The 68,862-nt window shown below is 56.4% G+C and overlaps 1 protein-coding gene across 2 annotated transcripts; it reads left to right on the plus strand.

Moving 5' to 3' along the window:
• Nucleotides 1-2,289: 2,289 nt before the first annotated feature.
• On the plus strand, nucleotides 2,290-28,999 carry KIAA0513 (KIAA0513 ortholog). Of its 2 annotated transcripts, XM_074158006.1 has the most exons (14): nucleotides 2,315-2,459; nucleotides 4,470-4,647; nucleotides 18,792-19,286; nucleotides 20,176-20,275; nucleotides 21,288-21,361; nucleotides 21,495-21,565; nucleotides 22,089-22,296; nucleotides 22,735-22,775; nucleotides 23,297-23,375; nucleotides 23,711-23,788; nucleotides 25,441-25,470; nucleotides 28,074-28,154; nucleotides 28,464-28,558; nucleotides 28,677-28,874. In XM_074158006.1, exons 3-14 carry the CDS (start codon nucleotides 18,949-18,951, stop codon nucleotides 28,724-28,726), a joined length of 1,245 nt encoding a protein of 414 aa, XP_074014107.1. In that variant the 5' UTR covers nucleotides 2,315-2,459; nucleotides 4,470-4,647; nucleotides 18,792-18,948; the 3' UTR covers nucleotides 28,727-28,874. The 2 variants fall into 2 exon arrangements, with proteins under 2 accessions (XP_074014108.1, XP_074014107.1); XM_074158007.1 differs by lacking the exon at nucleotides 25,441-25,470 and having other exon boundaries at nucleotides 2,290-2,459; nucleotides 28,677-28,999.
• The last annotated feature ends 39,863 nt before the right edge of the window (nucleotides 29,000-68,862 follow it).

Genomic DNA, 68,862 nt, shown 5'->3' on the forward strand with positions numbered 1-68,862 from the left:
ATAACGCATTTGTTTCATCCACGACCGCATCTTGGCTTGTGCTGGTTCGTTAGAGAGAAGGTGCCAAATTGGCCCTCTATGGCGCAGTGCCTGACAGGAGGGCAGCTGGAGGCAATCACCAGCCGGGGGGGGGGATGTAGGGGGGGAGAGCCTGCTCCTCTCCAAAACAAGCAGATACGGCAGCGATGGGGCAAAATACGGCTTGGAGCCGGCAGCCAGCTGGGAGCCAGGCGGCGGAGGAGGCTGTACCCTGGCCCTCGCCGTGCTGTATGGACAATTCCCATCTCCCTCTTTGTTTTCTCTAATTGCAGAGCGAGGCCTCCCGGGCACAGCCTGTTTCTCACCCGTACAAAAGCCCCGTGGAATGGGGCTGGGACATGCTGACCCGGGAACGGGGAATACGACCTTGGAAAAGGGATCTAAACCGGTTTGGGCTTCGCTGGGGGAGCGACGCTCGGCCGCTCAGCGAGCTGTGGCCGTGATGTTAACTCTCCTCTCGAGTCTTTAGCCCCGGGGGGGGTGTATGAAAAGGGCAGGATGGGTCACCCCTACCCCAGCTACCCCCACTGGGGGCATCCCCAACTCCCCTGGGGTGGATGGAGGCATTGGGTCAGCACGACAAGCAGCCAGAGCAGGGTCCCCGCTGGGGTCTCAGCAGATTTAACGCTTTTCTTTAAGCCTCTTGGGCAGGATCTCGGCTTCTCCCGCTGGGGATGGGGGCGAGCCCTCTGCAATCTCCTTTTGCAACCGCTTCCTTGCCTGCGGCTGGGCTGTTTCACACAGGAGAGGGAGGGCTCAGGGTGGCAAGGTGGAATTACAGCTTTACAGACAAAGCCTTAATATAATCTTCTCTGCATGAACGGCGTTGCAGGGGGAAGACACGGAGAATGTTCTGCAGAGCGGGCTTCAAATGAGGCAAGCTGCAGTTCAGGATGCACGCTGAATTGCTTCATCACCGCTCCTAATGGCTTAACCAACAAAATCCATATTCATAAATCAAAACCGGAGCGTGAGCGACCTCTGTTCAGCTCCGCTGCCGAGCTGTGGTGCATTCAGAAATAAGGGCAGATTATATATTGCAGGCAGCAACTCTGTATATGTCTTCTGCAGCTGCCACGACTTGGCCTTGGTATTTACTGAGCCCAAGGAGAGATGATACAATCAAATCTGTCTGTCGGCGTCTGAAGGATTAGCTGAGTCAACCAGGAAAAAGCTGAGCTAATTTATCATGCTATTTTCAGTACTGAAATGCACCCTGGACGTAATTTCACCCTCAATTACAGATCCCACAGTTCTACAGAAGGTAATTATCAAAAATGTTCCTTTTCGATGTATTTAGTGTTTGGATTTGGGCACTGCAGCGGCGTGGTGGCAGCTCCGCGACCAAGGCGAGCTGGTGAGATCTGGAAAGTGGAACCAGCGGAGAGATAAAATGAATGTATTTGTTCTCTCTGGCCAAGGAAAACGTGGTGCAGGGAGGAGGGCATCACAGATGTGTTGGCAGAGGGACCTGGCGGTCTCTTGCCCACCATGCAGGGCTGTCACCAGCACTGGGTAAGATCATCTGTGGCTTTTTCTGTTCCCACAAGGACTGAGAATCCACCGTTTTCCACCCTGACCCCCCCCGCCCCAAAATTGTCATTGCAAACTCCAGCACGGAGTCTGGCTCTGCCCTTTTGCATCTGTCCTTGGGGCACCTCCATCCCCTGGGGTGCCAGTGCCAGCCCCAAACCCTCTGGCGGCCCTGGCTGGACCCTGCCCAGCATCAAAACATCCCCAAACTGGTGCCCGCTCTCCCGGGACAGCCTCCCCAGCAGCACCCCGAGGTCACAGCATCCTCCCTGCCACAGCCAGCCCAGGCTCACAGCGTCCCCCCAGCCGATGCCCTTTGGCATCTGCAGGCGGATGCCTTTTAGCCACCCCAGTTAAACTCCCTCGGCAAATTTGGGCTGTCGGTGGCAATGCCACACAGTGCCTGCTACAGGCTGATGTGTTGGGTCTCCCCCGGGGAGATCTCCCAAGAAACCAGCTGTTTCAAGGGCGGGGGGAAAAAAAACGAACCCAACTCCAAACCAAGACGGACTGCAAGGAATCTGCAGCTTTTAACAAAAAAAAGAACTATCTCCGTTTTGCCAAAAGTTTAGCCGTTTGCTGGTGAGTTTGGCAGCCGTGGAGGAAACGGGCTTTGCAGGGATCCCTCGGGGCTGCGGGGCTGGCCGGTTTCCCAGCACGGTGTGGGTGAAGGCAGCGGCTCGGTGTGACGGAGGGGCCAAAAATAGACACTTTACTGCGAGCGGAGGGGAATAATACTTTTCCTGAAGCCGCGCAATAGCCTTGGGGCTGCTAACGTGGTGATAAGCTGTTGTTTGCCTGTGCTCCGGAGCAAGCGTGTTTTCCCTCTTCCTTGTTCCAGCCCTGGAGAAAAAGCCCAGCGATTTTGCTGCCGTTGGGACCACCAGGTCTGTATTTTATTATTTCTCTATTCCGGCAACACCTGGAGACCTGACTTGAGTTACGTAGCGTGACGCCGCTGGCGGCCCGGCCGTCCTCTCGGATTGAAAACCGGGATCAGAAGGTGCAGGGGAGCTCTGTGGCATATTTTTTTTGGGGGGGGGGATGGGCTGAGCAGATCTGGTGCCTTAATTAATGGTGGTTTGTGAGTCTGAGGGGTGGTGGGTGCCGATGCCCGGCCAGGCTGCTCCCCTGGAGCGGCCCCGGGGGGCGAGGGTGGCCCTTTCCCGGCACCGGGAGGAGGAAACGTCGGCAGCCGCCTGCGCAAACACCAGGCCCCAAGGAGGAAACGCCAAGAATGGGGCTGGGGAAAATCCCAGCCTCCTCCTGTAGAGCCTGGGGCTCGAGGAGACTATTAAATCCCAGGGAAAACTGGGCTTCTCCCATACCTCTTTTGCCCCAAAACTCCTGCCTTCAGGGGAGGTGATGCTGCTGGTTTGCACAGCGATGCTGGGGCAGTTTTAGTGGTGCAGGGTTTGGTGGGTAGGAGAAACCTTACTGACACCCTCCATAAAATACTTATGTTAAATGTTGAGCTAATTAGCTATTTTATTAGCAAGCAGCTCCAGGTGATAATAACAGCTTAGTGGCCGATTGCCTCTTGCAGCACCAACACCACACAGGTTTAGATGATTTTATTTTTATTTTTTTCCCTACTTCATACAAGTCTCTGCAAATCCCTTCCTTTGGCTTGTGTCTGCCCTGAAGCGCGGCTGATAAAACCAGAGACTTTTCCCAGCTTTCAGCCCATCTCCGGAAAGGAGGGTGGCATAAAACTTGAAACAAATTACGTTGTGCATTCGAGTGAGGATGCTCGAATGCGTTTTCTTTTCCTAATGACGGAGGCAGTGGGGATTGCAGCACCATTAATTTCTCCTTTTGCCTCCTGCGAGTTGTCAGCGGCTCTCCCCCTCGCCTAGTGACTACCACAGCCAATGCGTCAGATGCCCTGCTTCGGCCCCGGCACCTTTTGTAGGAGCTCAGTGCCGAAAATTAACCGGAGCAGCCCGGGAAATGCCGCGGGGTGAAGCCAGGAGCCGTGGGAGGTGGCAGGGGATGCAGGGTTTGCAGTGAGTTCCAGAGGAGCCAGCCTGGCCCCGGTATTCGGGGCTGCCGCTTCCCATGGCGTTTCCTTCTGTTTTGTGCCTTTTGAACCTTTCGGGGGTTTCTCGCTCTTGATGGGGGGCGGGGAGATGGGGCGGCTGCTGGGCTTTAAAGCGTTTCCAGCCTGGAGGAAGATCAGCCGTGCTGCTGGCTCTTGGGATGGGAAACCGCCGCTCAGAGGACAATAAAGGTTATTAAATGTCAGGGAGAAATAAAGCTGCCTTTTTTTTTTTTTCCTTTTTTTCTTTTCTTTTTTCTTTTCCCCCCCTGGCTGAGATGGTTTGCAGGCAATTTGTGCTGCAGTCGAAACAGTGGGAGATGGGGACCAGGGCACAGGGGCGACTGCCTCAAGGCATCCCATCGACTATGGATTTGGGATGGGGGACTTACTCCTCGAGCATCTGGGGGTCCTGGCCCATGGGTCAGGGACCTGCAGACCCAGCCTTACGCAAGGGCAGAATTAAAAGGGTATATTCCCTTCGCAGCCCCACAGGGGGTTGCATGGGCTATGGGATGCATCCATTCGCCTCTGTTGCCGGATGCTAACGTGTCTCCCACCCTTTGCCAAGCGCAGGAGTGTCGGTGACGGTGCAGGAGGCGGTGACGCTGGCTTTGCTGGCCTCCGCCACACCTCTCCTCCCGGCCCCATGCCTTCCTGGCTCCGGCAGTGTGAGCAGCAACAGGTCTTTCCAGTCCTGTCCCGGCACTGCCCAGGGCGGCATTTTGGCAAGCAGCCCCTTCGGTACCTCCCATCCCACCTCTCGGGGCACATCGGCAGTGGGGCGGCACCCGGGGAAGAGGGAAAAGCACTGGGTGCATCACTGGCTCACCCTGTTTATCTTTTATTTTGACAGTCGTAGCTTTAATTAATCATCGTGCACCGGTACATGCTTACAAAACTGTCCCCGTCACGCCAGGCTGCATCCTCCCCGGGACCGAGCTCGCCGGGGCACGCAGGGCATCGCCTTCTGCCAGACACTTCTCACCAGCTGGAAGGAGCAGCCCCGGGGAGCCGGCATCCCCGGGTTGAAGGTAAAAGTAAATTGGTGCTTTGGGGCTCCCCAGGGAGCGTGGTGGGGCTGGACCAGCCTCTCGGTACTCCTGGAGTGTGGGCATCCCTCTGCTGCATGGCTGATCCCACCTGGCAAAGTCGCTGGAATCTGCTGGGAGAAAATATTGGGTGCTGGCCTGCACCCCACGTGGCAAAAAAGAAGGTGTGGAATGGCAAAAGTTGGCAAATTTGATGTGGTTGGGAAATCAGGCATTTTTTCAGACTGTGAGCAGGATGGATCAATGGCCAAAGATCAAATGCAGCTCCCCTGAGATCCCAAATCACGGCATATCCCCTGCTCCCTCTCGGAGGCTCATCCATGGCACCGCTGCCATGCTTTCCCCTGTACTTTTACCTCTGCCGTGCTGCTGCCTCGCTCTCTTCATTTTAACAGATGGCTGGAGTGACAATTACTGCCTCAAAAGCCTATATTTATAAATTCCTTGTTGGGCTGTTATCCGGCACGTGATAGAGCTTTACACAAACAGAGAGCCGAGAGTCACGGCTGGCTGCTGTAACTGGAAAGGAAATTACATTGCACAAAGCCCTTCAAGAGAGCGTGACGGGTTTTGCTGGGGAAGCGGCTTTGGTGGGTGTGGGCAAAACGAGTTTTGTTCTCGTAGATTTGGTACGTGTTAAGAAATAGTCAGCTGGGGGTGATGCTGGCTGGCCTGGCATCCCATCCCATCCCATCCCATCGGAAGGAGCACACTGTGTCGTGGTGGGCTGCAGGACCACGAGGGAGAGCTGCCTTTCATGGCTCCTGGAGTTAATTTAATTGCTTTTCTCCTCTTCTTGGTTATCGTGCTCATGAATTTGGAGGCTCTTAATGCAAAATAATTAGGGACGGGTTTCCCTGGGGATGGAGTGATTTCCTGTCTGGAAATGCAATGGGTCTTTCGTCCTCCTTGTCCCTGCCGGCTCGCTGCTGGGCACCGTGTGCTGCTGATCGGGAAGGTCGATGGTGATGCCCGACATGCCCCGCTGCACGTCGAGGGCTGCAGAGGATGCTGGCGCTGTTAAAGTTAAATCAGCCGACCCTTGGGAAAGAAGATTAGGAGACCAGGGAGGTTACACCAAAGCAGGGTCCTCAGGAGAGGATGGGTGAGGTGGCCTGCTTGAGAATCCACGTCTTCATCAGGATTTGGAAATAAAAGCAGGAAAATAGCACTTGGTCCTCTGCCAGCATGTTGTACCCTTAGCATCCGCGTTGCTGGGCTCAAGTTATCTGCACCATCTTGCCAGCGACCTTCCCTTTGGTGCTGTGGTTGCCAGCACCTCCTGAGCATCCCCTGCTCATGTCCGAACAGGGACTGTGGGGCTGCCATGGGCTCCTCTCTCCTGTGTGCGGGGTGGCGATGGAGGACCATGCTCTGCCAGGGTAGGACGGCACAGTTCGAGGTGATAACCGTGGCTTGTCACCCTTTCTAGCAGCTGAGCCAGAAAAGGGAGAGGGAACACAAAGATGAGAGCTGTTCTCATGCCAGCATTGTGTTTTGGGGAGGCTGGTGGAGGCACCGTGGGGTTTTGCCCAGCGTTGAGCTGCAGTGCCAGGCTGCCTTTCCCTGGGAAACCCGGGGGTTTGCACAAGCTGAGCCATATCCTGCCACGCTGAGGCCACTTCTGCTGCTTTGGGAGCCACGCAGAGAGGTCCTCGCCACCGCCCCGTGCCACCGCTGGAGCAGAAAGCTGAGCTGTCGCTCACTGGTGCGACCTTTGCACTCCCGGCAGCCCCGCGTTTGCTCCTGGCCCGTCCCGGCTGCCTCGCAGGGGCGGGAGGGATCAAAACCGCCTCGGTTTCTCCCAGCTCCACTGCTGCCGGCGCTCCCGGGGTGGTTTGCCGGGAAGGGAGAGGACGAAGAGCAGCGCTCAGGGGAATTATTTAAATTGCAAGTGCAGCAGGAGCTCTTCCCCAGGGCCATCTTGGGGTGCAGCCAGCAGCGGTGGGTATGGAACACCCTTTCAGGCTCTGGCTATTCCTCTACAAAGTGTTTGACGGAGCCGCAGGCGTGTTTGCAGGGATAGCACAGGGAGAGGATCCCCGCTCCTCTTGCTGGAGCTCATGTCAGCCTGGCCATCTGCGGCTCCCCGGGAAGGCATTATAAATAGGTTCAGCTGCTTTTCTCTTCCGTGGCATAACGTTTTGGCGCTCCACAGATTACAGGGAGGCTGAGGGTAGTTATAACACCTTCGTCCGAACTTGCTGACGCCTGCCTCCCTCGCCGAGCTCTTCTAACGCACGTGCTGTGGCAGATGTTTGCTAACGGAGAGAACCCCGGGGAGACACGGGGAGGCTTTTTCCTCCCTAAAGAAGTTAACATCAAGGAGGAGTGTGTCTTTGACAGCCCGTGGCAAGCTCCGCTTTGCTCAGTGGAGAGGTAAGCGGCAGCTGGTGGTGCAGTCGTGTCCCCCTGATGTGGGATCCAGCAGTGGGGTGGCCCTGGGGATGGCAGAGCATCACCCGAAGCGAGCTGCGGTGGGGAGTGTGTGCTCTGGCATCTTCTGCTCGGTGTGAATAATGCACCAAATTGCTGGGTTTTCGGGCTTGTTTCGTAACCTGGATGCCAGCTGCGATTTACTGGGGCAAGTTGGAGGTCGGCACAGGGCTCGTCCCCTCCAGTTCTTCCATTGCATCTGGCTAAGATAGAGAAAACCCTGTGTTTTAAACCACATAAACACCTGGCAAAGGAGAAGCTGCTTGGCAGCACCTGGCTGTGTTTGGCTGCGTTACAGTCGGCGCGGGGGAGATGGTTTCCCATGCCAGGACTGGTGATGTGCCACCCATGGGATGTGCCAGGGGGTGTGAAGCTAAGGATGAGGTGGATCCTCATCCTTAGATGCTTCCATAAGTGAGGAGAAGGAAGCTCTGGCGATCCCTGCCTCGGTGATTCAACCAGGAATGAGGAAACGAGAGGATTTCCCCAACTGTTGTGCAAATAGGGGCGTTCGGTGCGGGAGGGTCCAACTTAATGCCATAAAGCAGATTGGATTAGGAAGGATTTGCAGAGGGCCAGTCTGGAAGAGCGGCTTATTTAGGTTTTTAGCAGCCATGTCACAACCATACGCGGTGTTGCAACACGCTGTTGCGTTGTGTGTTCACGTTGGGGTGTTGGGTTTGAAGGGTTGGGTCAGCAGCTGGGAGCTCCTGGGCTGGGCACAGGGGAGATGGTGTGGGGTGGCCACAGGGTGGTGGTCTGGGCTGTGAGAGGGCATGGGAGGACACAGCTAGATAAGCACCAGGAACCCGGCATCTTCCTTGTTTTTTGAGTCTGAACCAAATCCCTTAAACCATGAGACTGTGGAGGGTGAGTATCCTTCGGGGCTTGGATGGTTTCGTATGGCTGTGCGTCCTCTAAATGAGAATTAATTGCTCGTTATGCAAGTGACTCCGTGATGTTGAAGTGTCTTGTTGCCCCTGTCCCACTCCATGTGCTTTTGCCGTGCTCTGGGTGTCCTCGTGGGCATGGCCCTGCCCAGGCTGCAGCCGGAGCTGCCCCTCTTTTATGGGGCTCAACTCACACCATGGGGTCAGCCTTGCCCCGTGGTGTTTACATGCATGACTTGGGCTTTGGGGCTTTTACCAGTGCTTTTACCTTGTTTCTCCCTGCTCTTGCTCTGCTCCCATTCCTTACAGCGGGGTTTTGCATCACATCTTTCTGTCTTAGAGACCCTGGCTCCTTTCTGGAGCTGTCGGCGCCTTCCCCTGTACCTTGTGCCCAGCCCCGCTCTCCTGGGCTGCTTCGTGCTCAAGGGCATGAAGCAGAAAAATATTGCCCAATACTTTAGTAACTTCCACAACAGAGGTGCTTCCCCTTGCGGCTGCTCGAGTAGGTGGGGATATCACCCGCTGCTCTGCACCGGTTCCTCCTCTCTGCCTCCCTACTGGTGCAGGAGAAGTGTCCCCAGCAGATGTGAGCTTGGCGCCCGCCCACTCCTGGAGTCGTGCCGTGTTGTGATCGGGGAAAGAAAATAGGGCACTTATCGTGTGCGACAGACACAGCCACCCCTGGAGCCTTTGTCTGCAAAAAAAGGGGAATGGAGTGATGAATATCCACGTCAATCCGGGGGCAGAGCTGCAGCTGGAGCTCCAACACCGGCGGGTCTGTGGGTGCGCATGGGTTCCCTGCAAATACACCGGGGAGGGAGGTGGGTGCTGGAGGGTGGATGCAGCGTTGGGGGGCTGTGGGAGATGGGTCTTGGCTGGGGATGGAGCTGGGGACTGGGGTCCCTCCATCTTGCCAAGCAGCAGCTCTCCCAGGTGGGTGTTTTTGGGGGGTACCACCATGGAGATGTTTCCACAAGCTGCATGGAAAGTCTCAAACATCTCATGTGGATGCAGGCGGGTTGATAACCCAGCCTGAACCTTGGTGGAGATGGACTGCCCTGGTCCTTGGCCGCTTCCAGCCGAGGTGCTGTGCCACGGCAGAGTCACGGGGTGGATGCTCTCCCGGCACCCCGGGGCCTCTCCTTTCCTGGTTAAGGTGAATCATTCCTGGGGAGGGCTGTGAGTTATCAAAGCAGGTGGAGCAGGCACAAAACCGCCCCGTCTCCCCTCCCGGTGCTGGAGGCTGGGTTTGGTTCGGTGCCAGGAGCGTGTGTGCCGGCACATCACCGGGGTTTCCGTCTCCCCTGCTCCGGGGCAAACCCAAGGTCAACAGTGGAAGGGACAGATGAAAAACACGACCTGCGAGTCGTGCTTTGAAGATGGGGTGTCCACGTGAAAACCCAACCAGCGGGAGCAGGGAAGGGGAAGGCAGTTAAACCCTCACCGTCGCGTTGTATAAAAACTGGGGATCTGGGATGTGTTTTTACTTGTCACTTGCAATTTCTGAAGTCTGACTTAATTATAATAATCACCCTCAGCAGACAGTCAATTAGTAATGCTCTTAGATTTCTGCTGAGCTCAAACTTTGTGTCACAAACGCGTTGTTTCCTCCGTGGGCTGCAGCTGATGTGTGCGGGGGGCAGGCAGCATCCCCTCTGCGCAGGGACGGACGGGGCGTTGAGCGATTTCGCGCTAATTGGCTCCATCTGAGCTCTCCCGATGAGGATGCTCCGTGGCGGGAGTGACTCACCCATCTCTCTCTCCCCTGCATGGCTCGAAAGGACTGAAAAGCCATCTGAAGGCTCTTGACTCTCTTCCAAGAGTGCCCTTGTGCGGCAGCATCTGGGCTTGGCCAGGCTGTGTCGGGGATGCCGCAGTCCCTGCAGCAACAGTCCCAGCAATATTTCCCTGGGTTCATACGATGTGCTGCTCCTGGGCTGTGCCTCCACAGCATCTCTTGGGGGAGATGATGCTGATGTTACAGTCAAGCCTGGTTTTCGCTCCCTGTGGGTAGCAGAGCGGGACTGGCTATTGTTGCTGGTCCTCCAGGGCACACTGGGTCAATGATGGTCATCTCCTTGCCCATGGGGGATGCTCTGACACAGGAGCATGGAAAGGGGCTCTGCTCTGGGTTGGGGTGATGTTGGAGCAGGGAAGATAAGCAGGACCGGGGATGCCACACCGACAGAGGGGGTTTCCAGCATCCTCTCGCTGTCACTGGGTGTGTGACACTGCCTGGGCCTTGCTGCAGAGCTGGGGGGGCCATTGCTCCCCCAAAACACCCCCCTTTGGGAGAGAGCCTGTTTGGTTAATGCAGGCCGTGGCCGTTCAAGTGACAGGGTCCTTTTAGGAGGGCTTAGATGTCCTGGCAGAGGCTGGCAAGGGTGGAAGGGTTGGTGGCCTCCCTCTACGTGGTCGTTTGCTTCTCTTCGTATCAGAGACTCCCTGTCGTAAGCACCCCAAAATTGTCACCTGGGCACGTAACACCCCTTCTGGGACATCCCTCCTAGGGGGTCTCGCCCTTTCCCTCTCTCCCACCTCTTGCCACAAAATCCCTGGAGTTTTTTCCGCAATGGTGCCAAGGGAGAAGCTGGACTTCACTGATGCTGCTCTCCAAGCGAGCCATAATTCCCCTCAGCTGTGCCCTCATCCCGCCACACTCTGCAGTCACCCGGCTGCTGTCGCCCAGTTTCTCCTCCCCACTGGGGCTTTTCTCCCTCTGATCTCAACTGTTTTTTTTTTCCCCGAAGTGTCTCATCTGGGGAGGAGCAGAGCAGGTAACTCACAATCCTCGGGGATCTGAGTGATGGGGAGGCTTAAAAACCAGCTAGAGGTGGTGGAAAGGGCTGGAGAATTCCCCTTTGACGAGGAGGACCTCCCTAATTTTATTTAATATTTCATATGTCTGTGTGTGCAGGGGCTTGGACAGGCTAGTTTAGGGGAGGGGGGGTGCTGGGATGATGAGAATCCCGCCGCAAGGCAAGCGCTCTCGCAGAGGGCATGGCTCTCGGGGAACGTCCGCGCTCGGCCGGCCGTGAAAAACCGTGGCGAAATGACACAATGAGCTTTTTCCTTCCCCTTCCTCTGAGCCGGCGCCGCAGCCAGCCGGGCTCTGCGCGCAGCCGTGCGTGCCTGCGTGGGCACCCGAGGGGGGAAAAAAAACGCGATGCGCTTGAGCTCCGGAGGGAGGGATCGCATCGTCCCCACGTCGCCTGCATCGCCCGCTCCCCGGCGTGCTGGCCACGCTGGACCCAGCCTCGCCGGATGCCGCTGACCCGCCGGCGAGCGAAGGTGCGCCGATGCTCCTGGGGGCAGGTAAAAGCTCGGGGAGGGAGGGATATGGCAGCGAACGGGGGACACCAGCCCCGCTGTGACCCTGCACAAGGACAGGCCTCGGCACGGCAGCAGGGTTTCCCCCCCCCCCCGCCCCGGCCACCTGAGGTTTAATCCGTCTTCTTTCACCATCTCATGCTGGGAAGGGATAACCCGCTTTCTTGTGGCCCAGCCGCCGAGGCATCGCCATCCTCTCGCTAAACTCAGCCCGTCGGTCGGATGCATTCATCCTCCCCTGGTAGGATGGGGGGACGGGGGGTGTCCCTGGGCACCCCGTGGGTCCCTGGGCTCTGTCAGCAAAAGGCTTCAGCTGCACTGCCATGCTGGCTGTATCTTTAACCATGAACCTGGAGGCAGCATCCCCCATGGGAGTCGGGGGGCGGGTGTGAGTGTGTTCAGGGCAGGGGAAACCCTCCAGCGCCTTTCAGGGAGCTCATTTCCAAAATACAGCCCGGCCCCTGGGGGTCCCTGGGTGAAATTTTGCCCGGTGAAAATGGGAATGGCAGAATAAATAGCTCTGTTTCAGGGCTCCTTGGGGATGTGTGTGTGTGGCGGGGGTGTGTGTGTGTGAAAGCTGTGCTGCTGGCGAGTGTTAAAGGAGAAGCCGCTGCTCGGCACAAAAGCCGGTGTTCCGCAGCGCAGGTCTATTCAAGAGACATTTAATTCTCTTCTAAAGTCCAGGCGAATGGGGAGCTGCCATCTGGTGTCTGATGGCAGCAGGAAGAAAGGGCTCTTTGCAAAGCGGGGCAAGTTGGGAGCTCGCTGGGCTTCAGATTGTCTTGAAACGGCTCCCTTATTAAAGCTGAGCGAGCTGGCTTTGTAAAGTGACCCGTGTGGGTTAATGCTGGCTTTGAGAAGCCGAGGGGTCCTGCCTGTGGCTGCCCGACCCTGCAGGCAGCGGAGACCCGCAGGGCGATGCTGGGGCCAGGAGAAGAGCCGCAGCTGGGGAGGAGACCCAGGGGACCAAAGGTGTTGGCATCACCTGCCAAAAAATCCTGCATCAGGGGATGGGACCCCGGATATGCAGGCTCTTGCCCCGCTCTCCGGTTCTCCCTGTCACGGTGCAGTGCTGGGTGCTGATTCTGGCATGTGCTGAGTGCGCACGGTCTCTGCTCTGCTTGCACGAGCACAGCTGAGCGCAGGTCTCGGCTCACAGCCTCCCTGGTATTCAAGGAATCATTTTTATGAAGTTGCAGGGGCTGTTAACTTCTCAGCCTGCGAAGTGGCAGGGCAGCGTCTGCAGTCGGGGTAGGATGCCTGTGCCTTGGCGAGGACGCAGCCTAAGCCCTGGTAAAACGGGGAGCGCGTCCTCGCTGCCAGCGCAGGGAGGAGAGCAGAGCCACAATGGGGACAAGCAAACTCAGTGTGTGGGAGTTTCAGCTTCTCTGAGTCCCAGGGCTTGTTTAAGGAAGGAGGTTTGTGCGTTTAAATGTTCGTGGGGCACTTTGGGAGGAGGGATAAGTGCTGTACCTCCAGCTTTAGGGTGGTTTGAGGCATCCAGCGCTCGATGGGTCCATGTCCCCCAGCTGTGACCCTGCTGCGGGGGTGTTCGCACAGCGGGAGAGATGCAGGGGAACAAGACTGACCAGTTCCCCTAGAGAAAACAGGCCGTTCCCTTACAGCACAGGGAGTTTTCCTTGGCAGAAACAAAGCTTTGCCCGCGGTGCCTTTGCAGAGCTCTGCCAGCCTGGCTCAGCGCCTGCCACGGCACTTCTCACCGGTGCAGAGGTGCTTTGCCAGGACGGATTCGTGGGTGCAATGGACGAGGGGGGTTGCATGGTCTCCCCAGGGAGTCCTGGTACCCGGAGCAGCTTGCCCGTGTCGGACCCCTGGGTCCAGCTGCGTGGTGGGTGATGCGAGCCTGGGTCTGCAGGGATCTGGATGTGTTTGTGGGTGTCTTGTGCATGGGGTGGATGAGACAAGTGTGGATCTCCACCGCGGGCTGCAGCGTGGAAAAGTGCCAGCTCTGAGAAATGACACTTTGCTCTGTCCCTCCGGCAGCAATGACTCCCTGTGTTCCCCCCCCGACATCGGGGCTGTGACCTTTTCGGGGCAGCAGGACATTCGGTGGGAGGAGGTAGCAATGCACCGTTCCCTTTCCCGCAGGTTAGGGAGGACAATGTCCCCTGACACGGCTGGGAAACAGAGACATGGGACGTGTTTAAACCTCCTCTGCTGCAGAGCGGGAGCGAGCCCTGCTGCTGCCAGGGCACGATGTTGCGGGAGCATCGCTCTCGCCCTGGCACAGCTCCTCTGGCTCTGAGCAGCATTGGGACAGACGTAGCCCTTGGCATGGCACGGATGTGCTGCTGGAGATCTTGGTGGAGCTTGCAGCTCTGTCGGTGCATGGCAGCTGAAGGAGCAGAGTTGTCCCCTCTGGGCTGCCAAGCCGAGTCTTGCAAGAATATTTAATTGTGTAATTTCCCCTTCCCTAGAGCAGCATCTCTAGCGGGGGATGCAAATGGGCTGAGTGTCCCCAGGGGCTTTCAGAGCCCCCGCACTACGTGTTTGGGTGCTATCCCAGCACCCAGGGAGCAGAGGGATTGGAGGGCGGTACTCTCGTAGCTATGAGAAGACAGCCAGAGGTTTCTTCGTTTTAATTACAGTTTTTAATCACCCCTGATGGCTCCAGGCTGGAGCACTGTCTCCGTGTAGGATGCAGGTGTGAGTGTGGGTTTGAGGGCTGTCATTATGCAGGATGCCGCCCACGGCCTGAGCTGATAACGAGGCTTAGATGAGTCTGTCAACTCGCTCTGGGTCGTGGTGGGCAGGGTCTCTAGGGGGGCCAAGCACCGTGGCCAGGGGGTGAGGAGAGCCGGGCCACAGACTGGCTGAGTCCCACTGCCCACTGGGATTTCCATCACAGCAAACTGGGATTGTGTCCCACCTCCTGGGAGTGAACTGCTGATGTCCTGAAGGATGCCTGACTTCAGCACCCAGCACACCTGCACAAAGCTCCAAGGAGAAACCCTGTGCAGGTTTTAGGGATGCTGGGAGAAACCACCTCATCCTGAAAGTCCTGGAAAACACAGGCTTGCCTTGCCGGGACACCCCGTGGCATGGGGGTCAACACAGGCTGCTGGCACGGTGAGGAGCTGCTCTGGGGGTCCAAGTGGCAAGTGGGTTTGGGTGGGACGATGGGGTCTGCGGTGCTGGTGGGAGGGGGAGTTTTGGGTTTACCGTGTCACCTTGGCCAGGCCACTCCTGTCTCAGGGTAGTAGCAGTCCCTGGGGTGGACCGAAGGCTCTCGCCCAGGGTTGGGCATCGCTCCCTCGGTGCATTGCTCAGCGGGCCATGAGCACGGAGGGTCCCCGAAGGCGGTGCTCGAAGCTGGGCTGTGTCCTGTCCTTCATCATCACTGTTCTTTGGTCTCGATCCAGTGGGTGCCAGCTCAGCATTGCTCAGTGAGGCTTTGAGGGTGATATTTCTTTTGCCCCTGTGTGTCATTTCCCCAGGGTTTGCGAAGGGAAGAAGGAATTCAGCTGCAAACCTAGGCTGAGTGGTCCTGTCCCTTGGGAAGTATGGGCTGGGACCAGGGAGGGAGGAGGGTGGCAAAGCTTGTAGCATTCCTCTGAAATAGGGTAGAAGAAAGGTCCGCCCTCCTCCCCAGCTCCATTGCTTTCCATCCCAGCTCCTCACTCCTTTCCTCTCCCGGCACTGGGTTTAAACACTCCGTGGGTCCCTTCTGGGCTTGCACCCGCCTGTCTCAAGGTAGAGCCCCATGGCATCTCCTGTCCCTCCCTGCCTGATTCCTGAAGCTCACGATGATGCTGATATAACGTGATGTTATAGTAAGGCTCTCAAGCAGCTAAAAAGCCCCTTTTTAGTCCAGAGCCCTTATTCACTCTCAAATTTGACCCAGCAGTGATAAGGCAGGAGCGGGATCCCCCAGGCTGTTCCTGGGCGGTGGTGGGATGTGCAGCTGGGCTGATGTCCATGAGCAGATGGAGCCGAGCGTTCAGGCTGCGGGAGCTAGGGCTCTTGGTTTGTATTTTGGCTATTCCTTTCCTAGCTTTGTTCTGCTGGAGAAACGACTGGGTTGTGGAGTGGGTGTGGGGCTGAGTTCGAGGCTTGTTTTGTTTTTGAAGCTCTTCTAGGCTCTGTGCTGAGAACCCAGCAGCCCCAGAGGTGGTGGGTATGCCTGGGAAGCCCGGGCACCCACAGCAGCTGCCAGCACCTTAAAATACCTCTTGTGGCCTTCGTTCAAGGGCAGGGCTTTATCGTGAGCTGGTCAGTGAGTGGTTAAACCCTTCCTGGCCCTCTGTGAGCAGAAGGCACTTACTAATGCTGCCTGCAGTTCTGGCCAGGCTTCTGCTGCGCTTCAATGCTGTAAGTCCTGGGGGTCTTGCTCAGCCTGCACCCCAGCCCCTCTCTCCCAGAGGGTCTGCAGGATGCGTGTGCGTGGGGAAGGATGCAAAGGATGCCAGGAAAATACGGGCCAACGTGTTTTAGAGGAGCTGTTTGGGCGGTGGGGTGTGCCGAGGGCTGTGTGTGAGCTCCTGCAAACTGCTGGGGCGGGGGGGACAGCCCCTGACCTGCTGCCCAGGGGGGACGGGCAGAGGCTGGCCAGGGATGTCATCTGCCTGCTGTGCATATCTGGCAGAGAGCTCCAGGATGCTTCTCTGTCTCTCCTGGCCACAGGCATGGCCTGAAGCAGAGCCAAGGGCCACCCCAGCACTGTCCGGTTTCTGGTGATGTCTGGAGAAACATGTCCTGGACGTGGCTGTCTCTTCCCTGTGCTGCTGGTGTGCTGGCGCTGGGTTTCTGGGCAGGAGAGACGTGCCCGGAGCCAGAGCTGATGTCTGACCAATGCATCTTCATCTATATTTGTTTCCTACAGCTGGAACTCCCTAATCTTGTCTATACTTTGCTCCTAAGCAGTGTGTCCCTTGGGGCAGCTCCTGCAGAGCTCTCTGCTTGGCTGTGCACAGGATGAGCATGGGAGAGGGCTGATCAGTGGCTCTCGGATGGGCTGTGTCCCACCAGTTTGCAAAATACCAGGGCAGAAACGCTGCTGTGTCCCCAAGTCGCTTAGTGGGAGCGATTCTGGTTGGGATGGGTACCTCTAAGGAGAAATTTCTGCAACTTCTTTACAGGCTGCACGTGAGAGGGAACATCTGGGACTCCCACATGCCAAGGAGTGCCCAGCTCACAGGGTACCTGCACAAAGTCTTTTGGATGGGGCTTTTTTGGGTGTCACATCCCAATGTGACACCCAAATGGTGTTATGGTCGTTAATCTGGGCAGGGGGATTTGTTGTCCCCACCGATTCCCTTCCATTAAGTGGAGAACTGAGCAAATATTCTCAAAAAGCTCTGACAGCTCTGCAGATCTGCCACCTTCTGCTTCCAGGCATGATCCCGAACGCTGTACATGGGAGAAGAGCAAGTTACAAGTTAGGGAGGGAGGCACATGCTGCAAAGCACGGCTGTGTGAAGGTCCATCACATGCATCCTTCCCTGCCTCCTGTTAAAATACAGCCTGGGACAGTTGGAAATGATCTGCCAACATTGTGAGGAGGCAGCTTTGAGCCCAAACCTGCAGGTGCTGGAGGGACTGGCAGAGGACATCCCCGCTCCATCCCTGCAAAAAGGGACTTTGCAGCTGCCTTGGGAGCAGGAAGGGCCGGGGGTGGACAGATGAAGGGCAGCGTGGTCCCTGCAGCTGGAGGGGCTGGTCGGAAGGGGTCTGGCTGCCTGGGGGTGGGTGGGTGGGGGGGAGCCCAAGCTGGGCTGCAGCTGGCTGGCTCCCCACGGGCACGCTGCCAGTCCCTCCTGTGCCGCAGCCTCTCGGCTGCTCCTCGCCACCCCACGGCTGATGCTCTCAGCAGCTCCCTGGCTGCAGCAGCGTCCTCGCAGCTCTCCCGGGACCCACGTTTAGGTGCGTGTGGGGCGAGAGGGGGGTTTGGTGTGAGGGAGAGTGGGTGAGCAGGGTGCTAGCAGCAAGGGGGGGTGACGGCTCGGTGTGGGGTGCATGTTGGTGCTGCATGAGTTTCTGTCACTCCAGTCGACTTTCTTTTCTGTCCCTGCCATCTCTCAGCCCTGGGGACCCGGGTGACGGGGGCTTTTCCCAGCCAGGGTGATGAGCTGTCTGATGCTCAGGGAGGGTGCTGTGTTGTGCCTCCCTCTCTGCCCCGTGGGTCCCAGCACCTCTAGCACCCCACTGACCCAAAGGGGTCCTGGGGATGAGGAGGGCACTGCTGGGAGAGCTGCTGCCTCTGCAGCCGATGGGATATTTTCCCAGCCCTTGAGATGGGGGAGTGTGCTCTCTCTGGTGAAACACTTCAGATTTGGTTTCATTTTGAACTCCTTTTTGTCTGATGAACTGGACATTGGTCCTTTAGGGTATGCTGGTCTCTGAGCTGAAAGAAATCTGGGTGGTGTGGTTTTTTTTTTTTTTTTCTTTTTTTGCTCTGGGGGTTGTTGTCTGTGTCCTGGGATCAGTTCCCTTGAAGGCAGCAAGGCTGTGGCGATGCTGCCATCGTGCTTGCCCCGGGGTTGTCACTGCTCTACCTGTGCTGCTGTCCCTGCTCCTGTGCCGTGCTGCCTTGCCCTGTGCTGGCCCCGTGCCTGGCTGCTGCAGTGGGGCTGCTCGTACCGGGCTCGCTTCTCAGAAGGCATCGCTTGCCGTCTCCTGAGGCAGAAACAGGCTTGTCGAGGACATGAGTGACTCTCTGATGAAGAGGCAGCTTCAGAGCAGCCCCTTCTTTGCCCTTTTTGCTGCAGAGCAGCTGCTGTGGTACCACCTGGGATGTCCATGTGCCAGAGCATCGTGGTCCATCGCTGGCCGGTGCTCCCAGCGCTCCTGAGAGAGCAGAGCTGCCTGTGGTCACTGTGTCTGCTTTGCAGGGCCTTTGCAATCGGGGTTAGATACTGAAACTAATGAATCTAATTAATTGCAGTCTAGAGCCCTACAACCACATCCAATGACGGCTTCTGTTGCTTTTATCATCCCCTTTCCGTTCCCAGTTTAACCAAGTTGGTGCATGTTTAACACTGGGATGCTCCACCCCGGAGATGGTCCCATTTCCAAAGGGGGTCAGGCAGACCTGTGAGCAGGGAGGAGGGAAGGGGAGAGGAGGGTGCTTCTCCGGGGCTGCTTGGAAAATCACCAGTGTGTTTGCTGGCTGCTGGCTCACACCGGCCCAGTTTTGCCCGTCAGACTGAGAGATGTCACATCCCAAATGTGGCACATGGAGCTTGGGCTCAATTTGTCTCTTTTCTGGGCTAAAGGATGAAAAACCCACTTGAACAGTGCAGAAAGCACACGAGCACGGCTTATTGCTTGTTCACGGGGCTGATGGAAAGCAGCCAGCTCTGCCCTGTGTGTCCCTGTCCTGTGCCTCCCCACTGCTGGTGGGCATCCTGGGGACATCATAGGTGGTGGCCTGTGGTCTCCTTGCCCAAGATCCATAGTGGCGGTTTCCCAGGGTTCTGTCCTCACTCTTATCCTCCCCCTGTCTTTCAGATGTTCTGCAGTAACCTGTCCCCCCATGGAAGAACCTGCCTGTCTTAGCCAGCCCGTCCTCCCAGGCATCTTGCCAGCGATGGCCTTGACACCCCAGTGAGGGGTGAAAGGAAGAGGAGCGAGTCCCCCCAACACCACCACATCCTCTAGGAGAGCCATGGAAGCCCCCCTGGACGTGCCTGTAGGGAACCTCATTGACTTCGATGCCGAAACACCAGCCTGCATCCCCTCAGAGCCCTCTCTTCCCGTTGCTCCCAGTGGCAACGGGCACCTGGGGGACACAGAGGAGGTGGCCGGGGAGGAGAGCGATGCCACTGAGTCAGCGGACAGTGAGAATGACATGGGTGACTCTCCCAGGCACTGGGGTGGCTACCGCCGCTCCTCCTCCAACGAGTCCTTCTCCTCCAGCCAGAGCACCGAGTCGGCCCGGGACGAGGCGACGGCCGAGCGCCGGGAGTTTATGCGGCACTACGTGGAGAAGATCTTCACCGGGGGGTGAGCGAGCGGGGCTGGCCGGCGCTGCCGATCCTGCTGCCAGGGAACATCCCGTGGGATGGGATATGGCTGCTTTCCCACTGTGGGAGCACCGGTTTGTTTCCTTCCCCGTGCTTGGCTGACGCAGCTCATGGCTCCCGACATTAATGCGGCACTGGAGCTATGGAAGGGAGGGGGGTGCAGGCCCTGACTTGCACCCCCCTCGGCATGTTTCATCCCCAACGTCACTCCCTTCTTCTTTTGCCCCTTTCCCGTGCTGGGGTCTTGCCGTGGCGGGGGGCTCCATCTCCTCTCCCCCGTTGGGCATCTCTGCTGCTGCTTGTACAAATGACAGCAGCTCATGCGTGCCCTGGGGCCCCCTGGCAGCCCCCGGCTTCCCCCCCAGCCCTTCATCCCCCGCCAGCTCCCATCGCTGTGGTCTCTGTAACGCTGCGGCTCGGCATGTCGAGCAGGATTGAGCAAACCGAGCGTGACGAGCAGCAACAGGGGTTGTTTTAGCTCTGGGGCAGACTGCCTGTCTCTGGAGCTCAGCTTCTGCTCAGGCTGTCCTTGGCTCTTCCCTTCTCCCTCTGCCTCTGCTTTCCCCCCTGCCAGGGAGGAACAAAAGAGCAGCGTAAGCTGAGGGATGACAAAATGGATGCTCCCCTCCTCCTCTTCCTCTGCCTTCCTCCCGGCACCGCAGCACCGGGGTGCTGCCGCCAAGAGGGATGACATGGAGGACCTGAGCCGTGCTGGCTGGACGGGGGATGCTGGTCACATCCTCAGCTTTAATGATGTTGGTTTTTTTGGTTTGTTTTTTTTTGTTTTTTTTTTTTTGTTTTGTTTTGTTTTTTTTTTTTGTTTGGTTTGTTTTGTTTTTTTTCTTTTCTTTTCCCTTCCCCCATTTCAGAGAGGATTTGGACCAAGAAGAGAAGGCCAGGTTTGGTGAGCTCTGCAGCGGCGAGAACGGGAAGGGCAGGGAATGGTTCGCGAGATACGTGAGCGCCCAGGTAAGAGGAGAGATGGGCAAAGTGGCAATCCCATATGGGGGCTCTGGAGCAGCCTGGGCAGGAGGGCTCAGGCCAGGGGAATTTAGCAATGGCCCAAAGCAATATTTCTGGAGGGCAGAAACTTGGGGAAAGGGAGGAATCTCAGTATACTCACTGTACTATCTCGCTATGGTGAGACACAGAAGTGAATCAATGCATCTGGAGGCAGTTAAATACCTGCTGGCTGTAACGTGGGAGGGAAGTCACTTGTTAAAGTGAAATCCCATCAGCACTCAGAAGCATCCCATTCCCTAGAAAAACAACTCAGAGAGGCAAAAAAAATCCCTCTACTCTGCGCTCGTGAGACCCCACCTGGAATACTGTGTCCAGCTTTGGAGTTCTCAACACAGGAAGGACATGGACCTGTTGGAACGGGTCCAGCGGAGGGCCACAAAGATGATAGAGGGATGGAGCACCTCTCCTATGAGGACAGACTGAGAGAGCTGGAGTTAGGAGAAGAGAAAGCTCTGGGGAGACCTCATAGCAGCCTTCCAGTATCTGAAGGGAGCCTACAGGAGAGCCGGAGAGGGACTCTTTGTCAGGAAGTGTAGTAACAGGACAAGGGGTAATGGTTTTAAATTGGAAGAGGGGAGATTTAGATTAGATATTAGGAAGAAATTCTTTACTCTGAGGGTGGTGAGACACTGGAACAGGTTGCCCAGGGACGTTGTGGATGCCCCGTCCCTGGAAGTGTTCAAGGCCAGGCTGGATGGGGCTTTGAGCAACCTGCTCTAGTGGAGGTGTCCCTGCCCATGGCAGGGGGGGTTGGAACTCGATGATCTTTAAGGTCCCTTCCAACTCTAACCATTCTATGATTCTAAAATGCTGTCTCTGAGGGGGAGGCCTGACTGCCTGTGCTCTCTGTCCACCTCCCTGCGGTGGGAGGGTCCCGGGGGGCTGAGGATGTCCCTGCTGCTTCCGGCAGGCAGCTGCCCCATTGGGCTGTGCTAAACCCTGGGCTTTGTGCCTGCAGCGCTGCAACTCCAAGTGTGTCTCGGAACAGACCTTCTACCGCCTGATGCAGTCGTTCGCCCTTGTGCTCTTCGAGTAAGTTGGGGGGATTTGGGGCTGCGTTGCAACCCCCTGAGATCAGAGCCACAACTCGAGGAGGAGCAGCAACCATGATGCTGCTTTGGTTGCCATCACTGGGTGTCTTCACCGAATCTTCCCTCTATGTCAGGTGTCACCAGATGGATGACTTCAGCCCTGCCAAGAACCTCATGACCATGTGTTTCACCTACTACTACATGGGTAAGAGGTGTCTGCACCCTTGGACTTTGCTTGTGCTGGAGACCAGTGGTGAGGTGTGCCCTGCGCATGGGGAGGGTGATGGATGGGTACCCAAGCTTACTCTGATATCGAGCAGAAAAGAGCCTCCATGGCCCAGAAGCTGTGCAAACCTGCTGGAGACCCTCGCTGGGGTGGTAGTTCACACTGATGCTGGTTTGCTGTTGCTTCTAGACTGGGAAATTTGTATGTGGTGATCCCAAGATGTTCCCCAACCCTGGGGATGTGAAGCGAAACCCCCAGCCCAGAAGCACCTTGTCTCATTGCTTGGTGTGTGGTGGTGACCCCTCTGGTCACCTGGCTGGATTTTCTATCCAAAACGGGGGGAGGATAACGACCTACAGGAATTGGGATGGGTTGGTGTCTGCACTGTTTCCATCTGGCTCCGGGTCTCTGCGGTGCATCTTGTAGCTGGGAGCAGGTCCCCCAAGAGCTGGCAGCACCCAGGACTATGGGGCCAACTGAGCTCCTGCCTCTTTGCCCCCAGGCAAGACCCATGCACTGCCCTTGGAGGCCAAGGAGAAGCCCATGGGCAGCATCGATTCGTACCTGAAGTCGGCCAACAGCTGGCTGGCAGAGAAGAAGGACATCGCAGAGCGACTGCTGAAAAACACGTCGGCCAAGACGGAGAATGTCAAGGGCTTCTTTGGGGGCCTGGAGACCAAACTGAAGGGTCCAACCACCAAAAAGAGCGAGTGGGTACCACTCTGTCGGGAGGGCAGGTTGGGCTGAGGCATGCAGTCATAAGGTGACCAAGCCAGAAACCTCCTGGGTGTAGTGCCACCATGAGCCAGGGGTTATCATGGCCATGGGAAGATGGTCTATAGCCTGGTCCCGCGCTTCATAACTTGGTCATGGGGCATCTTATGGTCTGGGAGCCCTGTGTCCCTTGGGCATGGTTCCAGGAGATGGTGCCGCTGCTTTGTGGTCTTCTGCATCATCTCTGCTAGGTCTGACTGGGATGGACATTACAGTTTATTAGCCACCTTTCTGGGCCCAGGGGTGGTGGTGTGGGAGCAGGGAGGGGGGGTTCAAATAAAGGTGCTCCCCTTGCCAAGGGGAACAGGGGTTTGTTGTGTGGGCTGTCAGGGGGACAGGCTTCTTGGGAGCTGACACTGATTTCTGTGCCACAGCGAAGGTGAGGACAAACCAAAGGAGAAGCTGAAGAAGACGGGTGAGTGGAGCCAGCATTGCTGAAGTAGGCATGGTCAAGGCATCCCTGGGGAAGGAGCGAGGGTTGGAAGTGATATGAGGTGGCTGGTATTGCCAGTGCTGTGGGGTGGGGAGAAGGGCAGGAAGAACTGGTGCTATCTCCTCTGAGCTCCTAGAGAAGTGCTCTAAAGGAGCCTTCATAGCTCCTTGCTTTGGAGCAACCACAGCACTTATCCCGCAATGAAATCTTGTGGCATCTTGTCCTCAGTGGCACAGGTTGCAGAGGTTTGGGCATCCGCTGCCTCTGAGCTTTCGTGCTGCTCCAGTCTCCTTGGTAGCTGTGTGTGCTACCAAACCAGTGATCCAGTCCCTTGAGTATCCTCCTGGGACATCCATACCTTGTGTTGGGGATGCGTATTTGGTTTGCCAACCTTGCCATCACGGCTGCTTGGATGCCAAGCTGGCAGGGGGGCACAAAGTCTGTGCATGGGTGGGAAGGTGGGAGTCAACCAGATCTCAGTATGTAACTGTGCATCCCCACAGTTTCCGTGCAGAGCCCAGAGGAGGAGAAGAAAGGAGAGAAGATCTACCTGTACATGCACCTCAAGCAGCAGCCGATCTGGTAAAGCCTGCCTGGGGCGAGCTGGCTCCTACCAGATGTTGACCTCCCTGGGGAGGGGATTTGTTCTCCTTGTCTACACCTTCTCCAGATGTTTATGAGTGCTTTTAAGTTGCTGCTACCCCTAAAAGAGGTGGCCATGGCTTTTGCACATCCCTTGTCCTAGTGGAAGCGTGTTTGCAGCCACACAAAGAGCTGGCCCAAAAATGGGCCAAATCTGCCAGACTTGCGTCTCTCCTGGCCCCCGGGAAGTGGGTGAACTTGGCCTGGGAAGACTCGGGGGCAGGCTGGGGGACATGGGGGGTGGCTGTGCCCAACATCTCCCTCCCTCCCTGCAGGCACAACCTGCGGTTTTGGAATGCCGCCTTCTTCGACGCCGTGCACTGCGAGCGCAGGAAGCGGTCCCCCACCACCAGGTAGGATATGTCCCCATGGGAAAAGGAGACATCATGTCCCCTCCAGCCCCCTGGCATTCCCCTCTGCTCCTGATGGCCCTAAGCATTGCAGACCACGGGGAACCACTCCGTTTTCCAGCCCTGATTGCAAAGCTGCTGGGGCCACTGGGCTGTGGGGTGGGCAAATGAGATCTGTGTCCTCTTAAGGATTTGGGAGCATGAAGGTTTTTCTTACTCATTTTACATCATTTTTGTGAAAGCAAAGCCCTAGAGGTGTGTCCAGAAAACCCAGCCAGGATTGGTGCTTAGTTTGCAAGCAAATCTGGGAGAAGATGCTCAGTGCAGCCCTTTGAGGAGGTACAGCAGACGGGGAGGGGATGCACTGGGTCCCAGCGGTCCCCAAAAGGGCCATGGAAGTGCTGCCAGCTCAGTGTGGGGACTGACCCCAGGCAGCAGCAAGGATGAGAGCTGGAGATGGCAGCGTGGTCAGCCCTGAGGGCTGTGAGGATGGAGATAAACCCTGCACAGGGAAGCGGCTGCTCGTTTTGGAGGGTCTCTGTGTGCAGGAAGCATCTGGGTGCCCGGACATGGGTACCCCATGGGGTGCAAGGGTGGGTGAGATGCTCACTGGGCTTGTGCCCATCTCTTGGTCCACCTGCCATGAGGTCTTGAGCAGGTCACTCCTCTCTCAACTGTAGTTTCACCCCTCCCTGAAGCCAGACTGTCCTGCTGCGTGTCTGTGCAGTGCCTTGAGGCTTCGAGCTCTAGGGGTGAGAGTCGTTGAGCTCGGAGCATTTGAACAACCCCTTTCTGAGCAGTGAGGGCACTTCTTGAAGCAGCCGGTCCTCCTGTGTCCTCCCCACCACCTGAGCCGAGCCACGGCAGCCCTGGCTCACACCACAGGATGTTCTGCCAGCCTCGGCACACAGATCAATCTCTGCTTTCTCCTTTATCGCTTCTGTCTTTTTCCAAGCAAGCCACTGAAAGAACCTATTGGACAGTAATGTAACCGTAACTGCATTTGCTTTGATTAAGCCCCAAATTAGCAGCAGCTAATGTCTCACAAGGACATACGCCACCGGCAGCTGCTCTCTGCTCGGAGTGCCTTTCTCAATTAATCTGATGGCTGAGTCTGCCTCTGCTGCAGAAATGAGCTCGACTAACGAATGAGCTTCAGGAGCTGCAGCCTGGAGCACTCCAAGTATCTCAGGGGGGTTGGAAGGTGGTGGTGACCCTCCCTCAGTCCTGTGGAGAGGATAACACAAGCCACTGGGTGAACTGGGATGCTGCTTGCTGGATATGGGGAGTTTGTTGGCGAGGGCTGGGGTCCCACGGGCTGGATTTGAAATGCCAGGGATGGTGCTTGACCTTGGCAGATGTCTGCAGGGTCCGTGGTGACTGGTTTATGATGGTGCTCATCTCTGTGGGGTGGCCGGGCTGCACCCTCCCAGGGCTGCAATGAGAGCTGGGGAGGTTTTTCTCTCCTCTCGGTGGGGAGGGCAGGGGACGGGGGGAAGGAACCAGAACTAAACTCCTCTTTTTCTCTCTCTTTGCTCTCTCTGCCTCTAACAACCTTCTTCCGTCTCTTCTTCTCTCCTTTCCCCTCCATCCCTCTGTCTTGCATGATCTTTCACGCACCACTTTTGTCGGCCCCGTTTCTGCTGCCACTCCAGAGGGAACGCTGGGGAGGAAGAGGAGAAGAGGTGTGTCTGTCCCCGTACTTCGGTGCATTAGTGTCCAGAGGCCGACGCTCACTTCGGGTCCAAATCCTGCCCTGGGGAGGGGGGTAACCTGTTTCAGGGGGGCTCTGAAAGGCCCTCTCTCCACCCAGGAGGAACGGCCGCTGGAGGTTTGACTTCACGGGCATCACCCTTTCAAAAGGGCCAGAATGGTTGAGATTGGCTCCTATTTAATATAGCTTTTTAAAAAGAAACCTGACCAGTTTCAAGCTGTGATATTTCACCGTGGGAATCAGATGCCCAGCTGCTGGGGAAGCTGAGGGCTTGTCCCAGGAATGGTTCCCCGGGCAGGTTTTGGACATGAACTGAGTCTCTTTGCGGAGAAAGCATAAAGCATCCCTCCCTCCTGTCCTTCCCGCTTGCTCCCAGCTTCTGCTGCCACATAGAGGTGCTGAGGATCCTTTGCCAGCTGGAAAAGCTGGTCCTTTTTTTTTTTTTTTTTCAAAATGCACTTTTGTGCTGCCATTCCTAGATTAAAAGAAAAATGCAAACGGGGGCTGCATATTGCAATCGCGAGCGTGTCCTCCTGGTTGCAAAGCTCAAAAGCAGCTGCATCCATCCGTGCTCCGGGCTGGGATTGGGGATCGGGGAGAGTCATTGCTGTCTTGCCGGAGCGTGGGATAGTCGATCTCGGAGCAAATCACTCCAAGCGATGCCATTAGCAAGAGGATGAGGGTTCTTTGAAGCTTGGTGGTAAATCTTCCACATGGCTAAGGCATGCAGCAGCAAATGGATAACTTAAATATTGCTCAGATAGAGCATTGCTCAGGTTGGCTGTGCGGGGTGAAACGCTGCTGCTGAAAGACGAGCGACGCCGAGTGATCCAAGCCAATCTCACCGGCGCGGCTCCTGCCAGTGCCCGGCTGCAGCGAGGCCTTTCTGGGTACGCCGAAATACAGGCAAGGTGTTAGCCCAGCCCCTGGGGTTACACACCCCTGCGCCTGCCCTTGCTGTGCTGGTATAAAGATCAAAGGGTTTGAGTAGAGCCACATGTGGGCTTTCCCCCTTCTCAGGCATTTTACTCCCAAATAAGAAGCCAAACGCACGTGAATTTTTTCTTGGGCACTTTGATAATTTTTTTTTTTTTCTCCCCTTCCTCCCTCAAAAACATAAAAAGGCAGGAAAAAAAAATGGTTACAAACATGCTTCTTCTGAAAGTGGGCCAGTGAGATCTGTGAAGTTGTGCTTCCAGATTTCAAAGCTCCTTAATTTAATTCTTCTCCTTTCTTTTCAGCCTCCAGATTTAGATGTGGTTTTTATTTGCTATCGTAAGCTTTATCTGGGAGAAATTACACCTTTTTTTTTTTTTTTTTAATCGCTTTAAACGTATCTTATAAGTTTCCAGAGGCCTATAAATATACGCAGCTCACCCCTGGAGACCACAGGCTCAGCTCCGCAGCTTTCACCCAGGCTGGGCTGACTTGAATAAGGACAGGGTCCCCTTCGTGGGGTCAGCCTGACGGAGCACTCATCCTTTTCCAGTTTCAGCATCACAAACGTGCTCTGGGGCTGAGCTGACCTCACTGAATTTACTGTGAGACACCCTTCTCCCCAGCTGCCCTTTCCACCCGACACGGCTCCTCCCGTCCTGCTTGGCGTGCCAGAGCTGCAAGCGTGGGGTCCGCTCCTGGTGTTCTCCTCTTCCTTCTCCTTCATAGAGCTGTTTTTCTTCTACCTATCCCTCTTTTTCCTTGCTTTTCCTCCTCTTATCCTTGGCTGTAACCACACCTGAGTTCTGGGGAGGGGGCTGGCTTCACCCTGGAGCTGTAGTTTCCCCGGCGTGCATGCAGTGAGCCCCCCTGCCACCACCCGAGCGTTGCACCACTGCAGTGACATTTCTGTAACACAGGCTTTATTCCCAAGTGGGACACCTGGATGGGAACTCCTGCCACCGCCTCGAGTTGGTTGCAAGCATCTAGAGCTTAAAAAGCCCTTTCCTTTAAGGCAATGCTGCAGTTGCCTTGGCGAGGGAGCCAGAGTGGAGCTGGAGCATCCTCCGGGCAGTGCTGGGATTTGGGACATCAACCCCTGAGTGGGACCATGGGGAGGGGTGTAGGAGCCCCCTGCGCTATTGCAGTGGAGGAGATATGTTTGGGGAGCAGCTCGCTTGGTGCTCAAGGCGTTGGAGCCCTGCTGGAGATGGGGGAGAGGTGCCTGGTACCCTCCTGGTACCTCCTCCCCGTGTTGGGGGGCTTCAGAGGTGCCCTGCTGGGATGGCCATCCCCGAGAGCTGCAAATGCCCCTGCCTCCTTGCTCGTCCCTCTTGCCAAAGCGATGGCAGCGAAGGTGAGAGACGCAAACTCTGTGCTGGAGAGGCCGATGCTAGTTCCTAGCTCTTAATCGGCACCTTCAGGAGAAAGCCAAGGTTGAAGAAGACTTTTTCCTGGGGCATCTAGAGATCTGTGGATGGATGCATGTGTGGGAGCTCATCCAGGACCACAGGAGCGCTGGCAGCTGAGGGGCTCCTGGTGCCCTGCTGTCCTCAGGCAGCGTGGCCCAGGGAGGGGGGGGATGCAGGTAGGGGGTCCTGGGGTGACGGCGGTGCCAGACGGGTTTGTGCCTTGCAGGGAGAAGTGGTGCCACATGACGCAGGAGGAGCGTGATGACAGCCTCCGCTTCAATGAGAACATCACCTTCGGGCAGCTGGGGTGAGCAGGGCGCGGGGACCGTCCCTCCTGCCACTGGGTTCTGCGGTGTGTCCTCGCCAGCTGTGGGTGGGAAGCCTTACAGATGTTTCCCCACTGGGGACATCCCTTGTGGTGCAGGGGATGCTTGATGCTTCTCCCTGGGACCTGCTCCTGCCCCTTACGTTGCAAATCTGGGCACCACAGGGACCTAGAACTGAGCTGAGCACCATCCCAGTGCCTGGTACAAGGTGCTGTGGAGAGGAAGAGGAAGGTTGGGGGGGAAGAAAGCCTGGCTCTTCCCTCACCACGAGCATCTCTGTCCTTCCTCAGCACCTTCATTCACAACATGCTGGCGTTTGGCCTGAACAAGAAGCTCTGCAGCGACTTCCTGAAGAAGCAGGCGACCATCGGCAATTTGGATGAAGGTAGGGACAAGCCTGGGGGATGTGCACCCCCTTTGTGGGGTTCTGGAGGGATGGAGCCCACCTGCCTGTCCGGGATGCTTTGGCACCCTCCCAGCACCCTTTTCTCTCTCCTCCACAGAGCAATACAAGCTGCTCAGTGACCACATCGAGCAGATGGCCACCGAATAGCCACCTGGCTGGCATGTTGCGGCAGAGAGATGGTGGCCGGAGCGGGTCAGAGGGGAGAGAAACCCACCTCCGGGGCTACCTGAAACTGAAGCTGGGCTACTTAAAAAAATCATATACACAAGCTGCAATAAAACCTGCATGATCGTCCACCAAACTTTAGAGCTGCATCAGGGCAGCCTGTAGAAATAGGAGCCAAACAGCTCCTCCTCCCTTGCCAGACCCTCTTGCATCTATTTTCAGAGTAGACAGTCCCAAAAGTGTATTTTGTCAGTTAAAAAAACCTAACAAAACACAAGACAAAAGCAAAAAGAGAGCGACTGCTGCAGCCGCCAGGTGTGTTTATGAGAGCTGGATTGCTGTGTCTCCAGCTCCCCCGTGAAATGCTGCCTGTGGCCTTTGGTGTTTCATGGCACGATGGCGGTGGGTGCAGAGCTGCCACGTGTGTTTGCTGCTCGGTGCCTTTCCGAGGCGGCCGTGGATGGTGGTAAATCCAGAGGAATCCAAGGCTTCGAGCCTCCCGCTGCCTTTCCCTGCCAGCATCTGCTGGGCAAGAAGCTGGATCTGGACCAGCGATGCGGGAGGTGATGGCAGGGACCTCATCCAGCCACCAAGGGAAGCCCCTCATGGGGGAGAGCAGCCGGCTCTGCCTCCAGTTTGACCCCTCTCCCTCCGTAGGGAGGCACTGGGTGTTTGCAGCTCATGGATTTGTCCTGGCAATGCAGGAGCCGGCTGCTTAGGATGGTGATGGGATGCAGCAGGGGCTGGAAGGCTCTGAGCCAGTCTGTCAGCCAGTTGTGTTGTCTGTCCAGGGATGTCACCACCGGCCAGAGACGTGGGCCATGAGGGGGCTTGCTGGGAGCAGAGATGGGGCTGGCAAAGTGCTGCTGCCTTCCTTCGTATAAGGCTCCTTGGGAGCTGGAGGGAAATCCTGCCCTTGGGAAACCTTCCCTGCCCTGCCTGTGTGGTTTTGAACCTCTGAGCACCGTATCCTTAGCCTGGATCAGCAGGAAAAAAGCCATGGCCTTGGGCGGGATTGCTGGGAGAGGAGGCAGAGGAGAACCACCTGAAAGTGGCTTGGGAGGAGGTGGCAAAGCAGCAGCGAGGCAGATTCCCCCTGTGCCCGCTCCCTGCTGCATCGTCAGCGTCGGGGCTGCTGTGGGCTTGAGGCTTTACCTGAAGCCTCCTGGCTTCCCACAGCAGCTGTGGAATTAGATTAATTGCCCTCCTTCCCCGGGCTGCACCTCGCTGCCCTCTCCTTCCCCAACCCCTTCGCTCCAGCTGATCATCAATCAAACCTGAAATAGCCCTGTCTTAAGTACATCTCCTGTTCTGCTCGAGTGGTGGCACTGCAATGTACCTGTTTTTTCCCTGTGGACCTTGGCACAGCATTTGCAGAGGGGCTGGGGACATGGGGACATCACTGCTCCCCTCCATCCCTGCTCTGATGGGACCCGGTCGGGACATGGGGACAGAAAACCTCAGCCCCGTGAAACTAAGGGTGCATCACTCAATCTCACCCCAAAAAACATTGTCCAGGTTTCAAGGGACCATCAGTCCATTTTTCCCCGTGCTGTCAGCTGTATCCCATAAGATAAATAGCATAACAGGGTTTGTTGTTTTTTTTTTTTTTCCACGTAGCTCTTAGGTTCTGGTGGCATTTCCTAGCACCAAAATGATGCTTTTACTTAAGCTGGGCTTCTCTTGCTGCTGGGGCTGGGACTCTGCTCCATGCTGGGTCTCGTAGGAAGTATGGATCCTGCACTGGATTTCCCTTGGCCATTCCCAAACCTGGGAGAAAGGTCTTCCTCGGGGCGAGGGGCTGCCGGAGGGGACTAACGTGCACAAAGTACACGTTAGTCCCCTCCGGCAGCCCCTCGCCCCGAGGAAGACCTTTCTGATGGAAAGGATCTGCTGGAGCATGAGCATCAGGCAGCTCAGCACCAAGCCCTGCATCCTGGAGCATCCCGTCCCTACGGCATCCCCCGGTTAGTCTCCACTCGGGTCTTTCCCGAATCCTGCTTTGTTTCCTGACTTTATTTTTTTTTTTTCCAACATGAAAAAGAGTTTAGTGGTAAAATATATATTATTTGCATGTGTATTTTTCTAAAAAAAAAAAAAAAAAATTAATTAAAATAAAATAAAATAAAAAAATGTCCATAAAACCTTCCCAATTGGGACTGTGTGAAGGGTGGGCTGAGAGAGAGAGAGAGATTGGAATAAATTGTCTTAAAAATTACATTCTTGCTCAGCCATTGTCATGTGTTTTAATCAGATGGATCTTCTCCTCCTGCTCGGCCTCGATGGTCCCTGGTGCCTTCCCCAGCTCAGCTCCCCTTTTGATGACCTACTTTTTAAATAACGAAAAATTGATGCACCTTTTAAAGAAATGTTAGCGTTTGCCCCGCAGCCAGCCAGGCACACGAAGGAGATGTAATTCTTATTTTCTTTTCCCCTGTGCGCTCGATCTCTTCCAGTCACCGCTGATCCGGCAGTGGAACTGGGATCCTGCTCTGGCCTCGGGACATTTGATTTCAGTGTATTTAAAAATCAATTACTCACTATTATCTTATTAAAAAAAGATGTTCCCTTAGATTAATGGGCTGTGAGTGTCATCCTCTACCCAGGCTTCAGAGACAACGTCCCCTCAGGTCTCCATATGGCCAAGCTGAGCCCGTTCCCTGCCCTGCAGTGCTGGTTTCTCTCTCCATAGCCCAGGGGCAGGGTTTCACAGCCACGTTTCTCTTAGGAAGGAGCTGCCCTGCTCCTTCATTTTTTAATTACCCTCCTTGGAGCACTCCACAAGCTCACCATTAGAGGAAGAAAACCCACCAGCCCTGCAGCCTGTGCTTGGATGCCTTCTCTGGGGTTTTACGTGGGTGTGGGCTGACCAGCTATGGAAAACCAGATGCCGCATGCCTTGGGAGTGCTTTTGTTCCCTCCATCCGATGTGTTACTTATCACTTCCCTGTGCCGATAAGCTTGTGTGTATAAGAAAGGAGGTGCTTATTCCTCAGGAATTTGCTCAGCACGGAGTGCCTGTTGCAGTGGGTGCACCCCCGGCACCCCCTGGCCGCTGATTTTGGTGGCTGGGTGCAGCCTGCGCCTGCAGAATGGTATAGAGAGGCTATAGGGGCAGCACGCATGGCAAGAAGGTGTGAAATCCACTTAATCCCGAGCCAGGAGGTCTGGTATCCCTGTCCTGCTCTTTGGGTGGTGGTCATGGAGCCTCTTTAGCTTTTAATGTGTGAGAAACGTGGTGCATCAAGCGAGGCGAGGGGCAGCTGAGGGGTGGTGCCCTACTCAGGAGGGTCTTTGCTCGAGCTAAAAGTCACCCTCATTTTAAATCCCTGAAGGTGGGTTAGACCAGCTGTGATTTGGGTAACTGCAGCCTCTCAGCTCCTGGAGGAGACCCTGGCAAAGGTAGGAGCAGCACCGGAGGAGAAAGGGGCTGTACATCTTGGGCACAGCCTGTCTCCCCATCCCTCCCTCCCCGTAGGGTATTAATTACACCCTCCATGCTACAGCTTTAGGAAAGCTGATACAGTTCTTAGATGATGCCACCCATCCATTAAACCCAGGGGTTAGCGGTGGCCTGGTGGCTGCTCCAGCTCTGATCCTTCAAGCTTGAGTGCAGCCGGTGGCTCTCAGCCCCCTCTCCCTCCCTCCAGGGATAAAAAGGACGTTTGCTTGCTGGGCTCTGGGGGTTTTATTGCGTCTCTATTAAAGCTGTTAAAAATCTTTCCATTGTAGTAGTGTCTGGGAGTGATAAGTATTCATAACAGAGGGGATTCAAGATGGGTTTGGTTGTAAAAACACCTCTAAGCTGGCTGGATTTATGGCTGTTAAATCATCCCTTTTCTCATCTGTCACAGCCTTTTCAGATGTTCATCACTGAACAACAGCGAAGTCGGGGCCATAATTTGTGTCGCAGTGTGCGGAGCAAGAGGGAGGGGAGTCCTCTCCATCAGTAACTAGCTCATGATTTATGGGGACCATCTCTTGTTCTTTTTTTTTTAATATCGAGTAGGAGAGGCTCTGATTCTCGTTAGCTGCTCTCGTCCGCACACTGCTGCTAGTTTGCTTGGCCAGCTGGAGCCAGGCAAGGGCTGGAGGATTTAGAGCCGTGCCGGAAAGTTTGACAGCAGCATTTGGGGAATTTGGGGCTTGGTCCTTGCCCGCAGCAGGCTCCGCAATGCAGGGCTGCACCTCTCACCACGCTCGGGCTCTGCTTCAGGACTGCGTCTCCGCGTCCTCCCCTTGCTTTGGGGTGAAATATGGGACAATTCTGCCCCCCCCCCCCCCATGCCCACCCCAGCAGCCTGCAAAGAGCCTGGGTTTAGGCAGCGGTGTCTCAGGAGGTGGCAAGATCGCCTCATCTCACAGCAGCAGCATAAAACTCAATCAGTGCTTTGCCAAGGCAGCGCTGCTGGAGATGCCGGCTCCTTCGCTGCCGGAGCTGCTCGCCTTCCCTTTCCATTGCTTCGCAAAACAGATAGCAGGAAAATCTTATGGGGGTAAAGCTTCTGGCTTTCTCCAGGTGCTGGCAGTCCTCACTCAGTCACGCTGTGTCCAGGGTGTGACCGAAGGCCAAAGGGAAGCTGCCAAGCGCCGGGTGCTGCTTCACCAGGGACAGCATCCCTCAGGGGTGGTGGCAGCTATGGTAACGCCAGCCTGGTACCCGCACAGGGGGACCCCAAAACATCTGGCAGAGGCTGTTTTGTCGTGTGTGTGTGTGTCGTCGTCCCCCCCACCCCTTCCCGTTTCTGCCAGGTGCGCCGGTAATCGGTTTCGTAGCCCCATCAAGTGTCTGCCAAGTGAACTGCATTGCTGGCTCCCAGCTTTCTGGCCCCGGGGTCAGGCGGCTCTTGGCCCCGTATCACACACAGCGCAAAACAGGCGGCTGTTGGTGCCTTCAAAGCCAGGATGTGGCCGGGAAAAATTCCCGGCAGATGTGGCCCCATCCGCTCTCCCACTGGAAAACCCACTGGTGCGAAAGGGGGGTTTCTGGGCAGTGCAGAACAGGAGTGGATTTGCTGCCAGGGGACCCTGGCCATCGTCCCACCTTGTCCCTCGGTACCCGGCTGTGTTGCCGCAGGGTGTGTGGGCAGTGACGGATAAATAGTGGAGCGTGAAAAAAGCTGCTTACGGGGATACTGGGGGGGGGACACTGCCCAAGGTGGGGGTCTGGGGTTTGGGTTTTGCAGGAGACCCAGAGAAGCAATGTGCCATCCTTAGCTGGCTGCAGGATTCCCCTCTTTAGATTCTCTGATGTCCAGTATGGGGCGTCTCAGCCCTACCTCAGTGCTTTGGGGCTTTCTCCACTAAATGCGGCTGAATTCCCTAGGGAGTGTAGGAAGGAGACCTGTTGAAATCCCCTTATTCCTCCCTCCAGACACAGAGCATCTCCAGGACATGTTTCCTCTTGTTCTATGGTAAATGACTAAGAAAGCCCAGGGGACTCCTCCATGTCCTTCCACTGGAATGGGGGGGAGGATGTTTAGCTTTTAAGTCTCTAAACTTACAGAGATCTCCCCCATGAAAGCGTTTGATTTTTTCCTTCTCTGAATGATTTATAATTCAAAATAGAAGATTCCCATGGAGAAACATGACTTTGATTTTTAATTCCCACCCCCCACTCCCTCCACCCCCCGCCTTCCAGGAGCTTGAACTTCCCAAATCTGTTTTACAGCAGCACAAGGATGCTGCTGGGAAGAGATGTGCCGTGGCTCCTTTTTCGGAAGGGCTCGAAGGCAAGGCTGAGTCACCGCCTGAATGGACAGAGCTGCAGATAGGGCCCCGCACGGTAACGAAACACATCTGTCCTCTGTGGCCACATCCCAGATGTGAGTCACATCCTCTTGCTCTGCACTTTGAACCTGAGACACTGTGCTCGAGCAAGGTCACTGCAGCTCCTTGGCCAGCCGGGGAGGCATGTGGTGGTGTTTTGGGGAAGCTATTTTCACTGGGCTTTCACCCGAGCACTGATTTTTTTCACTGCTGGTTCCCCGAAGGGCATCGAGCTCAGCTGTGAGCGGTCTTTGCCATGGGCTTAGCCTAACTTGCCCCTCCACAAACAGAGCGGGATGTGCAGCTCTGTAAAGGCTGGATAAGCTGGAAAATCCCAGTCCCTTCCTGCCAGCATGTTTTCTCACCCCAGCAGATCCATCTGGAGCTGGCTGAGTACAATGCTTGAGGGTGCTTTCTTGGTGGGGAGGATACAGTGCTAATGGGGGGCCAAACCCACGAGAGAGTTCCTCTCTCTCCCCCCGCCAGCAGCATGGCTGGTGCAGCAAAACTCTGTGCCATGCACTGGGGAATTTTCTGTGCCAAGTATTAGCCCAGTGGGTCCTTCTGGTGCTCGTTTTGTGGGTCCACAGGTGCCACCAAGAATAAGGACAGCATCGGATGGCTGCCAAGCATCGGCGATGCACGTTCTCTTGGGCAAAACAGAGCATCAGCTACGGCACCGCTGCTCCCGGTGCTATTTCTGACAGAGCTGCCAAGGCTGTTTGCAGGTTTATTCCAGCCCTGGGGCTTTTCCATGCCTTGTAGCTTCCTGCAAGTCCCGGGGAGAAGGATGCACCCCGAGCCTGGCTGAGCAGGCTGGTCTGGAGAGCAGGCTCCAGAGCCCCTACCAGCAAGAAATCCCATCCCTGATCCTGGGAAGCTCTTGCAAAGGCCCAAAGCATGTGTCCCAGCTGGGAAAGCAAGTGGAGATTGAAGGGTGATTTTCCTCTTACAAAGATGGTGAAGGCATGTGTTTTTTCCCTGCAGCACGCTGTGTGTAGCCAGCAACACACCGTACGGGTGGCCGATCTGCTCGGCTGCAGCCCCAGGCTTGTGTTTCATGAGCCTTTTCTGCATTTCCCCGATGAAACGGGACATTTTTGGCTGCAACCACGGGACAGAAACCACAGGGGGGCCAGGTGGGACCAGGGCTTCTTGTGTCACCTCGCCACCAGGGCACCTTCTCCAGCCTTTAGCAATTAGAGGTAAACATTTCCTCCTCCTCCCTGGGGACAGGGTGTTCAGGGTGTGAGAAGCCCTACAAATAAGAAATTGAGGGATGTGGCACAATAAGAAAAAGAAAAGATTGAGGTCCCCATGGGATTACTGTGGGGCTGGCAGCCAGCAAAGCCGCTTCCTCGCTGAAAGGAGGCAAAATTGAGCAGTTTTCCTTGGCTGGCCTCTCCTGCCGCTGCGTGTGCGGCTTCCAGGCAGGGTGCTTTGACAGAGCAGGGGACAGGAGGGACAAGCGGGGCCACTGCTCACTGCCTGCAGGCTCCTGGCTTTGCTGTCGCTCAGACAGGGCTGGAAATGGGTCTGAAATGACCCATTTCAGGGTGGATGCTTTTGCCTGTGGGTTGTAGCATTCAGCCCCTCCGGGTCCCTGCAGAGGGGATGCTCAGAGAGGAGCCGGTCCCTGTAGCAGGCAAGGAAAAGGACGCTCGAACATGCTTAGCTGGGAGGCCAAGTTTCCCAAGATGGCACTGTGGTGTTTTTTTATAAGCTGTCACTGCCAGCAGAAGGGGGGAAAAAAAAAAAAAAAAAAGCTCCTGAATAACGTGCATCTGGTGCAACTGCGCAGGGCAAATATTTGACGTGCTGAATAAATGAGCAGGAGGGAGACGTCAGGCTCTTGCACCGGGGAGCTCTGACTCATGTTCCCACAGCGAGCAGCACTTCAGACACCTTCCCTGCAGGCAGCTGCCAAATGTCCCCGTCCCTGGAGCGTGGCACGCAGAGGCGAGTGTGCCCACACCTCCGCTCCCAGCCGGGGACCCTCGCAGGGCTCTGCCACCCGGGGGTGCAATTAATACCCCAGGGTGATGGGGAGGCAGCAGCAAGGGGGGTGTCCAAGAGGGCACTGCTGGGTTGCACCCACTGGTTTGGCCACCACCTCCCCTCCGTTTCTTAGGGATGCTGAGCTCTGATCCATTTGTCTCCCAGCCTTAGTTGTGCTCAGGATGCTCTTTGTGAACCAGCATCCCGGAGATGCTGCAGCCTCCTTGCTGTCTGCACGGTGGGCTTCGCCTCCTGGCTTTGACTCAGGTTTCAGGTGAAAATATTGGGCAATTCCCCTCCTCCCCATACGCATTTTAAGCCTGTGCTCCAGCAGCAGCGCTTTTCTGGCCGGTTACTCGTAATTGCTCGGGTGGAAAGCTCGTTCGTGCAGCAAGAGCCAGCGTTTAAGCAGAGCGCTGTGGTTTTTCTGCCCGTCCGATTACAGCTGCGGGGGGAACAGCGGAAGATCTCGGCTGAGCTCTCCTTCCCCCTCAGAGCAGCGTTTGTGCACGGGAGGGGACGACCTGCAATTCAATCTCTAGCACGAAAACCTCCGCTTGGGGTACAATACTGCCTGTGTCCTCCTGCTGCAGACGAGCCATCCCGGGTGGCTGTGGCAGGGACAGGCTGTCCCAGCCTCGTGCTCACGCTGGTGGCACTGCCTGCCTGGAGGGACAGCTTGTGCCTCTGAGGACAGAAAGTATTTTGCGATGTGCTTTGGTTTTGCAGCGTGCGTGTGACTGTGAAATATTCTCCCCCGCCGACTACGTCCTGAGGTTTGTGGATATGAAAGTCCACATGTCTCTTTCTTCTTTTTAATTGCTATAATTTGTCCGTCTCTTACCCGTGGTCAGGAGCAAGGCTTGGCTTTGAGCTACCTTGGTGGATTTATTTTGGTTTCGATGCTGTGCAAAAAAAAAAATAAAACCAACCCCTCGTGTTGTGCCCTGTACGTGCATCCCGCGCATGGGTAATTTTGCTCGCTGGAGTAATTTCCTTGCCCCCAGTGGGACTTCTCTTGTGAATAAAGCTATGTGGGATCAGAGTCTAAAAACCACAGCCTGGGAAATTTATGCAGAGGAGGGAAGGAGGGAGATTGTTCCTAGCAGGCGAGCAGCAGGGCTGATTGCTGTTCTCATTGCAGGCGGAGGGCTGGGCTGGTGCTAATTAGCAGGCGGCTGGATGGAGGGCAGAGTGTGATAGCTCACAAATTGCCTGGGAGCAGAGGTTGATGCCTCCTGCCCTGGACGCTGGGGTGGCGTGTGCCCAGGGGAGCTGGCAGTGCTTCCCTGTGCCGGTGCCAGGCGTGGGATGCTCGGTCAGGGCTCCTGCTTCAGTCTTCCAGCATCCTGGAGCCATTGATGCTTTTTCCTCTATCGGGTAGGAAGAGGAGCCCAGCCATGAGCTGGCCGCTCTGCTTGCCCTGTGTCTGGGGTGGAGAGAGGGGGTAAGGCTGCTGTGAAGAGAAGGGCTTGAGCAAAAGGTGCAAGATCAGAAGCAGGGATAGCTGAGGAAAGCATGTTTCTCTGCTTGGAAGAGTCTGGAATCTAGAGTATCCAGGGCAGGAAAAAGTAAAGGTTGATGGTTTTGCCTGGGGCACAGGGAGAGCGGCAGGCACAGCCTGGGCTGAGCCCTGAGCTGAGACCAGAGGGCACAAAGCAGCACTGACCTGGGGAAGAGACTGGGCTGTGGTGGGACACATCCACTGGTCCTGCTCCCACAGCCACAGGCGATGCACCTTCACCTTGAGGGATCTTCCCGGGAGCTGCTCCCACCTTCTGTGGCAGCACCCATCCCTGGGGACGGGGGTCCTGCAGCCCCCTGGCACTGGGGAGCAGCATGATGTCCTTCCACAGCCCACTGGCACTCGCTGCCTCCGAGCAAGCGAGCTGTGTGTCCCCAAACGGGGCCCGGCAGCAGCCCTGGGGGACCGCCCTGCCAGCATCGCCACCCCAGGTGGCCTTGTTTTGCTCGGCAAAGGCGGATGGGAGCCACCATCCTCCGAGTGAAGAGCATTTTTAATCTCCTGCTCCCGCTCCGTGCAATTAACTTGATTCCCTCCCCTCGTTTCCTGCAGAGGTTTAATTAAAATGCATTGTTCGCCTCGCCAATTATTTGCTCTGTCCCCCGGATAACCTCTGTGCAGCGGCTGGGTTGTTGGGGCTTTTTTCTTTTTTTTTTTTTTTTTTTTTTCCCTCCCACCCCCCTGTTTTTTTCCCCCCTCTCCTTGTTGTTATTGAGATTTGCCTCCTCTTCTCCCCTCGGCATCTCCTGCAGCGTTTACCTGCCCGGGAGAGCGGGATGGGGGAAGTATGCGAAGCACGGCAGCCCTGCAAGCACACGGGCGAGCAGGGGGGGGCCGCAGCATCCCCACGGCACCGGAGGGAAGGGAGGGGGAATAGGCACATGGAGCTCCATGCCCCCGAGCAGCTGAAACAACAAGACCTTGTTGACTCGCCTTTGAGTTCCCCAGCACTCGGCAGCTGCTGCTCCAGCAGGTGATAATTGAAACCGGGAGCCAACCTGGATGGCGTCAGGGGTTGAGATGCAGTTCAGACTTTATCCCCCTCCCCACACTCCCCGCCGCCCCGGTGCGATGATGCTGCTGTCACCGGGGCTCTGCAGGGGACCCCAGGGGTTAGACGGACGAGTGGGTGACGTTGGGCTCTGGTCCCCGAGGAGAGGGGCGGTGGGAGCAGGAGCCCAGCGGCGGCAGCACCGCAAGGTCATACCTCGAGGAGCGATTTCGGAGAAGGGGCGTTCAGCGCTTTCTAAAAATAGCCCCGTTGCAGGACTGAAATAACAAGCTGCTCTCCACCAGCGCTGTGCTTGAACCCGGGCCAAGGCAGCTGCTGCCGGGCCGGCAGCGGCCCCTCGGTGTGCTGCGCAGCTGGCCGTGGCGGGGGGGAGCCCGCCGGTAGTCCCCCCCGCCAGCGAGGGCTGGGGAAAGGCCAGAGAGGGGGCGAGCATGGGATGCAGGATGGCTTTGAGAGGTGCTGATGGTCAGCCCTAAAGTGCAATATGGGAGCCTGGAGAAAGGGCAGGCTCTTGCGAAGGTCCCTTGGGAGGATGGGGGTTGTCCCCCCCTGCCCCCAGCCAGAGCCAGGCTTTTGGAGAGCGAGGCACGGCTACACGGTTCCCCATTTCCAAATGGGTCTGGTTTGGAGAGCAGGACCCATGCCTTGTTGGAAGCTGCCAACCTCGCGGGGCATCTGTGGGTCATTAATGTCATCTCCTCCTGTAAGGTCTCGCTAACGCGTCCCCAGAGGCTCCTCTCCCAGCAGCGTCTCCCCTCTCGCCTTTCACAGATCCTGCTCCAGTTCTTGGTTTTACTTGCAGGGAGTCTGGCAAGTGTCGTCTTCGTGGTGGTCCCATGAACTGGGATTTACTGGCTCATTGGTTTCAAGGTACGGAGCTGGGCTCAGGGTGTGTTTCATCAGGCTCTGTGCAGCTCCAGGCTGCAAACTCTGTTCCCGTCCCCCTGGGGGCTCCCTGGCCTGGCAGCTTGGGGGGATATTTGGGGTATTCACGTATTAAATCCCAGGGGGTGGTGTTTGCTGTGTCCTGGTTTGTGATGAGGTGTTGGGAGGTCCATCCAGTGGGACCCAGCAGAGGAGGTGGTTTTGCACCTCTGGAGCAGTCAGAGAGGAGCCCAGGCTGTCTGTGCTGCAGCCCCAGGGCAAGCTGCCTCCAGGCCCCCAGCTCCTGTGCCTCCCCTGCTCTTCCCCGGGAGCAGGAGGGGATGGGGAAAGGCCAAGGACGAACTCAAATCTGTCCCCGCTATGAAGCACATCATCACCCCCAGCCTGGCTCCAGCCGGGTACTGCAGTGGCACTGCCCTCCCACACAGCGATGGGCAAAACCCCTGCCTGCTTCCATTTCAGGCTCAGGACCTGCTGCACATCACCATCACCCGGTCGACAGCCTCCGTCTTCCCAATGGGCCGGGAGAAGCCTGAGTGATGTGGGTGAGTGATCCCGTCGGCTCCTGGGCACCTTGTGAGACCCCCCAGCATACTATTGCCACGGTCCTATAAATACACACAGTCAGAGGAAGGCCACAGGAGCCGTTTCCCTGCAGAGGACAGGATTGCACCCTCTGCTCGAGGTCGTGTGGCGGCTGCCGGAGCTAATTACTGCTCGGAGACGAGTCTCGGCCCTGGGGTAGTTCTGGGAAATCAGCGCCGGTTCGGTGCTTCATCCTGAGACCGAGAGATTAACTTCAGCTTCACACTCTGCCGACGGCCAGGGAGATGCTCAAGGATGGAGCAAATTGAACCCAGCGTGGTGTTTCCCCCATGGGAGACCTTCCTCTGGCAGCACCGGGAGAACCATCCTGAGTGCCAGCGAGCGGGGCCAAATCCAGACTCGCTGGAGACTGGACCTGCTGCCACAGCGGCTCGTGGTCCTGCTGCTCCTGGAGGCGATGGGGAGCTGTGGCTGTCGCCGTTAATCAATAAGCATCTCCTGTGGCCAGCTGGAAGGTTTTTCTTTGCACTTGCAATTGCCTCCTCCAGAGTGCCGTGCTCCCATGCTGTGCTTGCCCTGTGGCGCCAAGCTCTGGCATGAAAGCTGGATGAAAATTTGGTGCAGGTGAGCCCTGGCCCATGGGTTGGGGATGCACAGCAGGGAGGATGGGAGGAAGAAACCAGGAAGAAACCCAGCATGGTGCTGGGCTGATGGGGAGAACGGGCTCAGTGAGGATGCTAGTGGTGAGATGGAGGAGGGAGGAAGGCCAGGCTGTGTTTTCATGCTCCTTGGGGCGATTTTGGGAGGTAACGCTGCTGTTCCTGCAGGTGGTGGATTTTGTTGGCATCCAGAAGGGGTTAGTGGGGGACAGGATTCAGCCATTCATGGACCTCCGCTCCTTGAGGTTTCAGTGTAGTGACCTGGTTGAATCTCAAAGAGCTGTCCCTGATAGATGTGGGTTGAAATTACTCTTAAACGGTGCAGGGATGAGCTGCTCTTGGGGCTCCAGAGTGAGCTGGCATCCATCCTGGGGCATTCGCTTGGCGCTGCATTTGAGCCCAGCTCTCCTTCCACCCGCCTTTCCAAGTCCGCTAATGAAACCTGGAGCAGTTTCCAGTCTAATTGCAACCCTGGAGCAGGAATCCTCAGCCTTGCAAGGAGGTGAAATCCTTTTTCATCCTTCTGGAAGAGGGTGCAACAATAGCTTGGGGACTGCAGCCCCACTCCATGCATCCTCCCGGCATCCTTTGAGGGAAAGGTCCAAGCTTCAGCTTAAAGCCTGGCCTTGAGTTAAACCTTGGCACCTCCCCAACCAGACATACAGGGCTGATTTTTGGGCAGACAAGGTCCAAGCTCCATGTCACAAGCTGTTGGCGTTGAAGTCGGACCAAGCATGAATGTGTTCCTTGTGGTCCTCCATGGTCTGGTGGGGACGTGGCTAGCTCTGCCCCCACACAGCCAAGCAGGAGACAGTCTTTCCTGGGACAGTGTGTGCTTCTGAGTGCCTCCCTGTTTTGTTTTGTTGGTGGGTTTTTGGTTTTTTTTAAGGCTTAAAATCCATATGCCTGGCTGTTACTGCATTTATATGTATGTGCTTTATAATTGAAAACTCTCAGTTGTGTGCTTCTCCCATGCAAAGCAAAGGCTTCAAAGCAGCAGGTGGAAATTGAGCCGATATCTCTGCTGCTGAAGTGAAAATTTGAATGAAAATTTAATTTTTCCTCTGCAAAGCAGGGAACTGGGTTCCCAGGGCCCCGGTCAAAAGCCTGCCATGACCTTGCCTTGCAGGGGCTGCAAGGCCATGGAAGCAAGCCCTGGCTCTGCCCCAGGCATGCAGAGATACGGGCAATGTGGTGAAGGAGAAGGTCTTTCTGGAGCATGAATTTTCCATGGAGTTTCAGATGCTGTATAATGGCAACGCTATTTCATGATGGGTTTCTGGGTTGGGAAGAGGGGGCTGAGCATTGCCCAGGCTTTGAGAATGGCCAGTGAGGCTTGGTTCCCTCCTGCAAGGAGGCTCAGCAGCCTCGGGGCAAGGTTGATGGTGTTGAGTGGTGTTCCATGCTCATCAAGGTCTTGGTGTTTCCAGATATCCGGGAGTGCTTCAGCTAGGTGTTTTTCTATGGCATCGAGCTGTCTTTGATCCTCCTCAGCACGCTGCTCCTCACTGACATCAACCTGGTGGCCCAGCACGTCATGACGATGGCATTGGCATTGTGCAGAAGGTAAAACATTGTCATGAACATCTGCTCCTGGGCTCGGGGCTTTTGGGCACCCAAAAGCTCCCAGGGGTTGCAAAGGGCTGGCTCCACCACTGAGGGTGCAGGTCAGGAGCTCCCCATCCCCCTGCCCTTGCTTGGGGACCCGTTGGTGGGGCAGCAGGGAGGAATGGCAGGCACGGAGGGAAGCAAGGAGAAGAAACCTGGCTGTGAAACCACTGGTGGAGAGTTGCTGTCTGAGCTGGAGCTCTGCCACTGCTGGCTGTGCAAAGGAGGAGTGTTCCCCCCAGAGGGGTTGGGGGCTTTGGGGGGGCGCGTGGCCCCGTGGGAGCATTTTCTCGCATCCCACGTGGATTTGATTTTGCAGCCCGCGGATTCCTTTCTGCTGAGCAAAGCCCGCGGAGCCAGAGCCGCCTGCGTGAAGGAGCCGCGCGGCCGCAGCAGGCGGGTTCCTCTTGTTATTTTTGTTTATTTTTAATTGAAAGACAAAAGGCCGCGTGCTGGAGGGAGCCTGCCTTTCCTGGAGCGGCTTTGTCTTAAGTCTTCATGGGAAGAGGGAGAAAGATGTGAAGGCAGCAGGGCAATCCCCGGGGCCACCGACCACCACCCATCCTTGGGGCCGCTGTCCCCTGTTCCCATGGGAGGACCAGACCCCACCGAGCACCAGCTGCCCCTTTCCTGGGGAACCGGCTTGAGACGGGGGCGAAGGGGGAGCAGCTGCGGGGCGCGGGGTTACGCCGCAGGCAGGTGTGCCTATCACTTGTGCTCTCCTGAGCTTTTTTTCTTTCTTTTTTTCTTTTTTCTTTTTTTTTTTTTTAATCCCCTCCAAACAAAGGAAACGGGGCAGCTGCACCCGGCGGAGCATCCCGCAGCAGCCGCCCGGGCAGGGCTGGGGCTTCGCTCACGCTCTGGGTTTCGGCTTTGCAAGTGATTCCTGCCCCATCCCTTTGCCAAAGCAAACCCTCTCACTGGCTTGAGGGGCCGGGGGGGGGTTCTAGGCGGGTCGGGGCGTTTGCTGGAGCAGGGATGTTTTTGGGAGCAGCCGCCAAGCCGAGGAAAGCAGCTCACCCCACGGCGCCTGGGGCCGCCCAGCAAAGGGGTGGCTATTTATGGGCTGAAAACGGAAAATTGTCCAACTGCCGAAATTGGCAGCGAATCCCATGACTATAATAAACAGCTTCCCGGCCAAGGTCCCTGGCTATTTTATCTCTGTTTTGGCTCGGAGAGGAAGATTTATTTTGTTTGCTGCTTGGAATTTACCCCCCACCCCCCACCCCCCTCTATTTTTTCTTTTTTTATTCCTTGGGGGCATTTAAAGACAAGAAACCCCCCCGAGCCCAGGCTGGGTTCGTTGCTCTCATGGGTGTCTCTGGCTCCGTGGAGGTGTCGGTGCCACCCGTGGCACTTGCTTTGCCTTTTGGGTTGAATTCAAAGCTCATCCCTTACAGACCTGCAGGGCATTTGTACCCTCCAGATGAGCCTTGATATTTAACAAATAAATAAATAAATAAAGATAACCAAACAAGCAGAAAAAAAAAAAAAACAACCAAGCCTCCAGAAAGAGTTTTCCTGGCTGTGGGACCCACAGATGGAGCAGGAGGATAGATTCTCTGAGCAGCCCTTTCCTTCCCCGTTTTCCCTGGGGGCGTGTGGGCTGCCAAAACCTGGTTTGTGAGCCCCCACATTTCTGTGCTGTCCCTGGGTGCCCCTCTCCCCATTCTGCAGAAATCCCCCAGCTGCAGCATCTCATTCCCGTGGGACACAAAGGCCACCGAGCCAGAGAAATCAGGCATAAGTGGCGGGTGCCCATGCAGCGTCTTGGTGGGGTGACGGCTCCGGCAGTGCAAGGGACCCGCAGCATCCTCATCCCCGGGCTTGCAGGAGACTGGAGCAGCAGGGGTGAGTTATTAGGGGTTGAGACCCACGTTTTGGGACAGCCCTCGCTCTGCACACGCGATGCGGCAGCCATGGTGAGGGACCACCAGCACCCAAACTGTGGGTGGGACTGGGGCAGCTCCCAGTGCGGGGTGCTCCTCTCGGCTGGAGTGGGAGGACACAGTTCGCAGCTTGTCACGGAGGGGATTTGGCAGAGCCTGCTCCCCTCTGTTTATTGATGTTTAAGCTAGGTTTACTCTCTTGGAATGACTTTTTTCCCCCCAGCTAATGGTTCCTGTCAGTTTTCCTGCGGTGCTACATGGTTTGCTCTCCAGCCCGGGGAGCGGGATAAGGTCCAGCTGTGTTTTACCTTACACCAAGCTCTCGAGGTGCTCCCAAGGACAGATTCCCACCAGGCAAGCATGAAGGTGGTCACATGGGCCAAAAGCGCTGGCGAAAGCCTGTGAAACGAACAGCCTATTTAATTGCAACCTGCAGCTTTACTGCTCGAGTAATAGCGGTGCATGACTTCAAAGCAGCCCCAGCCGGCACGCTGGGAAACCTTGCACCCCTACGAGGCTTTAAACCCACCTTTGACCACCAGAAGTGGCACAAAAGTGGTTCGGGGGCAGCTGCACCATGGGGCAAGGAGGCTTTGGGCAGGGTGGGACATTGCAGGGTGCGATGCTGCAGCCGGCTCTGGTCCCACAAAGCCACTGGGCGGTGGAGAACCCCAGGAGGGATCCCTTAGGGTTTTGCGTGGCATTTCTTTCCTTTCCTGCAGGACCCAAGCTTGATGGCTGCCTGTCATCACGCCAAGCCTGGGCATCTCCAGGGGGTCTTCCTGACCGAGGAGCGGTGTTTGCCCATTGATCCCCTGGCTCAGGGGTCGTGCTGAGTGGCAGGGCTGTCTCAGCTGGTGCATCCTCGGTTTAATAGGGGTCAGTCCCATTTGGAGACGAAGGACAGGGCAGGACGGGGCAGCCGGGGTCAGTAGCGTTCCTGCAGGGCTAGCACCTCCCTGCAGAGAGCCCCGTGGGGCATGATGTGCTGTATGTGGCAGGATGCATCGGCACAACCTTCATCTGGCCGGTGTTTCTGCAAGGCTCTGACAGCCCAGCTGGGAGACTTGGAGTCTCCTGGCCCCAGCGAGCAGCTGTGCTCCCCGCACTGGGAACAGGGCCGGGCTGAAGCTGTGCAGAGCACGTGCAACGAGGAGGCCAGGTCTCAGCACAGTGAGTGGGAAAGGCTTGCAAGGGCTGGCGTTTTGCTGAGCTGGCTGCGCTCAGAGCTCTGTTTTCACCTCTCCTGCAAGTTGATACGGTGCATTTATATGGGCAGCTCATCCCTGGGCACCCCTATAGCTGCCTGCATCGAGAAGTGGATGGGATCTCGTAGGGACAGCAAAAGAGAACCACTTCCCCCCATGAAGGCAGGAGGACGAGAGCTGGGGCTTGAATAATCCCTTGCTGCATTGCCCTAACGAAAGGGGGGGGCGCAACCCCATCCGCCCCCCCCCCCCCCCCCAGCCCCTGGATCCATCCGACACAGGGAGCAGGAGGTCTTTGCGTGGTGCACGCCTGCACCCCAGCCTTTGCTGCAGGATCAGCCCTTCCTCGGATGTCCCCCTCCCCAGAGCCATGCCCAGCCCCGCAGGCTTCGCAGCACCTCTCTGGCGAGCCGCAGCCCCTGGGGAGGCGGCACTGACACGAGCCAGATTTCGGAGCACGGCGCAGGAGGCTGGCGAGGGCTTGCTTTGGCAGAGCAGCGAGGGGAACAGCTTGCGGCAGCCTCTCTCCCCCTCCGAGCGCCTGCTGGGGTGCGTTCCCTAACCTTTCCTGCCTCCGTTCCACTCCTGCGTTTCTCTCTCTCTCCTCTTTTTTTTTTTTTTTTTTCCTTTTTCCCCTAACTGTAAATGCGCCATAAAAATGGATCAAATTGCTTAAATCACTGTCATTAAATCAGTGTGAGTCCCCCCTCCGCCCCTGTGCTCGAAGCCTGGCAGAGAACATTTGTTCCAAAGGCTGAACAGCCGTCTTATTGCTCTGAAAGCATATTTGCTGCTTGATGGAAGGAGGAGAGGGGGAGAAAAACAGCCTGCAAGGGAAGGAGGAAAGGGGGGTGAAATCACCGGGGGCTGTTTCTCCTTGGACATGGGGGAGGGGGGTGAGGGGGCCGTATCCTGCAGGCTGAGTCCTCCCTGCTCAGCCGTCTGTCACCAGCAGGTGATGGGGTGGCAGGGCTCAGGGGACTGGGGACACTCCCGGGGGTTGTCTTTGATGCTGGAGCTGGGGGGGGGGGTTGTGCTATAGGGGATGGTGGAGTGGGGTCGCGGGGATTGCGGAGGGCAGTGCCAACGCAGACCCGATGACCAAGGGAGAGTTTGCCAGGGCTGGAGACACCGTCGTATGGCTCAGTCTGGTGTGTGCACAGGAGAGAAATGTGTTCCTGGTAAACAAGGCAGGTCAAGCTGGTGAACCTTTCCGAGCCCCTGCGTTGATTAATCCCTGCCAGTCCTGGCTAAAGAGCGGCTTTAGACCTGCTGGTGTTTGCACATCTGAATAAAAAGCTTTTGCAAACCCTCACCGTGGGCCCCGCTGGAGCCGGCAGCTTGGAAGAGCTGGGGAAAAGTGATTGGTCTGGAAATTCAGCTTATTTTTAGGGGCCTGGTTTGGCATGGGAGAGCAACTGAGCGACGGAGAGGCAGAGACAAGGCTGACTTCAGGAGCTGCTGTGTGTTCCCACGCCGGCACTGGGCCGCACAGGGGAATGCAGAAATGCTTCTACCCAGGTGGTCTGGAAAATCCCTACAGAGAGAAAGCCGGGCAGCAAAGGCGAGGAGAGCCGGGAGCTGGAGGTGGATCAAAGGCCGGGGCTGGGGAAGGGGCTGCCGCAGGTGGCAGGAGCCGGCAGGACGAGCCAGTCTCGAAGGCATCACTGAGCACATCTCAAAGGCACCATTACACCAAGCCCTCCTGTGTTTTAGAGAGCTCCAGACCAGAGTCTTGCAAAGCTCTTGCACTGACTAGCGACTTTCTGGACTGGAGATTTGTCCCCAGGAAGGTTTCCCAGAGGAGGCACGTTCCCTCCCCATCCATCATCCTCCACCCCACTGGGCTGGGATACCGCCTCCTGCCCTGGGAGCTGCCTGTGGGGCTTTTCCTGAGCAATGAGGATGGGACAAGACCAAGATATGACCCTGGGGATGCTATATAATGGGGAGCTGCCCATGGACCATGGCAGGGCTGGTGGAGTAGGGTGGCCGTGGGTCGTAGTCTCCGGATGCTGCTCAAAAGCCCTAAGAAAAGCTGAAAGATTAGATGTGCTGGCACAGAGCCCCATGCATGGGGCAGGGCTGGTGGGGACAGGCAGCCTTGCTCCTGCCCCTGCCCTGGATGCAGTAGCTAAAAGCCAACCGAGCCTAAATGCAAAACAGCTCAGGGGGCTGGAGAGCTGCCCAAATTTCTACAGCGCCAGATTAAAAACTCACCAGCTTGCAAAGGCTGCCCGGAGGCTGGGGGCGGGGGGGGAGCTCAGCCTTCCCCAGGCACAGCACGCTCTGAGAGGGCTGACATGGGTCTCAGCTTGCCCCCAGGTGCTGCTTCTGGGGATCCAAGGCAGTCTGCCCCGTACCCTTGAAGACCCTGTACGTGGCAAGTGGGGAGCCCCCTGCCATGAGACAGGGACTTGCTTTCAAGGGGCTGCCTTGGAAATGGGAGTATGGAGAGGGCAATGTAGCCATTCCCTCCTCGAGGGCTTTGCAGATTAATTATTCCCAGGGTAAGGAGCTGCTTAATGACCCTCCCCCTCCTCCCCTCTTCCCATGGGAAACTGCAGGGACAGCTTCTCCTTGTCCCTCGGGGGCGATGCATGTCAGTCTTAATCCCTGAGCATCCTGCTGCTTGCCAGGGACACTCAGAGCAGATCCTCAGCCCTGGTGCAAATCAGGAATAACTCACTTAAAGCCAGTGGCTGTGACAGCGTCTCCCAACGCTGTGACACATGAATGCTCCATGTGGGACCATGCAGGAAAGCAGGGCTAATAGGCATAATCAGGTTTTGTTTAACTGTATTGAACTTTGGGGAGAGGGGCAACCCCGCCATGTTCCTGGCTTTTGGTCTTTACTTTGGTTTCTGAATGCCTGCGGGCAGCAGATCGGTCTCGCCAAAAGCGCTAATGGAAAAAAGAAAGGATATTAATTCAGGGAAAACATTTTCAGACAGGGACTCATCTGTGTAACCACGATCAAGGTACTGCAGCCGTTCAGCTCAAAGCAGGAGCAGAGATTTTCCTTCTGGCTACATCCTGGATCACAAGGATGCTGAGGGACAAAGCTCATTTCGGGCCTCTCCCCTCTGTCCTGGTCTCATCCGTGCTCTTCCCAGACCAGCTTTCCATTGTATGGAGCTGTGTCCTGACCAGGGCTGGGCAGGGCAACCTTGCCAGGTTTTACCCGGGTCTGCTTCAGATAGCTGCCGTAGAGCTTCAGGGACTCAACGACCTTCACGTCCAGCCTCTCCATCTACAAGGAAAGGGGATGTTGGTCTGCCAGGTAGAAAGGCAGAGCAAGCATGAACAGGAGCAGGCCAACAGCCAGCATGATTGGACCAGATCCAGACCTGGAGGTCTCCCAGCTGGTGATGCCAACCAGAGATCTAAAAGACCCGTTTACCTCCAGGTACCACATACCATGAGGAGGTACAGAGGAGAGGATGTGATTTTCCCTTTTCCACACCAAAATGCTCTGAGAAGCAGAGATGGGTCATCATCTCAGGCAAGGTCTGACCCTTGGCTTGATTTCTCCCCAGTGGGCTGAAGGACTCAGCCGGGCATCACACGAATGGACATTTCTGCCCAACGGATGCTGAGGGCAGGAGGGAGCACATCCTTCCCCAGCGAAGGCGGTCGGTAACGACGCTGCAGAGTCCTCGCAGCTCCCTTTATGGCGGGTGTGTGTTTATTGCTTCCTGATAGGAAGGCCCGCATCTGGGACCTATTTGCTTAGGACCTTGTTAGGGGGTTGTGGTCTCGACCGCTCTTTACCTCGGCCTGCCTGTAATCCTGCACTTTGGCTAACTCCCCGTCAAAGCCCTTCGCGGCACGAGGCTCTCGGCATCGGCGTAGTCTGCAAGCCGCTTCACCAGGAGGTCCACCACCTCATTGCGGAGGTTGGCCACCTTCTGCGTGTAGGAAGCCATCAGGGTGCAGAACTGGCCAAGGACCTCTCTGTGTTGGCCACTATCCTCTCCATGAACTTCACCCAGCTGTCCCTGGGTGCAGGGAGATTGCAGGGGTGGCTGGGATTGCTAGCAGCACTGGGCTGGGCTGGGAATTTGAGCCATGATGTTCCTCAATGCAGGCAAGGAACCCTCTTTTGCTCAACCTCAGTGGCTGGGGTGCCATTCTCCTTGACCACTTGCTTCCCAAGCAGTGATGTCCATCTGTCAGATGGACCACCGAAGCTGTAAAGACAAGAGTCCAGCTGGCCCACGCTTGGTGAGGCTGACAGGAGCCGTACTTGTTCCTCAAGGCTCCCCATTGCTCCTGCCCTTCCCCAGTGCACGGTGCTGGTGGTGTTGGTGGGCTGTGGGTTGATGACTAGCAGGACTTCAAATTTCTCAGGTTCTGGAGCTCCAGTGAACTGCTGCTCCCCTCTCCCCACTTTCAGTGACCCTCTGCCAAAAATAAAGCATTTGCAAACCATGCCAGTGCTCTGGTGGACTGTAGAGCCCTAAGCAATGCAGGGTCATGCCCACCTGCCTGGATGAGCTGGGAACCAGTGAGAGGAAGAAACTGGGATCAATAAGGGAGAAATGGAAAGAGCTGAAATGTAAGTGAAGGGTGAGGGAAAGCTGTGGGGTGCTGAGATCAGATCTGGGAGATGGTCTCGACTCCGGGGATGAGGGATGTTCTTGCAAGAGCAAGAAGATGCTGAGTGGCTCAGGTGCTGGTGGGAGGCACTGCTTGAAGCCCTGGTCTCTTGGGAACACCACCACAGCCAGACCCAACAGCTCTCCCCGCCACGGCTACCTGCCCAGGTAGTGGGGTGATGGGGATGAAAAGGGCCCCTCTGCTGGGAGGAAGACCTGTGGGAGGAAGGAGGCTGCAGTCTAGTTTGTAGCTGCCTGGGAACCTCTTGGGCTCTAGTGCTTTTTCCTGATGAGGCCCCGCAAATCCCACAGCGAGATCTTGGCTCCAGTTGCACGGAACAACGTATGGATCCAATATAGCGCAAGTCGTCTTTGTCAGAGCAGCCTCCGAGCTCCAGCAGATGCAAAGTTTCTAGGAAATTGTGGTTTTTGCATGTGTCTTTAAACGCTGAATCCAAACAGGGTCTTTCTCCTCCACCTCTCGCTCTTGCTGGGAGGTAGAAGGACAGCAAGCTGCTTCTCTCTCCGCTTCCCTCCCTTGAAAGGAACACAGAAGGGGCTGTGTTTCCAAGCACATGGCTTTCCTCGGGAGGGTGTGCTGCCACTTGTGCCGGTGGGAGAAAAAAAAAATCTCACGTATTCGGGGAGCTAAGCCCTAGGACAGCTGTCACGGCAGCCAGTTCCCAGCATCATCGCGCAGGTAGCCACGGACGGGCGTGATTGCTCCGCTCGTTTCCAATTAAAAGCTGATTTGCTACAGACCTCTCCTGACCTTCAGCCTGGCAGACTGCTGTTTTGCAGGGGAAAACAGCCCAGTCTTTCCACCTCCCTCCCTCCAAGCTCTTGTTTCCTTCTACCGTGCCCGAGATAACACCCTGTCTTGCTCTGTCATCATGTCTTTATCTTAACCCTGCAGATTTTTTCCCTCCCTAGTGAGCTGGATGCTTTCTTAATGCTTATTGACAGGGTTTTACAACACAATGTAGGATCTGGGTGTAAGACACGCAGGAACCTGGGTCCTTGCTCCTGTCTTAGGGAAGGGAAAGCTATGTGGGGCATCTCCCTATAGGGTTGGCCCTGGGGGGTTCCCAGATTTCAGCACAGCCCTGTGCACTGGTGGTGGGAGGGACTGTGTGCACACAAGATTCTCAGCTCATCTAACTGGGACCCACAGATGTGCCCATCCCCAACTCCTATGGCTGATGCTGCTGCCAATGTTGCTGCCACATAACCCGGGTCCCAAGGGATTCCCCTTCCACGGGGGTCCTGCAGCATCTCCGATCCCCACTGCGCCCAAAGCATCTCTCCTCCGTTTGTGCTTTGGAGATTTTGAGGCTGTCGCATGGGGCAGGAGTCAGGAATTGCTGGGCAGGGTCTGGCTCCATGTTCCCAGTGCTGAGCCTGGGGACCCGCAGGCAGGGCAGCTTCGGCCGGGCCCTCTGCCAGCGCTGTGACTGCAACGACAGCTTTGAATTTAGCAAGCTGCGGACTTTGCCTTCTGGTCACCAGCCTCTGAGTACCTCCTATTGATTTGTTTATGAGAGAGGAAAATATTGAGCTTGGAGCACAGGAAGGAGGAGAGAGTTAGCTGTTGGGATGGAGAGATACTGTCTCAGGGCGGGGGGGGGTGTTGATGGAGATGGGGGTGGGAGGCAGGGTGCCCCCAGGGACCCTGAGGCTGAGGAGGTAGGTTGCAATCCCCTGGGGATGGAGATTTGATTTATTTCCCGGAGATTTGATTTATTTCCTGTATGGGACCTGTACCCCAGCTCGGCCGAGTGTCTCTGCAGGCTCAGCCTGTGGCGGTGGCTGTAAGAAAAAACCTTACATGAGAGACAAGAGAGACCTGGGACCAGAAGGGCTCTTTGTCAACAAAGGGAATTGAACAACACCAGCTTGCTGAGGCGGTGGCAGCCTGGCTAAGCACAGGCACATTCAGCACATATGTGATGGCAAGGGACAGCAAGGGTCCCTGCCAGCTGGGGTGCCAGGCCCCGGGGTGGGAGCTGGACTGTGCCCGCTCTCCCTGTACCTGGACCAGCAGAGGGCAACAGTGACCTTTGCAACCAGCTGTCCCCAAAAAACCACCCTTGTTGCATGGGAGCTGCTTGGCTGGTGCACCCCAGTTGCAGGGGACATCAGGGGCCCGGTGGGTCCCATGGCAGCGGGTGGGTGCGTTGGTCCTTCCCTGTGAAACGTGGGCTTTTCTCATCATCTGCTGTGCAAAGGGATGGGGTTCATGCTTGACCTGGCACGGTAACCCCATCCATGGGGTGATGATTCCCACCTTGGAGCCCACTGATGATCATCACCCCATCGATGGGCTGCAAGGTGGGGATCGTTACCCCATCATGAGGCTCCCAGGTGGGCCATATAGCAGGGAGAGCTGCTCTGGGTCCAAACCTTAGTCCTGAGCAGGGGTTCCCTGCTCCTGGCACTGCCTTGGAGGGTGATGGCATTACTGTTAGCAGAGCTGTTGTGCTTCCTACGCTGTGTTTCCTCCAGACAGATGTTATTTCAGGTAAGCACCACTACAATACTCCTAAAAGAAGGTTGGATGCTGCCTTGAAGCCTGAGCTGCAGCTGTGCTGCCTTGCGAGGTTTGTGGGTGCCCATGTGGGCAGGGACGGACAGTGGGATGTGGAGGTGGTGGGTGGTGGAGCAGGTCTTGCATTGATGCTGGAGGAGGGCTGGGCAGCAGGAGGTGGTCACAGCCAGACCCATCTCAGCTGTATTTTAGAGGCTGAAGCAGAAAGAGTGCCAAGGAACCCAAAACCCGGAGTGGCTGTGAACCAGCAACCCCAGCTCTCAGTTGCCAGCCCCTCTGCAATTAGCCTCCTGAACCAGCCAGCAGGTTGGAGTTGCAATTTTCCTAACGAAATAGCTCAGTACCTCAGCCGGCGCGAAGGTCAAACCCAGAGCGGTCGTTAGCCGTCCCATCGACTTCCCATTAACGCCCCCGAGCTGCTGGGAGGGAGAGTCTGGCAGCTGCTGCCCTGCCACCCCTGGCCAGCCAGAGGGGTGGGTGGCGGAGGGGGGGGACCCTTCGATCTTCCCACAGACGTGGGAGTCCAATCCATTTGCTGAAATGAATGGGAAATGGTTGAAAAGCTAAACCTCAAATTAGGTATTGACTATCTGCCGAGCCGGGCAGGGCTACCTGCTGTAAACTTGAGTCGTGCTTCCCATCGCTGTGCACACGTGTGTGTGTGTGCGTGTGTGCACGGGGTGGCTGGACCCCTTGGCTATGCCAAGGGGCTGCTGGCATCTCATCCCAAAGGGATGCTGGAGCTGACTGGGCTGGATATCAGGTTTTGCCCTGCCCGCTGGACCCGCTTGTCGGGGAGCTGGAGCCCTGGGTGAAGCCGTGCGCTCCAAGGCGAGACAGTTGGGCTGAAATCCTGCTGTCACGCTTCAGTTAATATTAAACCATTAAATGTGCTCAGCCCTTAATAGAGGGGCTGGTTGGAGTCTTAACCCTGCACTTGCCAATCAGCTGCAGGGATGGCAGCCCCAGCCCTGGCTTATGCATCCTTGTTGCCAAGGCATGTTTGCTCTGCAGGCAATTTTCATCTCTCTTTTTTAATTTTATTTTTCTTTATTTCCCCCCCTCCCCTCCAGATATTCTCCTGCCTCCTTCCCGAGTCACAAATTCAAGGCCACCCCGCAAAATATGTTTTTAAAAGTCTATTCATTTGAAATCCTGTGATACTCGGCAAAAATGGTGTTTGAACAAACGCTAAACTGTACTTTAAAGAAAACACAGCTGTTTAATTACAGCCTGAATGCAAAGCAGCCTTCACCATGTGAGTGGTAGGAGCTGGGTGCTGACTGTGTGTTTGGCCTCTGATCCCCTTTAATCTCTGCAGTCAAAGGATTTTGGTTTGATTTCCTTTTATTTCCCCACCCAGCTTGGAATCTGCAACCAATTTGTTGTTGTTGTTTGGGAAATAAACCCCAGGGAAAAGGTCTGGATCCGGCGCAGCCGGGCTCGCACCAGCTCTGCCGTGCCGCCTCCTGGTTACCCCAGCGCCAAAAAAAAATAATCTGTTTTCCCTTTGCCCATCCTGCTCTGCTTTTTTTGGCCTGTCTCTCCCCCGCCCTGAAGGAGCCGATGACTTTTGCATCTGCTGCTGCATCTGTTTTACCCATCGGCTCTGAGCGTGGTGATAACTTCAGCTGGGAATGGGACCCCGCAGGCAAGCCAGGGCTGGCGGGGTGGGGGGGGGAAGAAACATCCTCCAAGAGTCCCTCACTCCAGGAGGAATTAAGTATGAAGAAGTGTGGGGATATGGGAGCAGCTGGACGTCCTGCTGGGGCTCGGACCCCTTCAGAGGTGATAAATCCAACCTGGGGTTTTAGGCATTGAGGAGAGGATGAGGATGCTGGTTGCACCGAGCCAGGCTCCTTCCACAGCCTCAATTTTTTGGGGATGGGGAGCACTTGGTGAGGCTGCTGGGCTGCTTGGCTCACAAGGATGCAGTGATGTTATTGCAGCCTGTAGCTCCAGGTTCATCCCTGGTACAAATCCATCGCTTCTAGACTCGAGCTCTGCCTCTATAGCTCTTGCCCGAGGGGGATCCGATAGCAGGTAGCAAAAAGGCAAATCCCTGGCCCTGGATTAAAGGACAAAGCTCTCAGGCAAGCCCTGGGTTTGCATTGCTGGCGAGGTGGCTGGGGGTTGTCCTAAAGGGTTACTGGCTGTGGACCAGGACCCCCAAGGCAGCAGGATGAGCTCCTGCTCAACGACCAGCCAGTTGCTCCCCTGAAGAAGATGTGGTCAAGGTGTGAGGCCTGAGCCTCTCTGTGATGTCTGGACATACCAGTCCTCTGGCTCCTCTGGCTACCTTGGCTCCCCAGAGTGACCCTTTGCCACTGCATTTGGTTGGGCTCTCCTGTGGCACGATGCTTCAAGCAATGCAAGCCTTTCCCCGCACCTCTCCTTGTCCTGCTGAGCTTGACCCTGCGCCTCCAGCCTGGTGGGCTCAAGGCCAGTCCTGCCTGGACCCTGCACCCCTCCGTGGGCTCCGAGCCGTGCTCAGCTCCACTCGTCGCCTTTGACTTCCCCTTGGAGGCTGCACCAGCCTTTCATTTTGCTCTCCTTCGCTGTGCGCGGTGCCTGTGCCATAAGCCTTTTCAGGCGAACATTAAAGCCTTTGTCTGGTTGGGAGCGTGGAGCAGACCATTTAGGAGGAATTAGTGGTTACATTGAAAGGGGAAAATAAGGGCTCCTGGGTTAAATGCACTTTAAATGTCTTAATAATTGCAATTGGCCAACTCGTTCCTCCCCGGAGCCAAAAGCCTGTAATATGGGAAGCTTTTCTCTAATCAAGAGCAGCACTGATACCTTATGTAGGAAGCCACATAGGATGGAGAGAATTATTTCTCAGAGCTCAGCAAGCAGAGCTGTCTGTCTGTAATCCCCCAGCCACTGGCCGGCCCCTCTGAACCCACTGGTCACCACCGCAGCCGGGATGGGGCTCGGGGTGGTTGTGTGCCACCTTCATCCCAGGTGACGTGTCCCCATGGGACCCTGATCCAGCTCTCTGCTCCGAGTCAGGGTGACCCTTCCATTCCGGATGCAAACCTTCCCAAAGGACCTCAGGTCGTCCCCCTGCCCGGGAAGCACCATGGAGCCCCGGCAGCCTCCGCATCGCTGGCGGGGAGCCCCGTTAGTGCCATCCAGGTGGCTGGCTGAGCCCCCGCGCAGACACATCCCGGCTCCCTGGCTCCAGCCGCCGCGCGGCCACGTCATCCATCAGCGATGACAAGCTCCTTTTGCAAGGAGCCTTTGTTGGCACCCTGTGCCGAGCCAGGGAGGCGGGGGAAATGGGCTCGCTGGCTTGCGGCAGACCTCCAAGGCGAGAGCATCGGCCTCGGCAAGGAGCAGCCCCCTTCCTGCCAGCGGCCCGGGGAGGGAGGTTAAAAGGTGCAGCTTGGAGGAGGTTAAAAGCAAAGCAGCTTTTAATTTATAACGTGGCCGAAAGAGAAATTGTAGCCAAAAAAGATAAAGATGCTGGAATAGTTGGAATTCTCCAGCCGCTGCGACTCCGAAGGGTAAAGCCACTGGAATGTGTGTGCGCTGGGGGGAGGTTCTTCTCTGCCCCCCCTGCCTGGGGTCTCCCCAGATTCCCCTCTGCAAGAGCAGGGGGTCTGCCTGGGGGAGCAGCAAGAGGCAGCAGGGATGGAGGCAGCAATGCCAAAGGGTGCATATGCACTGGTGCAGCTGCATCAGGGATGGGATCACTGGGGTGCAAGCCTGCCCTTGCCCCCCCCCCACCTCCGGCTGCTTTCTGTGCTGAACTGGGACCCGCCACCACGCTGCCTGGGCGAGGGCAGGCTTGGAGGCGCTCGCGGGAGAGGGACAGGGGCCAAAGTGTCTCCGTATTTGGGCTCGGAGCTTGGCCTGGGGTTTCTGCGAAGCGCAGGCAAAATTGAACAACTGCCCGAGGAGGAAGGTCTGGGCTGCTCCTGCCTTGGAAAGCAGAGAGAACGGGAGCTGCTGCCCATCCTGCGCCCCACTGACCTCCTGGGGCACCGGCAAAGTGGGTGGCAAAAAATAGGTGCAAGCTGGAAGGAGGGGGTGTGTGTCTGCTCCTTTAGAGGTGGCAAGGGGCTGTAAGGATGGGTCTGCCCTTTTGCAAGGTCTTTTGCATCTCATGTTTCTCTGATCTGGGTAACCTTCAAGCAAGGCTGGCCTTTAGCACCTGGCTGCATCGCTCAGGCCTTGGGCCACTGGCCCGCACCGAGGATGAGCCCGCTCCCCATCTGCTCCCTTCCCTCTCCCCAATCCGGTTACAATAGCCCATTCACAAAACCATCCCAAGTCACGGAAGAGGGGAGGAGGGAAAGAGCCATCCAACCCCCTGTAGATGGGGAAAAAAAGGGGCAAAAGGGGGTGGAAGCACTCTGTCCCCTTGCTGCCACGCTTGCAGTGATGGGGCAAAATGCATCCCTGTTTGGGGGATGAAATGCCTCCAGCAAGGAGGTGTGAGGATGTTTGAGATGGAGCCGATGCTGGTGCCGTCTGTGCTGCCTCCCTGCGCCATGCCATATGCTCCGTGCTGGGAAAGCCGGCTGGAGCCTTTGCAGGGGTTTGGGGACCAAAAGAGGACAGATGCCCCCAGCATACCGTGTGTGCATTGGTGTGCCCAGGACAGCACTGCCCCAGTGATGCTTGGTGGGAACTATTTGTGTCCCAGCTCCATGCTGGAGTACCTGTGGGTCTCCCTGGACCCGGCAGCATCAGCAGACGTGGGTCAGGGGGAGAAGGGGGCTGCTGGAGCTGTGCAAAGTGCAGGGCCTAGGTGGGGACTTATCTCCCAGCCCTTGGCAGAACAAGGAGTCCCTGTGTGCCGCTGGCAGCGTGGAACTGGGGTGTGCAGGTTGGTTGGAGGCACCGTTTGTTTTTCCATAAGCAGCTCTGACCTCCTCTCCTGGGTGTGAGCTGGGGAGGATGTCCATGCCCGGGCTGGTGGACCAGGGTTTGGGCAGGTCTGAGCCTCCTGCCCCAGCCTGACCGGCTCTGCCTGCACGGACGGATGCTCTGACCCAGTTATTGACTCTCTGCTATTACAAAATCCAGCCAGGCGTGAAAACCAGAGCTGGGGCTGCCTTGACAGAGACACGGGAGCTTTTGGGTTTTGTTTTCCAGGCAGGGCTGGAGCAGGGTCAGCTCTGTAGCTGGAGGCAGAGCCAATCCTCCCCAGCCTGTTCTCCTCCCAGTACAGTACAAGATCACCTAGGGCATCCCGGGTGGTGCCGACCTGCCCAGAGCTGGTCTGGGTTGCTGCCACTTATTTGAACTCCCTGATTTCTCCTTTTCACAGTTCATTTCCCTTCCCTCCATCTGGGAGACAGGACAAGAAGCTTCCTTGATTTTTTTTTTTCCATGGTGTTTGCAACGGCAAATCTTGCACCCGTGACCCCTTAATGGGAATGGTGTTAAAGCAACGGGGTTTATTTGTTGCTGTACCTCCGGGCTGCCTGGTATCCCCTCTCCAGTGAGGCTAGAGGCAAAATCCAGGGTCAGCACCCAAATTATCCACGCTTTGTTTGTGTGATGATGGGCAGCAGCCCGTGGGATGGCATGACCCCACTGTCGGGACAGAGAAGCCCAGGATGCCTCCCATCATGATGTGGGTTTTGCATTTTAAAAAAAAAAAAGGGGGGGGGGGGCAAATATTTTCTTTTTTATGCTGCAGTGTTTCACTCCCAGTCTGGGTACGGGAAGCAGAGCTTGGGAACTAAGGCAGGTCTTTGCTCCTGTGGGTACTTAGGGAGCAGAGGTGCTACTCGGAGCTTTTGGGTGTGGGTGGCAGCCCTCAAAAGTCAGTTTTCTCCCCTAGCCACTCTGACAGCTCGGAGAAGCACCGCAGCAGGCATTTGGCATCATGGTCGGGTCTGAGTGCAGCTTTGCACAGCACAGCAGAGCTCCTGGGTTGGAGGAGACCCTGCTATTTACATTCAGGGAGGAGGGAGTGAGATTATGTCCCCCTCTAGGGAGGAAAATTCTCATTTTCTGGTGCCTACGGGGGAATGTGAAAGAGGGGGTATGTATTTCTTCCCCCTCCCCACCACACTTGCACAGACGTGGCTTCCAGCATCCTCCAGGCTGGTGAGGAGCCTCTTCCCCTGCCTCCCCTCCAGATCAAAGCCAAGGTCTACCCGGGCTGTGTTCATCCCAGGCCAGGCTTTAATACAAATAAGATCATTACGAGGAGCTAATGGGGCGTGTGTGCTACGTCTTCGCTGCTCCAATGCTGCACCTTACTTATTTACTTTGAGTTATTTGGGGGGGGGGGAAAGAAGTAAAATGAGGGCCAAGCCCTCCCCCTTCACCACTGCTGCGTAATTAGTGTTACAGCAAAACAGCTAATATCATTCCTGGAACAGGAACTCCTCCAGCCGCTGGCCTGGGAAACAAAAGGGATTTTTTTCCCCCCATGGCTTTATTGTTGTGGGAATACCCAGCGCCCCGGCTCAAAGCCCTGTCAGACAGATGTCATTGGCCTGCCTGGGTCTCAGCTCCTGAAATCCCATCCCTCTTGCTCCCAGGCTTCCCTAGCCTTCCCTTCCTCTCTCCACGATGGAGGTTTATCCCTGGTTGGCAGGATGAGGATGCAGCTCCTTCCCCCTGCACCCATCCCCTGTGGCTGCTGCTCCTCAGTAGCCTGAATTGGAGCAGACACCAGAGGAAATCTCTGCAAATAAGCCGGAGAAGCAGTGATGGGGAGGGTTACTTTCCCTGCTAGAGGCTTGTTTTGCTGCTGAAAAAGCTGCGTTATTTTACCCGGGGTAAGTTACACCTGAGAGCTTTCCCGCAGCAAAAACTCTGGCTGCACCAAACCCTGCAGGTCCAGCCCTGGGAGGGTGCCCGTGGCCCAGCGTGGGGAGTTAATTCATGATAAAATTGAAGCGACTCATCTCTGTTCTGTTTTCACCCCGAGATGGCTCACAGGCACTGCTGAGCTTTTCCCAGCTCTTTAAGCTCAGGTCTAAGCTTTGAAACGGCAGCGCTGCCCCTGCGCTGGGACACCGGGTAAAAATAATGCTGGGGAGATGAAAGGGGATTTGCCATTTTTAGTTTAACTGCTGGAAGTTCTGCTTTTTGGCATGTCGTCAGGGCATTGCAAGGGGAGGGGGGGCAGTTCCCATTATTCCCCCCCACTGTGGACTGTTTGCTTCGGCATGGTGTAGGCAATCGTGTGTGGAGCTGCCTTAACTAAAGAGAGTGGTTTTGCCAGATGGGAAACGTGTTGATTTGCAGGCTATGTTAAATAATTTCTAATCTATAATCTGTTAACAAATAAGAGCTCTGTGGTATTAGGTAGGGCGATGCCCCGGGTGTCACGTCAGGACCTGCCTGGGTGCTGCTCCGCTGAGCATCGCTCGTGCGTCGCAGTGTGCCTGCGGGCTGCAAAAACCTGCTCTGGGGCTCCTGTCGTTTCATCAAATGGAGAAAACCTGTTGTTTTTTCTAGTGGTTTGGGTGTCAAGATGGCAGCAGGGAAAATTTACCTTCAGATCTGACTGGATTATGGTTCCACATCCTGAGATTCCCTCATATGTCCATGCTTTTTACCACAATAAATGTACCCACAGATGCTCTTGCTGTCTATATAACTGCCTAATAGATATTTATTTGTTGAAAAAGGAATTATTCTGTGACTTCAATCCCACTGAGCCTCTAGCTTTGCTGCTGTACAGCGGTGAGGAGTTCCCCAGATTAGCGCTGAGCTCTGTTTGGGGGACAAAAGGGAAGTAATTTTTTTTTTTCTGTGGGCTGGCTCCCCCTGCTTAATATTTCCTGTGCAGCTCCTCTGGTCCCTCTTCATCCCATTGCCCAAGGGTTTCTCCTCCTTTCCCTCCCTGCTCTTGTATTTCTGTTTTTGGTTTTGCTGCAGGAAGGGGCAGCCAGCAGCACTGGGCAGCAGAGCTGCCTACTCTGCCTTCTCCAGCCCCTCCTCCTCCTCCTCCTCCTCCTCCATCACCCTCGCTTCCTTTCTGGTTGTGCCTCTCCCTGCTGGCGTGCAGCGAGCCAAGCGGTTTCCATTGATCCATCTGCCGCCACGCTTAGATCTCCTTCCCAAGGGATTTCGGCTCATTTCGAGCCTGGCAGTGTGCAGGAATCGCTCACTCCATCTTTCACGTGCCTTCCTCAGTGCCAAAACTCATCTGCTGCTGGCTTGCCCAAGCCCCTTCCCCAAAACCCCCCAAACATGCTCGGCACTGGCCCCATCGCCCCCTCTGGCACGTTCCTGCATACTTAGCTGGATCAGGCCTCCATTCCTTCCCTCTGGAGCTATTTGCAGCCCTCCCGACACCACTGACCTCCACGGAGGCTGTGGTGGCATCTGGCAGCACTCTGGCATCCTTCTGCCCCCTCTCCTCCTTCCCCCCCCTCCCCCCCACCACCATCCTTGCAGCCTCCCACCCTCCGTGCCCCCCGCCATGCACTGGCTGCGGCGTCTCCCTCCATGTACGCATCCTGCTCAGCCCCTGGCGAGCTCCCGCGCCAGGAGCCGTTAGTGGGAATATCTTGGCTTGGCCAACCTCCCGAATTTGAAGGTTTGCATCCAACACGCCCATGTTGGCGCCCAGCGCTGCGTCTCGGCTGCTGCGTGGGTGGTGGGGAGCAGGTTCAGATAGCTTCCCCTTATGAGGGAGGGGGAGAAAAAGGCTTTCCTGGGGATTTTTTTTAGGCATAACATTGCTATTTCTTTTCCACGGACTCTCCAGCGCTGACGGAGCCTGGGACATCCTGCTCCGGTACATCAGCAGTGAGTGATGAGGGAGAGTGGGGTTCCCAGAGCATTCCCCTCTCTGCAGCTACCCAAGCACTCTCTTCCAGCTGGAGATGGTGGCCTGAGGTCCCTAAATAAGGGAGGGGGAGCCTGAACTGTGGTTACCCGGGCATTTCCAAAACATGGAGCATTTGCCTGCGCATCCCAGCCTCCCTCCCTGAGTGTACTGCTGCCTTCTCCTCACTCTCCGGAGTCCTGGACCTCGGGGGATGCTGGTGGTTCCCAGCAGGGAGGGCTGGCTTGAGGTCTGGGGGTCCCCACTGCCCCGGTTGGGGTGAAGGTAGCTGGGGGGTTCTGGGCTGATATTTATAGGAACTGGCTGTCTCAGCGCTGATTAAAAAACCCCACATAGCGCCGGGCTGGATCTGTGTTCTCCGGGACTTTCCCTCCTGCATTTGTCAGTGTCAGCAGGAGTAATTTCATAAATATGCTGGGAGCAGGGGTGGGGACTTCACCCAGACTTTACGTCAATGTAAACAGCCCTAATTGGTGCTGGAGCCTCATAATTCCAGGATTTCCCCCCCCCCCCTCCTTGCCCGTGTGCATCGAGGAAATTTGCAGTGCCAAGGCGAAGCGTGTTTTCATTCATAAATCCTGGGGGGGGGGGAAGCAGGGGCTCACTGGCGTTTCTTGTCTGGGGGTGCTTTTATGTCTATTCCTCCCTCCCCGCCACCCCCCTTGCCCTCCTGAATCTGACTTATCAGCGGTGGTGGAAGCGCATGCATGTTTAATGGTGTGAGTGCTGGGAAGAGAATATAACCATTTACTGCTCAAAGGCCGCGCCGGGGGCTGCCTTGCGGCCCCTGGGAGTCCCGCTGCCTTCTCGCAGCCAGTCATTTGATGGCGTATGAGCTGGTTGCATGACTCTAACCATATGGTCTTTGTTGGGAGGCAGACCAGCCTGCCTGCACCCAAACTGGGGGCTGTGGGGCTGGGGTTGCTGCGGGTCGGTCCCCTGGGTGGGCAATGAGCCCTGTTTCCTCGCCGATGTGCATGTCCCAGAGGCTGTTCGTATTTCCAGTGCAGGGTTAATGCATCCTGGGATGGGATGGGGGAGAGGTGGGTGACTGCGTCGAGCAGGGGGTCAAAGAGCCGGGAGCATCTGCCTCCCATCTGTGTCCCAATCTCTATGCCCTGGCGTGAAGGTGAAGCCACCCAGGTCCTCTGCACCCGTGCCCAGGTTGGGAAAGTCAGGTCAAGGCTGTGGGTGGGTGTTTGCCTTGCAGGGCACTTGCTGGCCATGGCTGATGCTGTGTGGGAAGGTGATGGGCTTGTCAGTGAGGGCAGAGCTGAGGGTGACGCTGCTGTCCCCTGCCAAGCATCTTGCAGCGTCTTCGAGCGCCTGAGAACCAAACCAGGCAAGCTGGGCAGGTCTTGGCAGGACCTCAAGCAGACATCAACTGCCCACTCCTCCTCTGCGTCTGGCAGGGTGCAGGGATGCGATTTGCCTGTGATTCCTGTGGGATCCCGCTTTTTCCATGTGTGGGGTGGGTGGATTTTTTTTTTCCAAAGGGCTTGGAGGAGGAACTGTTTGGCTGGGCAGTCTCCTCACTTGCATTTATTGGCCTCCGCTGTGCAGGATTTGCAACCTGGATGAGCCAGCAGTGGCTGGATGGGGAGCTGAAGCAGAGAAAGGGGCTGGGGGCTGCCAAGGAGGAGCCCCCTCCTTCTCTTCCTTGGTACCCCCCCCCCAGCCCAGGGTTCCCAGGAGCTGGCTGCCAATTGCCCACTTGCATTAAAGGCTCCTTCCTTCCTATGAAATTAGGCTCATAAAAGCAAAAAAAAAAAAACAAAACCAAACCAACCCAAAACAAAAACAAACTTGGCAGCAGCCAGGGCAGAGTTATGCTCGGCTGCTGTTGACACCCAGAGGCTGCCACATCCCCCTGACCCACAGAGAAGGTCGGCAGCCTCAGGATGCAGCTTTGGTGCAATGTCTCCTGGCTGCTCTGCTGACCCGGGGGTGGGTGTGAGCGTGGTTTTTGGGGGTCCCATGGACAGCAGCATCACCTCCGCTTCTCCGTTTGAGGCTGGGAGACTGGCTGGGCAGGCGGGTGGGATTACAATCTCTTTTCTGCACTGCTGTTTCACTTCTGGTGCCCAGAAATAGACTTAAATCCTTCCTCCCCCCCCTGCTGCCTGCCCAAAAGAGCTGAAGTGAAACCCAGAGGAAATCAGCCTTCCTGGCCACATCTGTGGCCCAGCGCTGGGAGCTGCTGCCGAGACCCTCCATCCCCAGAGCCCCCTCCCGTCACAGCTGCCTCTGTATCTGCCAGCGCAGGCTGAGCGATAGGGATGCAGGGAGGGATGCTGGAGCAGGGGAATATACCCCTAAAACCCCCACAGGGATTTCGCTCTGGATGCGCATCCAGCTTTCAGCATCTCTTAATACTGGAGCAGAGATGGGCTTTGCTCCCTGTCTTCCCTTCATCCCGGGGTGAAGGACCTGCCTCCTCATGCAGAAGGTCTGAGTGAACAAAGATTGCCCCCTCCAGGGTCTTCTTTTTTTTTTTTTTTTATTGGCTTTTGCAGCCTGATCTTCCCCATGCTCCCATGCACTGGGGGAGCTCTGGGTCTCCTGTAGGATACTGCAGGGTCACCTTTCCCTCTGGGTGCCAAGAGGAGAAATGCTAGCTCTGCCAAGGAGTCCCCGAGTTGGACAAGGTGTTAATGCCACTGCAGAAGCTGAAGACACCATCTCGCAGACCAGGAGTGGTTCCTGGCTGGGCTGCACTGATGCTGCAGGGAGATACCTTGTACCCTGCCAGGCTGCTACTTAGGAGGCAGTTGGGTCCAAGGTGTTTTGTTGAGGATGTGCAGGAGGCAGGAAGCTCGCAGTCCTCCTGGGATCGAGTGGGTGTGATGGGAGGTAACTGCAGGTCAGGACAGGAGAACTCCCTGGTCCCCTGGGGCCAGACTTGTCCTTATCCCTGCCCCCAGTGGTGGGGCCCAACTGAGGGCATGCTCAGTTTATAGCCATGCCTTGTACAAGGTGCTTGCAGGCACTGTTAGCAATGGAGATGCTGGTGCATTTGCATAGCTGGCATTGAGGCCCAAAACGCTGTCCCCAGCCTGGGACACCAGCACCTTTGTCCTGGTGCATTGCATCTAGTAATAGCTGGGATCTCCTTGAACAGAAAAATCCAATTTCCATGGTGGGATTTGCTGTTTTCTCCCCAAGGCGGTGGTTGCCCTGGAGCCAGGAATCTGTCCATCCCACGGCTCCATCGCTGGTGTGAAGTGGTCCCACTTGCCTCCTGCATCGCAGTCCCCGGGAACTGTGATGGATGGCAAAGCCACGCAACAAAACTGGGGGACCCCAGCTGGCCCTGGGGGGGCTGTGCATGGGTCAGACCCCTCCGCTGGCAGCACCTGCCTGGGGCTGGTGCCAGGAGGAAGGGGTGTTTGTGCAGCCAAGATGCTTCCGACCTGCTCTCAACACCTGGGATGCTGTTGCGGGTGTTGGATTTGGCTGGGGCAGGAGGGCTCGGCAGAGCCAGGGGGCTGCCGGGTACCCACCTACGCTCCGGGCTTGCCAGGGTAAATCCAGCATTAAACAGAGCTGGGCTCCATCCCCCCTCACTGGCTCTGCTGGGAAAGGCAGCCTGTTTATTTAAAGCACGTTTTAGTACATCTCGGCCCCGCTGCTGGAAGGGAAAGCCCTGGGAAGGGCAGCAGGATCCGGGTGTCCTCGAGTGGGACCGGCTGCTCCTCTGCCAGCGGCTCCTGCCCTGTCTGCGCCGGCGCCGGCCGCGGGAACGTGTGGGGACTCATGTCGCCCTGCCCTCCGGCACACACGCCTATTTACGCCTTCGTCCCTCTCGCCCACTTTGACGTATTGCAGATGTTTTCTTTTCAGGCTGGTCAGTGGAAGAGAAATGGCTTCGTATACATCGGAAGCGCCATAAATCACTGCGATGGGTTTCTCAGAAGGGCTTCCAGCCAGGGCCATAAACATATTGCCTTCGGCCAATATGACATCCATGGAGCTCTCGGGCCATCCACCCGGCCGGCGTACAGCTCAATGGCTCTCTCGCATCCAGCTAGCACTCAACAGCTGATAACTAATTTTTTTTATTTTTTTTTTTTCCTCTCCCCCCTTTTCTTCCAAGAGTTGAGCTGTTCTTCGAACTAAAAAGCTCAAAAGGGCCTCCAGCCAACAGCTTAAAACCCAAGATGCAGGGTTTGTGAGTTGGGTGGTTTAGCGGTTACAGAACATACGCGTCGGTGTTCAGGTTGCTCCGGGACCCCCATCACAGGCCAGGTCCCCCCCCCGCCGCCCTGCCCCGAGCAGGAGCACGCTCCCTCCCCAGCGAGCAAAGAGTTTGGTAACTCTGAAAAAGGCAATTTATTTCTCTGGCCATGGCAACTCCCGCGTCTTTGGGGAAAAAGGTAAAAAAAGAGATCTTAGATCACAATTACATTTTTTTAAACCGTAGTCATCCCCCTCTGTTCTTCACAGTGTTTTCCCACCAGCAGGGTTAGGAAATCGTGTTTTATATTGCTTTGGCTGCTGACCCTTGCAAGAGATGCTGGATTTCAGACAAAAGAGCTGGAAAGGGGTCTTCTGAGCTCACCTCAGCCCTGGGCAGGAGGAGTAATTTCATAAAGAGGTTTAGTAAGAAGCTTGGTCTAAAGAAAATGGCATGGAAAAACCTCCTGGGCGATGGATGCCCTGGTTGCATTTTGGAATATGAGGTCTTCTGCTGGGGAGAAGGTGTTTCCGTGTGAGTGCTGCTGCTCCATGTTTTGGGGACACTGGGTCCTTTGGGACCTTCAGGGAAGGGTTGCCCTTCCAGGAAGTTTGCAGCAGATGTGGTCTGATGGCGAAAAGAGCAAATTAGGGGTTTTAATTTAAACTTGCCAATGTTTAACCACTGCAGACTTGGTGTTTTCATCCATGGGTCACAGCAGCCTCAGCAGGATGGCCAGGGGCACAGGGGATGTGATGGGGCTGGGACCACCACAGGAGCAGGAGGGTTTTCCAGCCCCCTTTACTGGATATCTCTGAGCCCCACTGGTGTTTGCAGCAGTGTTGAGATGGGGTTTTATCCTGGCTCCCCAGTGGCTTTTTCCATACGTGTGGCTGCTTGGCATAAGCCCCTGTGCATAGCGGAGCCACCCACCCTCGGGATGCTTGCGAGAGCCATAGCTTGGCCACTAGACAGGTATTTGCTGCCCTTTAAAGGCAGGATACTACTGGCTTTGAAGCTCCATCCCTCTGTCCTGCAGCTTCTCTGCGTGTGCTGACCCTGTGGGATTTTGGGGACCCCTCCATGCCCTGGGGCTCTGGCTGGTGGGCGTTGCGTGCAGCATCCTCACCGCTACCACCGGCAGCCTGGACCACTGCTGGCACAGGTGAGCTGCTGGCAGTGGAGAAAGCCGGGAGCTGATTCCCCCCCCCCCCCTTCCTGCTCTCCCTCCCTCCCTCTCTCCTCGCGGAGCATTTGGACAAATAAAGTTCGGAAAAAATCCGAGCTGGAGCTGCTGACTCCTTGTGCAAGCGGTTTAAAATAGGCCATGCTGTTCCAGCCCGGCAGCAGCCAGCTGGCCCCGTGGCCTCCCCGCTGGAAAACAACCGGGAACAATAACACGGGAGTCCCGCGCTGAGCCTGTCACCGCGGCACAGGCAGCCCTGAGACGTGACCTGCTGCCACCCTGCCTGCCTGCACAGCCTCCTGCCCCAATGTGGGGCTGTGGGTCCCCGGGGGGGCAATGCAGGGCTGGCAGAAGCAGGAGGGGCAGCTTGTGGCAGGGAGGGGACAACGTGGTGATATTACTGAGACTTTACCCTTTGCTGTGCAGGTGGGATGTCACTGGAAGGGGGAACGGAGGCATCAGCATTGGGGGGTCCAGGGTGTGCAGAGGAGCATCTCCTCCCATCTTGCACCGGTTGTGCCTGTTCCTCTGCCTCCGGTGAGGTCCTGGGCAATCGACCCACTGCTCCTATTGTATTTCTGTATTTTTAATACAAAGTGGTGCTGCTGGCCAGGAGCCCGGGGGGAAGTGGGCCCCAGGTGGGCTGGACAGTGAGGTGCCATGCGGTATGACCATGTCCCCCCGGGGCCAGCTGGTGCCGTCAGCCTGCGGTGCCTTTTCCGTGCTCGGCGGTCCTCTGGGGACAGGAAGGGCTGCATTGTAAGACGGCCTTCCAGGATTTCCTCCAGCAGCCCTCGAAGCAGGATGCGGCCGTGCACCGGCTTCCAGGGGAACCTGCAGCCTGCATGGATGCTGGGGTGGCCTGGGGACCCTCCACTGCTCCTTTCTAAACCAGCTGCAGGGCAACCATGGGTGCTTGTGGTCCTGCTATTCTCAAAGGGGACTCTGCAAAGTATGGGCTAAATCCCATGGCACGAAGAAGGGCTGAGAAGCCAGCAAAGAGGTGGGAGCCCCATCGGCCCTGACTATCACAGCCAACAGGCTCATTCACCACCCTGGCCCACAAATGGTGTGTGAAGAAGGCAACGGGGTCCCCAGTGCAGGCAGTTTAGCTCGTGTCTGCTCCTAGAGATGATCCTTGAGCTTCGTTGGCAGTCTCATGGACCAGCATGCCAGCAAGAGCTGGGCCGGACACGGAGCAGGAGGAGCGTGGTCCCCGAGGGTAGGTCCAGAACCGCAGATACTGCGATGCTGCTTGTGAGGATGTGAGCAATGTGCCGGGTCTCCCAGGGGACCAGGTGCATCGCCCCATCCCAAGCCTGTGTGCAAACATGGGGACCATCTCATCACTGTCCCTAGCTTGTTTCCTTGTCCCTGGCCACCACTGCTGGCGCTTTCTTTGCTTCCCCTCATGCTTGGACCGTTTCTGATCTTCCTCCAAGTGTGGTCTAGGAAAGTGGGAGAGCAGAAGCATCCATCCATGGGGACACAGCATCCAGAGCCATCTGCTCCGGCAGCACCACGTCAGCCCAGAGCTGGGGCATCAACCAAAACCTATCTGAGGGGTGCAGCATCCTCCCCTGCCACCGGTGCCGGCCATGCATGACGTTGGTGCTGCCGCTCATCCTCTGCGCCCGGTCCCTCGCTACTGGCTGCACCGAGAAGGGCGATTCCTCATTGCGAGGATTAATGGTTGCGTGCAACTCGCCTTGAAGAGCTCTCGGCACCTTGGCT

The sequence above is a fragment of the Numenius arquata genome, chromosome 13, assembly GCF_964106895.1.
Source record: "Numenius arquata chromosome 13, bNumArq3.hap1.1, whole genome shotgun sequence".
NCBI classification, from domain to species: Eukaryota; Metazoa; Chordata; class Aves; order Charadriiformes; family Scolopacidae; genus Numenius; species Numenius arquata.

Excerpts from the sequence above, each read along its gene's own strand:
- KIAA0513 (XM_074158006.1), top strand. The coding sequence starts at position 18,949 with ATGGAAGCCCCCCTGGACGTGCCTGTAGGGAACCTCATTGACTTCGAT. Across the intron at positions 25,471-28,073 it reads GGGGAGGAAGAGGAGAAGAG|GGAGAAGTGGTGCCACATGA; the intron begins GTGTGTCTGTCC and ends TGTGCCTTGCAG. Across the intron at positions 28,155-28,463 it reads ATCACCTTCGGGCAGCTGGG|CACCTTCATTCACAACATGC; the intron begins GTGAGCAGGGCG and ends GTCCTTCCTCAG.